The sequence below is a fragment of the Alosa alosa genome, chromosome 3 (assembly GCF_017589495.1).
Source record: "Alosa alosa isolate M-15738 ecotype Scorff River chromosome 3, AALO_Geno_1.1, whole genome shotgun sequence".
Lineage (NCBI taxonomy): Eukaryota > Metazoa > Chordata > Actinopteri > Clupeiformes > Clupeidae > Alosa > Alosa alosa.
The window spans coordinates 33,196,648-33,264,762 of NC_063191.1; the positions used below are offsets into that span (position 1 = coordinate 33,196,648).

Below are 68,115 nucleotides of genomic sequence, written 5' to 3' on the forward strand. Positions count from 1 at the left end.
TGCTCAGCACTCGGACGCAAATGTGTGAGTGTTGTCTGTCATATTAATTATACTGATGGATCGTAATACGCTCCGAAGGTGGTTACAGTGAACATGAAGGATGAAACTGCCTCTTCCAGTTACTTTGCAGCTACTTACAACGGCAGCGTTCTGATGATCTGATGAAGTTGATAACATTATTGAGAAAACGGTGCACATATGGATTTATTCCTATGAATCATTTACCAGAACATAATGTTATGTACCACCTGCTTATTCTGAGTGCTGCGTCTTGAAACAGTCGTCGGTGGATGTGTAATAAAAGGCCTCAGGAACAGTATATCAATATTACATCAGAGAAACTTGTATCTAGACATCTAAGAGGGACATCAAGCAACCATATGCAAAACCAAACTGCGTCTATAAATCAGACCGCTAGCACATTCGAATCCTATTTATCCTCGCTCTGATTCAGTTACAGCCACTTCAAAGGGGCATAAATCTAAAGTGTCACACCTCATCTTTCATGCCACCGTTCATACCTAAAGATAAACATGGCATTGTTTACGAACGAAAAAACAGGAGCACCTTGTCGTTGCCAGGGAAGGCTAATGGTGGTGCTTCTCTTCTCTGCTCAACTAGCAGTCAGACTCTGTGGTCCCTGAATGGGCCTGTCCTGTCCGATCAGCGTAATGCGTGAGAGGCCAAAGCCTGCAGTGTCACCACACACACACACACACACACACACACTATTCCCTCTGACCTTCACATGGGTGTGCTGGTCCTGATTGACCTCTTATTCATGCAGTGCTGACTGCTGGGGTCAAGTCAGAGGCAAGGGTTGCCTTTCTCAAACCAGCGCTTTCTATACATGAACACACAGAGGGGCTACAGGCCTATGAGCGAGATGTTCCCCGCTGTAATGAGGAACGAGGGGCATGTAAGAACCAAAAGTAGATAAGGGAAAGCCTGGCAGGCGTGGTAAACTTAGGTGATTTGGTCGCTGCTCAGCCACAGACTATGGCTAATGTGAGCAGACTGTAAGTGTTCCTTATGATGGGATTAGGCTAATTTGTTTGGCTCACCCGCCCTGTGCTGGAGAACCATGCTGATCGTGCATTAATGGCATCTGGGAGAGCATGTTGCAAGGGGATTTGGGAAAGACCTTGGGTCCTGTGGCAGTTGAGGTGCCCTAGTAAGTTCATAGGGGTTGCTTACAGATGTAGCATATAGGACTACATGACAGAAATAGAGACAATGCATTTCAATTTCAGTCAGATTAATTCAAACACCCATGCTGATGGGGTGCAAGAGTAGGCTACCTACTAGACATGTTAAACGTCATTTAAAAAAAAACCTGCAGATAAGAGCATGGCCTTTTCCCTGGCGGGAGTGAAATCACTGATAGAAACTTTGTCCGGATGACGGTGCAAATGACATTAAATCACGTTTAATGAAAAGGTACCTCCGCCAGGCAGTCAAGTCCGATTACACAATTACTGGAAACTAGGGCAGCAGCAGCAGCAGTAGCTTACGACTCAAGCACCAGAAGACAATCACCTGGGGGGATAAAAGGCCCAGAAAACAAACAATGATTTATCATCATATCCCTCTTTCTGCGCTGCCTCCACATCTGCGTCCTCTGTAGCACCCCATCCGTGTGATTCCTCTCACCGTGCCCTTGCACATGACGTCGATTTGGCCTACTTTAATGAGACGTGAGGCTTTTTTGTGCCCCTCCAAGGCCCTGATATTTGAGTTGATTTGTTTAACCTAAATTGACCTTATTGTTGTGGAATTGACGTTGCCACCGTATCGCGTTCGTGAAAGAGGCTGGGGGCAGGCGGCCGGGGGAGCCTTTTGTTTGAATGGAGATCCTTTTAATCGGTTACACTTTCCAATCCTGACAGATTCCCGAGATCAGAGCGAGCAGGTGCTCCCAGATAAACCTTTTCCCCAGGCTCAGCTCCTATTATCTGGTGAGCTGGCGGTGATATAGACCTGTCTATCAGCGCAGGATCTAATCTAGCTCAGGTGATGGGGATAACGGGAGCGACAGCTCAGGCTCTTTTAGATCAGTTTCCCTTCTCCACCACACCGCCGAGCAGAAAAGTAGGCGACTAATTCTGAAAGGCGAAATTAGGAGTTTTCAGTGCGACTCCAGGTCCCTGCTGTGGAGAACTGATGTGATCTGAGAATGTTTCTTGAGTCGCTGAATGGAGGGTTGTCTGAAATGCAATTGAATTTAGCTTTTTTCACGCTATTAAGTTTTAATGAATAAAGTTTATTTATTAAAGATTGAATTTTGTGTATCATTTAACTACGCTCCTATTTACATCTGCTCACAGTGAAGCAGCATTTTGCCCAGCAGTAGGCTTGTTATTAAGACAGAACTGATGAAAAAAGTGTTTCACAGTGAGGAGGTAAACTTTTAATTGAACATTAGAATACACCAGGCCTCATCCATCCTCTCTAGTAAATTCAACCAGTTTGCATTATTCAAGCATGCAGCACAGGTAGAAAACGGTCCTATCTTTCAAGTCTTAAGCGTGTTAATAGGCCTATGCCAGCAGATCTTTTTATCCCTCTTTCAGCAAAAAAAAAAAATATTTTAGAAGCCTTACAGGTTATATGCAGATCTCGTTTTGGTGTTTGCCTTTGTAGTCATAGATTTGTTTATTTTATTTGTTTGTTTGGGTGTCTTGGCAAATGCTGCCAGGTTTCTGTTCAAAGCCTTAACTGTTTTTCTTTTTTACTTACTCTCCTACTGGAGCAGAGGAATCGTTAAGCATTAATGCTGCAAAGCCACAAGAGGCCTGAGTCTGTGATAAAAACAAACCTAAACAAACAAAAACAGCAATCATTCTGTATATCAGACTTTTTCCCCCTCTGCAGGTCTTGTGCCTGGGCTGGAATGCTATTGATTTGGAATGTCCCTCATATGATTCAGTGACAGTCCATTAAGAAGTGGGACAGGTGAGGCGTTGTGGCTTCATCCTGTAATCACCCCTGCCACTAAGGAGCTCTTTATATTCTGGGATGTAAGCACTGTGTCTCTCATAGCAGATCTTATCATATGAGCTTTTCTGTTTCCATGTTAAAATGAATGCAATGATAACCTTCCATGCTCTCTGAAGGGGAGTCTTCTGTCTATATTAAAGGGCTTGAACGCCTGGCTCTGACCAATGTCAGCTAAAACCTATTAGTCATACTTAATGGAAAATAGAAGCAGATAAAGCTGCCAAGATATTTATTCATATCCTCTTCCAGTTGAGATGGAAACAGCTGACCCCTTTTATTTGATGTTGCTTTGAGATATTGCATTAGAGGAGCTGACCTAGTCCGTCTCTGGCTCTCTTGCTATGCTCACTGTCTAGCAAAACAAGACCAAACGAATCTGGCCAAACCTCTGGTGTGCAATAGAAAATGCTCTGGCTAAATTTAGCCTAGCAAATGATGGCATGATAGACTTTTGTCTCAAGAGCTGAAGTGAGAGCTCTTTTTTGATCTACTCTTCAGTATGCCTACACAGAGTGTGGCAGCTCTTCATTCTTTCAAGTAACTTCTGTCATTTCTATGCCTCAGAAATGTCAACACCTCAGTCAATTTTCAAACCCTCCGTGACCTTTGAACTCTCCACACCCTTTGACAATTCAACACACAACGAAACTTTATGTAACTGTGACACCTTGAAGGTAATTTTTTCTGAAAGTCATCCGAAAGTGGCGGTACAGGAGTACTGTTGAATGCCAGCATAATTTACAACGCCAGCCACACTCGCTCTCTGTGAGCCCATTTTCATCACATTCACGTAGGCAGCTTTCCAAACTAATATGTCACCGCACCAGAGAGAAAGAGAGAGCTTGAGAAAGAAAGGGGAGAGAGAGAGAGAGAGGAGGAGGAAAAAGCACTCCGCTAGATGAACCGAGCCACTGGCATGAGGCCCCAGCCCAGGAACTTTTCACTCCACAGATGGTCACTTCACACCAGCCTGTGAACCCCCCGAGCCCCGTGTATGAATAAACTGATGCACAGGTGGGTTTGGCTGCCTGAAGGGTTTTAACCACAAGGCATCATCCTGGGAAGATGAGCAGTGATTTTCTATTTTTTATTGATTTATTTTGGCAAGGGGCCAAACCAGACATATTTATGAAGTTTGATAAGCCAGCTAATTCATCGATCAATCAGTCCATGATGGTCTGACTCAAAGGCATGTGTGTGTGTGTGTGTGTGTGTGTGTGTGTGTGTGTGTGTGTGTGTGTGTCTGTGTGTGTGTGTGTGTGTGTGTACACAGTGGTTTCAAATAAAGTTTCCAGAGGGGGAAAATTGGCCCTGGTCTTCCTTCCTTGTTGTCTGGCCTGTGAACACATCCCTTCAGTTTTCTATCGACTGCCTATTGACTTGGGCCTCTGGTAGCGCATACCAACTACATCTCTCCTGCCACGCACATGGAGGCTTTCAGATGGCCTAGCCGGTGCCCCCCTTCGACACTCAACTTAATCAATCATCTGGAACGGCGTGATTCATTACCAGCCTGACCTTTGCTGGCTCTTCCTCCGCAGGCGAGAAAGAACACATCAGACACTGCGAGGCACCAGCACGTCTATGGTAGCTTGAAACTGTAATATTGTGGCTTTATTTGGTTACGCTTTAGCGAATATGGTCCAGTGTCAATGAGTAACCTTTCCTTGCTATATGAAGTGAATGTCTCCTGACAGCCAACAACATATTAATTGGGAAATTACATTCTATTAGGAAATGCATGTTATTTGTAAGTGCTTGGGAAAGTTTAAGTGCATCTGGAAGTTTTTAGATGATAACCCAAGAAAATCATTGTGAAACCATACCGTTAAGCAAACACTGATGTTACAAGATTTTTCAGCATTTAGATACATGTTTATTATTATGACTTGTCAAGCAAATTAATTTAATATGATTAACTTTAGAATCCGTGTAGGCCCTACACTGTAGGGCAATACAGGATCACTGATGTGATTTGTATTTATAGATGTGATTTAGGTCTTGTTCTTACCTCTTCACTTTTTAAAATATGTGACTTACAGACCACTTACAGAAGGACTGTAGCCTACAGCTTCATTGCGATCTCTAATGACAGATCATTATTAGTATCTCACCATGCATTTTACACAGTCTGTTTTAACAATTATGGCCTCCTTACACCAAACAACTTTGACAAGATTTGGGAAAGATTCTTGAAAGATTGTAGTCTTTTTAGTAAAGCTTGAACGGGTGACATTCATCAAAAGACTCCAATCTTTCAAGAATCTTTCCTAAATCTTGTCAACGTTGTTTGGTGTAAGGGTGCCATTAATTGAAATATTAAAAAGCAGCCATTTCTCTCGACCAGTAGATGGCAGTGTTGTCCTTTTGTAAGTTTTCATCATTTAAGCCGTCAATAGGCTGATGTCTCTTGACACACGTGAGTGAGAAATATGAGGTCTGTTCCACATTACTAGGATACAATAAATGTATCTGGCTGGCATCCAGTACATGATTTGATACAACAACAATTAAAATTGTTGTCATATTATGAGCTCTTTCAACAAATAATCTGATTTCAGATTGGATGCTGTAGGCTACTGAATTTGCCTTGTGATGGTCACATGCATTTCTCAAAATATGATTTAATGTGATTTTTTTTCAGTGTCTAAATGTATATTTTTGCAATTTGACTCTGTCGGTCATTCCATGTGTCTTTTGAAGCTGTCCCGCCATCAGGTTTCAGTTGACCTTAAGCCTGCCATATGTATTTGCACATCATCTCACAGACCTGAATTCCCCCTGTTGCCTAAGTGGGTCATTCTGTCTCATATTAGACATTATCCACGAAAATGGTCTGCATAATGTTTAGGTCCCAAAACTATATTATGATGTTGTCATACATTTCACTCTTGACTTTTCATCATTGTCAAAAATGCTTTCACAACCACATCCTAATTAATTGATAAATCCTTATCTTGGAGGGCATGTTTGTACATTAATATCTTTGAAAAGTAGTATAGACTGCCCAAATGTTGTAAGATGGAAGACGAGCATGTTCTCAGCATGACTGGTTTGACTATAAGTTTACTGCATGGCCACTGATTTTATATAAGGTCCTCCATTTGAAACAAGTGCAAAATGAGTGACACTGAGAGTCTTGGAAACTCATTTTTTTGTACCCACATGGTATCAATTAATTTTTGTCTTCAAGTACAATGCTTTATTAATGTTGTGCCAAATATTTGAGGTCTCCACAACAAATTAACATTAGGACATTGAATAAAATGAGGAGTGTAATTGCATTGTTGTGGGCTGACAAATGGGCCTCATCTGGGCTACCAGGCTGGGGCTCAGCTAATTTTGTCCTCGGGTTCCATGGTCGCCCTACTTGGGTTAGCCCAGATGGGCTGATGATGGGTCCTTCATGTAGGGCCCGCGCAGCATCATCAAAGACTGTTCTCACCCCAACCAGACTGTTCACCCCACTTCCCTCAGGGAGGCGTTACAGGTCTCTCAGCACCCAAACCAGCAGGTTCAGAGGAAGCTTCTTTCCTGCTGCTGTCACCCTACTAAACTCTAGCTCTGCTAAACTTGACGATAGGCTATGTGTCTTTACACTTATTTGTTACCGTTTCGTCGTGGCTTTTGCTGAGAAACATAGCTCGCAACACACGCTGAACTTGAATGAAACATTCTTTAGAACACAGCTGATCAATCGTCTGCTTTCACTTTTGAATGAAGTTCCAATGCAAGAAGTGACCGGAATACTTGCGGAGTGATATGATCAGCAGCACAAAACCCGTTGCCATTGACAGCGGTAATTATAAGTTTGCAGCGGTAACTACATGAATTTATTTTACCGTAGAACGTTGGGAAATCCCATTCAAGTCAATAGAGCGTTCTACTAGCATTGTGAAGAGCCTTATAATAAATTCAAATATTCATTTGGGTTGCCTATGTGGGATCCATGTAGTACCCATAAAGTACCCATGTTCTAGCCCATATATATTCATTTGGGCTGCCCATGTGGGTCCCAGCATCAACCCACTGAAAAGCCCACTCAAGTTCAAGGTCAAGTTTAGTTTATTGTCATATGTATTTAGTAGGCATACAATACAATAAAAAATGCATTTTGCTCCGTCACTCATGCAGTATAACAGACAAGGAGACATACAACAGACAAAAACAGACATAGGCCTAAAGTGCACAGTGCAAGACACAGTGTTGTAGAAGTCACTATGCCTCGAGTCCGAGTCCAGGTTCGAGTCTCCAGTGTTCAAGTCCGAGTCAAGTCCAAGTCATTAAAAAAATTCCAAGTCAAGTCCGAGTCGAGTCCACTACTCATCCGAGTCAAGTCAGAGTCGAGTCACTATTAAATGCAAAACTGACAACCTTCGGGGCATTCATGTCTCCAGGCATTTGGCGCCATTAAAGTTAAACGTTCGTTATTGTAGGAACATGGCGTGATGTGTGATGTAGGCTAGGCTATGACGCGAAGCAGTAACACTCCATTGCACTAATATTAATACTAAAAATAATTTAGATATTAAAATCCTATAGGCTACCAAATAATATTCTCAGGACATATTACAATTATAGCCTAATGACATTACAAAAAAAAGTCAAGTCAAGTCAGTTTTATTTAGTATAGCGCATTTAACATGCACAAAGTGCAGCCCAAAGTGCTCCACATACAAGACATTGACAAAAAACAAAAGACAAAAAGAAAAAATGCCAGACAAATAATATTCTCAGGACATATTATAGCCTAATGACATTACAAAAAAAAGTCAAGTCAAGTCAGTTTTATTTAGTATAGCGCATTTAACATGCACAAAGTGCAGCCCAAAGTGCTCCACATACAAGACATTGACAAAAAACAAAAGACAAAAAGAAAAAATGCCAGACAGAGCGGCACAGTCGCCAGCATTGACACCACACGACAAAAACATTTAAAAAATAACAAAGTCGCCAGCATTGACACCACATGACAAAAACATTTAAAAAATAACAAACACAAAAGATGCTGGACGGAGCGGCGTAGTCGCCAGCGTTCCCGTGACACCAAGACATACAAGACAGACAACACAGCAAATTGAAAATAAATAAATAAAATAATAATAATCATGTTAAAATTAGTCCAATTTCCAACCGCCTGAAAAAGTCCAATGATGACCCGCGTGAAACTGCCATTGCAAGACCAACAAGTTCTTTCACTGACCAACTCAGAGAATTTACCGTTGAAATGGACTTTGGGGATGTAGTCCACACCTTTGATTTTGGCTTTTTGAATTGATAGACATTTTAAATTGTGCTTTTAATATAGTGCTCACTGCTATGCCTAGCCTACATGTATGTAGTTGGATAAGTTTGCATAATGAAAATGCTTTTTTTTCTTTCTTTTTTCATGTTTTTCTGCTGGGCTGATGTACTGATGTGTAGGCCTAATGATTTTGACATTTTGTATTGAGTGCTGTGCTTTTTGAATTCAACATTTTGAAATGAGATATTAAATATAAATAAATAAATTGAATATTGCTCACTAGTCATATGCCTACATGTACTGTAGTTGTGTGAGTTAGTGAATAGAAGATTACATTAGAGAAATCCCCTTGATTATGTGGGATGTTTTTGACCGGAGGACAGCACGGGAAACAGGGGTGGTGGAGGGGCTTTGAGGTATCGTGCCCTGGGGCACCACATTGTCTTAATACGGGCCTGGCTGGAGTGAGCGCATAATGTGGGCTGTTGCGCAAAGAAATTAATTAGGGAGATGATCTGCATCTCCATTTACCAAACGCTATAGTTTTGCTAACATCTGCGTCGCGGTCAGGGGGATGGGGGGCCTTTTTTGATATTGTGCACAGGGGCCCATATTTGTTTAATCCGTCCCTGCAAGTCAAGTCTCTAGTAGTCTCTGGACTCGACTACTACTGGCAAGACAGAAAGTGCATCAGCTATTCAACAGTCTGACCGCCTGTGGAAAAAAAAACTATTACTGAGACGGGTTGTGCTGGATTTAATGCTAGGCTACGGTAAATTCTCCTGGATGGTAGGGGAGAGAACAGAGCATGAGCGGGATGATTGGGGTCTCTAATAATACAATCAGCTTTTCTCTTGCAGCGGGAAGTGTAAATATTGTGGAGATCAGGTAGGTCAGCGTCAGTAATCCTGAGGGGTATTTCACAAAACCTAGATAAGGGATTAAGCTGGAATTTTTAGGTTATCCTGGATGAATTTAGCCTTGACTTAGTTTCACAAAAGAGATGGCACATAAGTTACCATGGGGATTTATTCTCTGCACCTAGCCTGGTCCTGACCAGGCTAGCAGCCAAGCTAAGTTAATTCTAATGGTAATTATGTTGTCTTATTGGTTCAGCTAGCTGTCATTCACATCAGGCCTCCGTGCTAATGTTTAAGGAGCTTTATTACATTTATAAACTATTTGATAAATGTATTTGTTCGCAAAACAAAACAGATTGTCTGCCTACTACCATGGTTATTATTTTAATTGTGATTATAAACTTTCAGGCCCCTGGGCTCAGATGTATTAAGGGCCCCCCTCTAATTGTCGTATATGTGGGAGGGGGGGTTTGGGGGTCCTCCCCCAGAATTTTTAAAATTTGTTTGATGATTTCCTGTATTCTGGTGCATTTTGGGGATGGCCAATACTAAATTCAATCAGATTCATAGCCTACATCCTGATTTGTTGATATTGAGGCAATGATTCCATGCAAAGGCTTGGGCTTCAGGGCCCCCTGACCCCTTGGGCCCCTGGGCCTGGGCCCGGTAGGCCCGTGCAGTAATCCATCCCTGGTGATAGCCTTATAATTATTAACATAGGCCTAGGTAGCCTAGTCATTGTTTGCTTATTTTATTGATAGACGTTTGATGAATGAATGAGCCTACTGTAGTTGATTGGAAGTAGAGGGGCAAGTTTTCGAAGGTATTTTCAACTATAATATTAAGGTAAATCATACTATGTGCATTCTTTGCAGTGGCAAGCGCTTTCTTAATGATGTTGCGCGCCAAGACAAGGAAGCACTCACACGTGGGTGCATACGTAAATTTGCATTCAGTTGGTCTGTTTTACAGAAATAGCCATGATTCCCCATTCCAAAAAGGATAACTTTACTTCATTGTTAGTCTATATCAAAAGCGGTTGTTCACTTTGTGTGAATGAGGCTATTTTCCGCATCTTTTTTATTCCAACCGTGGGCACTTTGGAGCAGAAACGAGAACACGCGCACATCCTGAATTACATACACCTGGCTTGACATAGTCGCTCCTACTCATCCTGGATTGGCATTAGTGAAACGAGTTCAGCTAGGATGACCAGACCTTGCTTTATCACTTATCTTGGATGTCTTAATTCTGCCTTTGTGAAATACCCCTCTGGCTGCTGACTTGACAACTCTTTGCAATTGTTTACGGTCATGGGAGGTTGTACTCCCATACCACACTGTGATGCAAAAAGAAAGAACGCTCTCAATGGTGCATTGGTAGAAATTCACAAGTGCTCTGGTCCTTAGGCCAAACTTTTTTTTAAGATGGCTCAGAAAATAAAAGCGTGTTTGTGCCTTCTTGAGGGTGCACTTGGAGTTCAATGACCATGTTAGAGTGTCTGAGATGTTTATGCCTAGAAATCTGAAGCTGTCAACAATCAGATGCTCCGTTGATGGTAATAGGCCTTCCTAAAGTCAACAATGATTTCCATGATTTCCCTTCACTCTGAGCCCATGCCTAGTTATAATAATAATAATAATAATAATAATAATAATAATAATAATAATAATAAATATAGCTGCAAGCAGCAATGTGGGGGCCAAGCAGTTGAGCAGGAGTTGTCATGGCAACCCAATGTTGCTACATTATACACACACCCAATTAACCCCCCCGTCCCACACACACACATATACACAGATAAACTTCCTCCACCACACACCCCAATGGCTCCCCATAGACACGCACACCTCAAACATCACCAAATGTATTGTGCGTCCTCAGATTGTAGTCACGAGTCCACATATCAAGTTTGGTGTCAATACAAGAAAGTGTTGATAATTATAGCGCCCCTAGTGATCAAAGGTCACTAAATATATTGTGCATCTTCAGGATGTGTTCCCGAGTCTATGTACCAAGTTTGGTGTCGATACGAGAAAGTTTTGCTAATTATAGCGCCCCTAGTGGTCAAAGGTCACTAAATGTATTGTCCTTATTCAGGATGTGGTCCCGAGTCCAGGTACCAAGTTTGTAATAAGTGTTGCAAATTATAGCACCCCTAGTGGCCAAAGGTCGCTAAAATTATTGTATGTCCTCAGGATGTGCTCCCGAGTCAATGAGCCAAGTTTGGTTTCGATACGTGAAAGCATTGAAGAAATATGAGCCCACTTCCTGTGATTATAGCGCCACATAGTGGTCAAAATTTACCACATTTCTTGAGCGTCCTCCTGATTGGGTCCTGAGCGCATATACCTAGTTTAGTTTTGATATGTGAATGCATTGCTGAGATATCACTTCACTTCCTGTTGGAAGTGAAGTGATATCTTGATTGGTTGTCTTACTTGATTGGTTGTCACGGGCGACAGGTTTCGACAGGTTTCATATATGGCTCCGAAGAGCAATACATTTATGAGTCATGGTCTGACGATCATCTACGTCAAGTTTCATGAAAATCGGATAAACTTTGTGACCTGTGAAAACTTTTAGGTGTTTTTGATTAAATCCAATATGGCAGTCAGATCAATTACGTTGACGCCACAAATTCACATCTGTCGGACTTAGGACCTTCCACAGTATTAACAGAAACCATTTGGTAAGTTTTAATTCCAAACACATCACCCGTTACAGGCTAAAACCTAATTTTGCTAATTATAGCGCCACCTATAGGTCAAAAGTCATCAAATTTATTGAGCCTCCTCCTTGTTGGGTCCTGAGACAATGTACTGAGTTTGGTGTTGATACACAAAATTGTTGCTGAGATCACTTCACTTCCTGTTTGGCGGCTCTGCCGCCAAACTTGATTGGTCAAGACGGGCGACAGGTTTTCAATATGGCTCCAAAAAGCAATGCATTCATGAGTCATGGTCTGAAGATCATCTGCGTCAAGTTTCGTGAAAATCGGATAAACTTTGTGACACAATAAACACATTACCCGTTACAGGCTAAAACCTAATTTTGCTAATTATAGCGCCACCTATAGGTCAAAAGTCATCAAATTTATTGAGCCTCCTCCTTGTTGGGTCCTGAGACAATGTACTGAGTTTGGTGTTGATACGCAAAATTGTTGCTGAGATCACTTCACTTCCTGTTTGGCGGCTCTGCCAAAATGATTTTGACTACATTTATGGTATAACATTGGCACTTAAATGCCCACACATTGAGCTCAGCATAGATGTTCAAGTGCCTACATTGGACACTGGATTTGAACAGTGATAGTTTACAGGCCTTGGTTTTGAGACCCATTCATATTCAAGGTTTGAACAAAATCTGAGACAGCGCAGTAACGTTGTGGGGGCAGCCGTGGACTACTGGTTAGCGCTTCGGACTTGTAACCGGAGGGTTGCCGGTTCGAACCCCGACCAGTAGGCACAGCTGAAGTGCCCTTGAGCAAGGCACCTAACCCCTCACTGCTCCCCGAGCGCCGCTGTTGTTGCAGGCAGCTCACTGCGCTGGGATTAGTGTGTGCTTCACCTCACTGTGTGCTGAGTGTGTTTCACTAATTCACGGATTGATAAATGGAGAGACCAAATTTCCCCTCACGGGATCAAAAGAGTATATATACTTTTATACAACAACCTTGTCTGAATAAGACAATGGAGGAGAGCATCAGCAATGAAAATAAAGGGCAGGTCACCACACTATGAAGGGCCTGCCTTGTGGAGCGATATGCCACCAAGCATGCTGTAAGCTTTGCTTCAGCTTAAAAAAGAAAATAGCAGACAAACACACAAGTGAACACAAACAAAAGTCTTGCCTGCGGGAGAGAGACACTATTTTCAAACAGCCTTGGTCATCACCTGAGAGGCACACAATTCTGGGTTAACAAAAGTCAAAATTACATTTTGGTCATATGCAAAGACAAGCTCTTATCATGACTAAATGTTGTTTTGATGTTATGCACATCCTTCTCCATGTTGTACTATGGATAATGACCAGATAAAATAACGAGGTCAACCATTTTCTAATCGTTTTCTAACTATTTTAAAACACATGTAGATTATTTAAAATCTCCAAATTTCTCATAGGGTAAGGTGATGAAAGGCAACAGAAGTGGATAACATTTATTCTAACACCCCCCACCACCACCACCCCACCTCGCCCCTTTCCACACCTCGCCTCCCTCCTCTTTTCCATGCTGCTGGTGTGATGGCTATTGGTTCATTTGCATGTGGCTGAGGGCGCGCTTGTTCCACGTGCAGAGTGAGTAAAGACAGAGGCATTGTGGCATGGCCTGGCCTAATTGAGTTAGAGCACAGTGTCTCCTCTGCGTCAGGGTCAACTCAGGACTTACCTCGTCTAGCCCAAGGGACATTGATGATTCTCTCTATCTCTGCTCTTGGCTCCCTCTACTCACTCTCTCTCTCTCTCACTTACTCATTCTCACCCTCTCTGTCTCTCTGTCTCTCTTTCTGTGTGTGTGTGTGTGTGTGTGTACATTAAGCAGATTAAAAAAGCCAGGCTGACTTTTCGCTGATGAGTAGCTATAGTCGTTGTTAAGAACTGAGACTGAAAAAAAGCATGTCTGAAAGTTTCTGTGATCATTTTGAATACTAAATGATGTAGGGCATCCCAAGCTGATTTGGTTCAGTCTCATTGATTATCCTAGTGGCTACTTGTTTGTGAATTTCACTTATTCTCTTACAGGTCTGCGTGTCAAATGGCCAACAATGTCAATGTAAATCAGGTTTGTAGGCCAAGTATCCTTGCTACAAGGAATTTAGTCTCTGCATTATCACATCCATTAATTTATTTCTAAGGAATTATGTCATTATCAATTCTGACAAGTGACTGATGCGTTTAAGTGACCTCCAATGTATAATTTGAAATTACTATTATATATTTTTGAGGAGTGAGGACCCATTGTAAAATTGCAAGGTAGCTTTTGTGCTCCGTCAGAGCCCGTCCTTATTAAACATTCTCTGGCTCCGTTATGTTGGTCCAACGAAAAAGGCGATTCGATTGTTTGGATCACGCAGCTCTCCGTAGTAGTACTTGCGGAAGAGGAGCAGGAAGATGGCGGCTGAATCGAACGAGTCTGAAATCGAAGTAGGCTTATCACACGCGTCTGAAGATGGGGTAAGACGCTGTTCTGTTGGCTCAATAAAATAGTAAATCTGTACTTAAAGGTGAAGATCATTTTGGAGTATGTCGTGGAGTTTATATTAATGTGAATACTTAGCTGAACTAGCACAGGCCTTAAGGACTATACAAAGAGCTATCTTAGTATCTAGCTTGCTAACATGTCCACTTATGTTAACTTACAAACACATGGGCGCACTGTTGGTAGCATTTTGCTAGACAGCGAAAGTTTGCACGTTTTAGAAATATAGTCCTTGTGGTTATTTGTGTAGTTATGTGTTAAGTAGTGGGTTTCGTGATTAAAGGCAAGTTAATTATCGTGAGAAGACTCTAATGTTAGAGAGAAGTTGGGACAAATAGATCAACTAGTTATTTTAATGCCAGCTAACTTTAGCATAGCCTGTAACGTAATGCTGGATTGAAGTTTATGTGGTGGTTGTGTATAGCCAGTGTACATTAGTTAACGTTAGCGAGTTAAGACATATTACTCTTTGTTGATTTGCCTTTGTGTTGTCTGGTTTTGATACACGGAATTGCCTTTTTATCCCAACTGAATGTATACTAGTATGTGTACGAACGCTAGCTTGCTAAGTCAAATAACTATCGATATGTAAGTTATTTGCTAACTCAATGAAATTATTTGTGAACTTAACGTACATATTTACATTTTTATTGGCATGCTCATGTTAGATCGACAGTTAACATATGGATTGACTAGATTATCAGGCTATTAATCAGATCATGCATAAGTAAACGTCATAGGACCATTAGTGAAGTACGGTGGCCCTTGTCAGTTTATACCTTGTGAAATACACTTACAATGGTATTACAACCCTCGTTTGTTATGTCTAACCCCACGTCTAAACCAATAAGCTGTCAAATGGCTGCTCAGTTGAAGCAATGGTAAATTATCATGACGGTGGCATCTTCAGGTGCATGCTGCTTGTTTAAGATATTTTGTTGATTTTGACTTTTCAGTGCAGATGTAACTTAGGCGTTGTATTTTCTTGTCAAAACAGAACATGTAAATGCATTTGTGTGTATTGATGCATTTATATTTAATTTGAAATACATAAAGTCTCAACCTTTTCCATTCCAATCCATTGGATTTTGGATTTCACCTCTTTGGGTTAGGCATAGGCCTATGTCTGTCCTGGAGAGAAAACTCTGTTGTAATAGCAGTATGCTCTTGAATCTTTTCTTTTATTATGAAGTGCTTGGTAATACTTGCTTACCCAGGCACAAGTAGTCTATTATCTGCAGAATGGCAATACCCATTCACAGTCAAGTATGTGTCTGTACAGACTTGCAAGCTTAGCACAGCAGTAGGCATAGACAAGTGCAAGAGAGAAAAAAACAGTCTCCTAAGGAATTTCATTTCTGCAGAGTACAGCAGGCCAGAGGTGATCTCAGAAATGCCTCCATCTCTTTCCCCCTCCCTTTGCTGTATCCATCTACACCTGGGATGAGTGTGTGTTGCTTTGAGGCTTGCATTACCAACACGAGAGAAAGAGAGGGTCACTCCGTCTCCTGCCAGCTCTGCTGATATGGCAAATTGAATTCGGATTGAAACTGAACATCAAGCAGCTGTGGACTTGGTATACGATGGCAAAGGTGTTTTAAAAAAGCACACGCTTCTCTTCGATTCGGCCTTGTTTTCTTTTGGGTTAAGCAGAGGCGGATGCAAATTTCAGTGTGATATTTTTGCGAATTTAAATAATGCTATTGTTTACTGTTTTGCTGCCCTGAGTTTTGTTTAAATTAAATCTTCCTGACCCGCAGTTTGGATTTCCATAATCACTCTCTGACTCCCCTACAACCTTGCCTCAGCTGGCTCTGGCCCTCCTGCACCCTGTAGTAATAGTATGCAGATGCTTCTCGGTTGTCTACCTGAGGAGCTCCATGGCTGGCAGGGACTTCCTTTATTTATGCCCATTGCTCCCAGCGATGCATGCTCACCAATCTGAACTGTGTTATCTTTAAAACAGAACACTCTCTTGACCTTATGTTTTTCATCCCCCTCTTTCTTTCATCTCTGTCTCTCTCTCTCTCTGACTTTACCTCCATCTTTTTCCCTTTTTCTGCCTCTCTTTGCCTTCTTTATTTCTCCTCCTCCCATTTCTCTCCCTGGACTCACACCTCCTTCACCCTTTGCTTCCATCTCTCTCTCCATCTCTCTCTCTCTCTCTTTCTCTCTCTCTCTCTCTCTCTCTCTCTCTCCCTCCCCCCATGGTGCAGCACTCCGGCCCAGCAGTAATGGACAGCCCCCGGAGGAGCCGCAGCAGGAGCCTGTCAGAGGATGGAGAGAGTGATGATGGAGCCGAGACCAGGGGGAGGGGGCGGCGGAGGGCAGGTGAGTCGCTTGTACTTTACCCGTCGGAGCAGAGATTTCTCCTGCAAGATGAATGATTCCTCTCCCCACCACCACCACCACCACTGACACTGCTGCCATCCCCACAATCTCCCACTGTGTCTTGGTGCAGCCTGCTTATTGTGTTACTAGCACCGTGTACAGATAGGACATCTAATGAAGCCAGGACAGTACAAGACAAAGCCTTCTGCAGACAAGTTCAAATTCATTGTCTTGCCATAGCTTACTGTAAAAAGTTCTTATTAACCCTACATTTAGGTCATAGTGCATATGTGTACCTGAACTTTACCCTAAGATGGCATAAGAGAGTAACATTTGTCTCCGTGTCATATTGTCTTCATTGTAACAAATTACATTATATTAACTGAACATTTAGACTACACTTTATCACTGTAATAACTTGACCTTGTTATGGTTATTACCATGCTGATATTTCTTTGGGTGGGCTGAATTATTTATAGGTTCTTAAAAGAAAGCTGCATTACAAATCATTTTGATGATCAAAAACTAGAGTAGGATTCACAGGATTAAAAAGTTCACCTTGTTGAAACACAATGATGAGTAGTCGAAGCTGTATCTGTGTTTCCATCAGTGCTGGGGCCTTGATCCTCCACCACCTTGCCATTTTAACTCTCCTCCTCCTCCTCCGGTTGATCTGATCAGCTGGTTCCCGGCCTCTCAGCCTCATTTTGGGCAGTTGCGCCCAGTGGCTCCCTGCCTGGGTGTCCGTAAACAGATAATGCTCCCAATCAGCTGTTTTTCTGAGCTGTAGCAAATACGAGACCGGCGAGAGAAGGCAACCCAAACCTTCTGTTGTCCGGAAATAGTGACCAAGGGCAAAACGTATTTATTTATTTATTTTATTTATTTAAAGTTGCACAGTGAAATCTGTCCCCTGTGCTAATGCTTGTATCACTATCTCAGCTTCCCGGTCAATGTCTGGTGTCAAAGCCTGAGTGTAACTGTGTATTGAATGATTCTGCAGAATATTGAGTTTGCAGTGGTTTTGTCTGCCTATAGCCCTCACTTACTTTCCCTATTGAACAGCTTTATAGTCTTTTCCTCGTTGTAAAATACCATAGTTGCACTCGAGGGAGGAAAGATATGAGAGGCAATTACCCAGGCCGTCATTTTTATAGAGCTGAACATTGAGCAAGATTTGGGAAATTGCTTGTTTTGAGATGCCCCGTTGTATAAAAAGGAGGCCATGTAATGAATCTCTCCTGGCTGGTCCATCTTTGTCGATGTTAAGTGATGCATAAAATCTCACCCCCTATGTAGCGGCAGGAGTGCCTGCGTCCTCGATTTAGATGGGAAGGCAATTTAGAAGCAGGTAGGAGGTAACGGCCCTCAGCATTCTGGGTAACTAATGGCCACCTCAAAATGGGCTCAGAATTCAATAGAACTCCTTTCATTTCCTGCTGTACTGATATGTTGCCTTATAGCCCCCCCCCCCCACCACGTCTCTGCAAATTGAAGGCTAGACTGACCACCTCGACAAAGTGTCGGTGAATTCAGCCGCAGCTGATGCCCCTGAAGAGCCTTGCTCTCTGGATTCGGAGTTGATTTGCCGTTGCCTGCGAGGAACCCCTTGCTGTGAGTGCGGAGAGCTGTTAGGAATTTATGACTCCAGCCCCAGAATGTCGTCTCTGGTGTACATTTGAAACAGCGGCCCATTAATATGCTATTATTCCAGGGCAGCTGTGCTGTTGGAATTGTTGAGAACTCTTGCAGCGCTAAGAAGCAGGTCGTCAAAGATGTTGCTGAAAGGAGTACAGCCTGGCATCCTTTCCATTTTCAAAGAGTGATTTAAAAAAAAAAAAAAAAACACTTTTCGAATTATATGTTTGAATATCAGTGGTTTATTATGGTGTACAAATGGCGGGCGTTGCGATAGTGCATAAAATGCTCTAAAAGGCACATGGAATGTAAGCACTGGCTGACTGTTGAAAGCTGTATTTGGCCGTGGAGTGAAGGTTAGGTAAGGTTATATATCACCCATTACAGGTAGAGACTGAATGGAGGTGAATAGTGGTGAGTGTGAGGGAAGTGGTGAAAAGCCCAGCAGGCTGGTGACTATGACTGGCTGTGACTCACTTGCCCGGGCAGGGAGCTGTGCTGAATGTCGTCCGCTTCATAATTATTTAATGGAGTTTTCATGCTCCCCAGCGCCGATTGAGTGGCTCTGTTATTGAACATTAACTTCCCCCTGCTCCGAAATGTCAGACTGTGTTTGTGGAGTCGGCCAGTGCAGTCACCTGCTACCGAGGAGACGCACAGTGACAGAAAGGACAGGTGTCCTTGCTGATGGCATGGTTTCTGCACAAAATGCTTTTCCGTGGAGAAAAAGAAATACAAATAAAATGGGCCCCATCTAGTGGGTAACCAATGAACCATTCACAGAGCTGACATTCTTGCCCATATCTTGGACAGATTGATGGTGATCCCCATTTTTCTTTATAAAGTTTGTCTTTGCTATTGTCACCTGTAAATGATCAAGGTGGTCTAGAAAGCTTATCATCTGTGTTAAGTCAGGATATGAGCTCCTTACAAGATTAACATCAGGCTGTTAAGCAACCTTGGAGCTTAAACTACAATACCAGTCATTTAATGAATAACTTTTGAGAGACAAATCACTAATCCACCCAAAAAACAAAATGTTGTCTGTTGTGGATCTTTCAGAGCGGTACCCCAGCCCGGTGAGGAGGCCAGAAGCAGACCAGGAGAGACCTGATAGCAGCCCTGGAGAAGCCTCTCCCAAGGGCGGTGGCCCAGATGACCAGAGAGGCTCGGCCCACGACAATGACGCCTCTGGCGCCAGCAAGAGTGGGTCCGACAGCGACTCGGATAGTGACGAGAGCAGCGACGATGACAGCGACGGGGCTGCAGTGCCAAAGATCAGGAGCAGCATCGCACACGTCCGGGTGAGCGCCATCGGGGGCTCGGGGGCGAAGCTGACGTGCTTAACGCTGCAGCAGAGGCTGAATTGGCCTGTAGTATTGCAATGGCGAGTGATCTGTGGCTCAACTGGTAGAGAAAGGTCAGGGGCATTGGTTCAATGTCAAGTTCATGGGTTTGATAACCAGGGAGAAGTAACATGCATGCTTTGATATGAATGTTTGTCTGTACTGTAAGTAATTTTGGAGAACAGCTTTTGCTAAATAATAAGTGCAAATGTATGTAGATTTGAATGCCTGCAAAATGATCTTGTTTTGGAATGCAACAGTGGTTCAAAGGCACAGTGTGGAGACAAAGTAGACTCCTTATTGGTGCATTTTTCATGAACTTCATAGTTGGTGTTCAAACTAAAGAGGTGTGTGTGTGTGTGCACCCTTGCATGTCTGCTTCAGAGGGGTTCCTATGATGAGAGGAAGAAGCGACAGAGTTCATCTCCAGAGAACAAGTGAGTCACTCTTTCTCGGTCTTGCTTGCTTTCTGTCTCTTTCTCATGCCTTGTTAATGGAACATCTGTGCAAGCGGTTTATTCACCAACTAGTTCACATCAGGAGAAATGTCCTCACATCACGTCTGTCTTCCAGGGATGCCGAATCAAGGCGGTCCCGCTCTATGTCCCGTTCCAGATCTCGATCGAGGTCTCCTCGAGGCCGCTATGAGCGAGCACGCAGGTGAGTCCACTCAGCCAAGGGGTCAAAGTCATGAGATGACCCCAGCTAATTTCAACAAGAGAACTAAATCACCCTGAAATCACCCTCTAACAGATTATATTTGTTATACTGATTATTTTTGGACTAATTATATGTTGCGCTGATGGCGCTGCTCACCACTTGTGTTTTTTCCACCACAGGTCCAGAGATCGAGACCGCTACTGCGATCGAGAGCGTTACGAGCGGAGGTCCAGCAGGGATCGGGAGCGTGAGCGGCGCTCCAGCCGCGACCGAGACCTGGAGTACAGGAGGAGAGGCCGCTCACCGTCCCCGTCTCAGAATGACAAGCCCAACGAGGAGGAGCCCCCGGTGAAGAAGAAGAAGAAGGAGGAGCTGGACCCCATCCTGACCCGCACAGGCGGAGCCTACATCCCCCCGGCCAAGCTGCGCATGATGCAGGCCCAGATCACTGACAAGAGCAGGTGAGCCCCGTAGGCCAGTTTTACAGATTTTTATGGTTGTTTTTTCTAGATGATTTTCATTTCGACACCTATGTTAACATTCACTTTTAACTGCATGAGACTGGCGACTCATTGTGGAGCCTATTTTCATGCACGAGGGAAGCAGTTTCACAGAAGCGTCATTTTTATATAAAGTGGAGAGTGGAGGCCCCATAACCTTGGTCTTCTACCCTACCCTAAACGAGACTCTTCTACCCCACCCTACCCTAAACGAGACTCTCCTACCCTAAACGAAACTCTCCTACCCCACCCTACCCTAAATTAGACTTTTCTACCCCACCCTACACTAAACTAGACTCGGTTACTCTTTACTTGACAGTGTCGACATGACATGACACGGTCATGAACGTGTCATAAACGTTTATGACATAACGCTTCTGTTATTAAGTGACATTCGGTTTTTGTCATAACAAGTTAAGGTTAGAGTTAGGTTTCATGCGTCATGACAGTGTCATGTGTTCACAAGTGTCATGTCACTCTTATGTCGATACTGTCAAGTAAAGTGTTACCTTAGACTCTTCTACCCCACCCTACCCTAAACTAGGGTCTTCATGTGCATCTTACCATTTTAGATGCTGAAATGCTTGTTTTGGCAGTTACTGTACTTCAGGAAAATTCAGGAGATGAAGTAACAGTAAGGGGAACTACTACTAAAGCTTTTCTTGCTAGGAAGCTTCTGTTGCAGCCCTGCATCTGAGACGCATTGCTGTCAACATGACTGGCGTGAATCATTAAATTGAACACTCCACACATTTAATTTGCTCTACGGTCTCACCTCGGTCTAGACCGTTAATTTGATTGATTCCCTTGGAATTTCCCTCAAAACAGTTTTTATATGTGATCAATAGCCGACAGTGAACTGGGCAGTAAAATTGGCAGACGGGGCATGCGTCATCTATTGGAGTTTTTATTGAGTCGTAAGTGGAATAATGAGTCTTGTGAAAATGGACCCAGACGCACGTGAAACGCCAGGAAATGACCGCCGGCGGATGTTGGGCCTCTCCCTGCAGAGCCCATTGGGACGTGAAGGGCACTCTTAAGCTACGGGGTTTCTCGTACTCAGAGAGAGATTAACGAAGGTTAGGGGCTCATCATTTAGGAAGAGCCACCTGATTGTCCCTGAGGGCCGAGGAGGGTGGGGGGGGATATCTATAGCTCAAGGTGTGCTCAGTCACCCCCTCCTCCAAGGACCTCTAGCATCTGCTGCCCTGGGGGTGGCAGTTGGGAGATTGGAAGTAGATGGTGATAATTAGACAGAGATTTCCTCGCTTAGATATCATGCGCAGCGAAGGGCAATGAAGAGGATAACAGACATGGCAATCCCCAGAGGAGACCAGAGAGAGGAGAGAGGAGGAGAGAGACAGACAGATGGAGAGGGGGAAAGAGACAAAGTGAAAGAAGAGAAAAGTATCCTGCTAAGAAGAGCATATCTGTCAGCAGTTTTGGAGGGGGGGTGGCTATTGACTGACTGAGACCGAAGGACAGAGAGTTGACAGTCTTGCCGTCCTCTAGGAGCTAGTGGTGTAAATCCTGCCTTTAAATGTCCTCCCCTGCCCACCATATATAATAAACCAGTAAAAGGCATCATAGAAAATTTAAGATCGCCGCTGTGTTAACAGCCTGCGCTGTTGGCACCATAAATATGATCAGTCTCGACGGTGAAATAAACCAGAAGTTATGGACAGTATCGCTTCAGAAATTTAAGGGAAATAGGAGAGGGGCGAAGATCATTTTTTACATTAACAGTGTTTTATATATGTGCTCTTTCTTGCCAAGGTGTTCATTTTTCTCTTCTGCAAGAAGTATCTCGGAGTTCATAAAAAACACGATACTTGAAAGAGTGGACAGGCAGAGAATAGGGTCTGGTCTGATCTCACAGTGTCCCTTTCCTTTCAGCCTTGCGTACCAGAGGATGAGCTGGGAGGCCCTGAAGAAGTCCATCAACGGTCTCGTCAACAAAATCAACGTGTCCAACATCGGCAACATCATTCAGGAGCTCTTACAGGAAAACATTGTGAGGGGCAGGTAAGTCATTACCTCTGGATGTTCGTTCCGTCAACAGGTCTAACCCTGGCTTTCTCATTTTCGTGCCTCATGAAGTAATTTTTCTAATGTGATTATCCGTTAGAGCCTGTTTGTATTGTCTGCATTGCATAGAGTTCTGCAGGCTATACTGATCAGCGTAGGACTAGGACTTAGGATGATAATGACGTAAGCAGTAGACATACAGTGCTGGGGACAGAGGTCCTGAGGGGACTCACAATGGTGAAGCCCAAGAGATAACACCATTATACAAATGTTGGTGAGACAGAGGCAAAGAACTCCATTCTCTCTGAATCCCCAAGAGCAAGCCCTAAGGCAACAAATCAGGAAAGAGTATTTCTTGGTACCGGAGTATAAACGCTATTGCTCTCTGATCTTCCCCAGGGGTCTCATGGCTAGATCCATTCTCCAGGCTCAGGGCGCCTCCCCCATCTTCACCCACGTCTACGCTGCTCTTGTATCCATCATTAACTCCAAGTTCCCCCAGATTGGAGAACTCATTCTGAAGAGGCTCATCCTGAACTTCAGGAAAGGGTACCGCAGGAATGATAAGGTGAACTCCTTAAACTACTTCAAGAACTCCTCTTCTAGTTTCCTTCTGATTGTTAATCATTTTAAAAAAAAGTTCTGTAGGTTTACCTTTGTTTTTTGCTCATTTCAGATGCAGTGTATGACATCCTCAAAGTTTGTGGCACATCTGATCAATCAGAATGTGGTAAGTCATCTGCATTATTCATGCATCAGAATTCTCTCAACATTTTTAAACCGTTTGTGAACGTTAGCCGAGAAGTACATCCTCAGACTAGGTAGTTACCATTTTAAATCTTAACTTAAAAACAGCCTGGAATGTTCAGTACAAGAACAAGAAAGTTCAAAGAAAGCATGTTTGCCTTGAATGTTCGCCCTTTGTTTGCTGATATAGAAAAGCACTGCGGAACTCAGGTTCAGGTGTCCAACTACAACTTCATGGGAGTTATGGGACTTCAGCCCTCGTATTTGTGCGTAGTTTCACACTGCTGCTGCGGTGTGTTGTGTGTCCTCAGGCCCATGAGGTGCTGTGTCTGGAGATGCTGACCCTGCTGCTGGAGCGGCCCACTGACGACAGTGTGGAGGTGGCCATCGGCTTCCTCAAGGAGTGCGGCCTCAAACTCACTGAGGTCTCGCCCCGAGGCATTAACGGTACCAGTCTGTTTGTTATTGAAAGTAATTGTGGTGAATAATTACTTAATATTAATCTTAGACTGGCAAACTCAGGAATCAAGTTTATTCTGTTACAAGCAGAGAGGGTACAAAAAATGGTCTATGGTCTATGTAGGCCTAGCCCAGGCCTGGGAGGCCTAGGTTGGCCTGTAGCCAACTTCTCCTCTCTTCCGTTCTACATCTTAGTCTAAGTCCAAGTCTAAAATCTTATCTGACAAACATTGCAGTTTAGTTACTTTTAAATGCTTTAAACAAAGAAAATGGCGCCAAAACAAGCCCACATGATTGGTTCTCCAGTTGGCATCAGACACACCTACTCACACCCACTTCACACCTATCTGAATAGTATGAGGAGAGATATCTTATATATCAGAAATATCACTTATAGAATGTTCCAAACATTCTCACAATCAAATCATTACAATCCTTGTACTGAGACTATCACAATGATACCGAACATGAATACATTTACATTTCATGACACATGGATACATTATATCAAGGTAACATCCTTTGTCCTGTGTACCTGAACCACTACATTAGCATTTAATTGGGGGAGGGGAGGCTGTCTTTGTTTTAAACCAAGAAGGGCCATATGGCAATTAAATTATTAATAATTTTAACCGTAAAATTATTGCTATCATTATGCTGTAAGAATATCGTGAAGAGATTAACTTGTTTATTAACTCATGATATTATAATGTCATCTTTACAGCCAGTGTCTCTCCTTGTTTCTGACTTTCAGTTATGAGTGTAGAATGCCCATGTGGAGGTTTGACTGCTTTAATTGACTTTGTTGCATTTTCATTTCAGCTATATTTGAGCGCTTGAGAAACATCCTTCACGAGTCGGAGATTGACAAACGCGTACAGTATATGATTGAGGTAATGTTCGCCATCCGCAAGGACGGCTTCAAGGACCACCCCATCATCCCAGACGGTCTGGACCTAGTGGAGGAGGAGGACCAGTTCACACACATGCTGCCCTTGGAAGACGATTACAACACCGAGGACATCCTGAGTAAGAGTGCACGACAACACACTTGTTTTCACTTCACAGTCCATTGCCGTGTACGGCGTAAACATTTAGGCCGCTCGCGGAACCTCCTTGACCCCTGGAGCGCGACGAGAGGGCCAGATGTTATCGGTGCCAGCCTCCTTGCTCGTCTAACCTGGCCGTAATTGCTGGGAGGTAAATTCCCTCTCCTCCGCATGCTAGCTCCCATCATTGCAGACGTTTAGAAGCTAATTATACACAGATCGTCCCAATGGGTCTCTTTACATCCTCCTCTCCTTCTCTCTTTCTCCCCCCCCCCTCCTTCCCTCCCTCCTATTCCCTCTTTCGGGATCTCGTGCTCTGGCAGCCCGTGGTTCATGCGGGAGCAAGTCCCTGCTCGCGGCAAGTAATTGAGGGGTTGGATTTTTCGCTCCTGACATTTAGCCCCTGTCGGTACTTATTTATGTTTGTTCAATTTGCGGATAAGCATCTTTTTGTGGCTTCGCAGACAAACGGCCCTAATTGAAAATCTATACAAGGCTTCCTTCAGGGTGCAGGAGAAGCCATTACCACATTTAAGTCCTTTTATGAATAATGCCTGATGCACAATGAATTCTTCTTTATGGGTAATTGCCTCTGATTACATCTTGATTGCAGCGACTTAATTGCTGTAGAAATGTGTAATTGCAAACGAATGGCTTCCATTAAAACAACAGCATTCTCATTCTCTCTTCTATTCTCTCTCTCTCTCTCTCTCTCTCTCTCTCTCTCTCTCTCTCTCTCTCTCTCTCTCTCTCTCTCTCTCTCTCTCTCTCTCTCTCTCTCTCTCTCTCTTTCCTTCCTTGTGTTTCATTTCAGATGTCTTCAAGATGGACCCGGACTTCTTGGAGAATGAAGAGAAGTACAAAGCGATTAAGCGAGGTGAGTTGACCGGTCATCCGCCGGGTGTCAAGTTGGCCGTTTACATTACCGCCCATTATAAGAAGCGCCCCAGTGCTACACACCCTAGTTTTCCTAGCGTTTCAAACGGGGGCATTTTACATTTAATTGTATTCTAATTGCTCAGTCAGCTCCAGCCCAGCATATGGCGCTCGGGTGTTCAAAAGCAACTTTATTATCATTCAGTAGGCCTTGAATAGCTTGTTCTCTAAGGCAAGAATAATTGCCACAGTCCTCTGGAAAATGAAGGTAACCCTGGAGTTAAGGGACGTAGCTGAGTGGAAAATGAACGCGATCTGGGGCAGCGGCTCTCTCTGACCCTGTGTGACCCCTCTGCAGAGATTCTGGATGAAGGCAGCAGCGGCTCTGAGGATGATGGAGATGGAAGCGATGATGACGACGACGAAGATGAGGATAAGGAGGCAGAAGCTGGGGAGGGTAAGACATTTTTTTTTGCCTCTAGGCCTATATGAAAGTGCTCCTTATAGTTTGAGCTCTAAAGGGGATGTTTTTTTACTCTCTCTCTCAAGAATTTTTATTTATGATTAACTTTGTTGTAGACAGCCAATGTTTTATTGCATTTTGTTACTTTGCTGATGCCAACAGTTACAGTTGGGGGAGATAGAGAGGTCCCTGTGAATAAAGAAAGCAGTATATAATTTGAAGAGAAATTAATAGAAAACGAGGCTCACGATGCTTCCCCTGATCCCCCCCCCTCAGACAACCCCGAGGCTTGTCTTTACCTCCAGTCGGGGCAGTTGTCCCTTGAAGCAAGCCGGTTCATTAGTTACTCGTATATGTCTTGAAGTGCTTTTGGAGTGACTTGACTTAAGTTTGTCAGGAAAGGCAGGGGCAGGCAGTCCTTTGTGGGCCACTGTGATTATGTGACTGCTATCTGGGCCCCTTGGGGCGTGGAGCGGCAGGAAATGTGTGGCATACCAGGCCCATTAGGAAATCACAGCAATCCTGGGTTACTTACACACACACACACACACACACTCTCATACACACACTCTCATACACACACACACACACTGAGCCTGACAAAGTCTGGTGATGCCTGGGCCGGCCGTTACATCAAGCTCAATTTCAGTCACTCGCACACAAGCCATCACAGCATCTTCCTGAGGACACAAGCCTGTCTGGGCCCTTAGTCAGGTGACGCTGGCTGCACCCAGTCCTGCTCCTGAAGCGGAGCGGAGCTTCACTGTGGGACCATCCTGTCTCCACCCACTCTCCGCTAGTGTTTTGCTTTTCTTTCTGAATAGGTGAAAGCAGCCTTTCTGCTTAGTTTCTTGTGGGAAGGCATTATATGAATAGATATTGAGTCTGCATAGTGAATTTTATGAAATGTGGTTGTACCTTTTTTTTTTTTATGTGTCATGGTTGCGTATACTGTGTTCTTACTGTGTTATTTTGGCTTCTGTTGTTTTTTGAGAGTCCTGAATTCACATAGATAAGTGGTTGGAACCTGAAGGTAGTCTTTTCTAAGTTAGTCTTGAATTTGACATTTATTTTAAAAACTGTTTTCATATAGAGGTATGTATGTATAATGCTGAACAGCTTGTGATTACAAACCCCTATCTGCCCCTACCCAGTTCTTGTTTTGGGTCCTTTGAGAGCCAATTTGTGTAAGTGCATATAGAACATGCATGTTAAATGCTCATCAGATAAGCAGAAACAACAGTGTTCCAACCCATCTATAGCAGCCATCATGGTACTATTACAGTAATGTAAATAAATAGGAAGCATGATTATCCAAAAATAAAGCAGCCATTTTAGGAAAGGCTCCCTCATAGTAGAAGGAAAAATAGCTTCAACACAGGAAAAATGTGTTGACCTCCTGAGGGAGACATATCATATATAAAAAAAAAAAAAGATTGTGTAAGAGCACCGTCCACATTCTGTTTATTTATCGACTTTTTGGTTTCCTTTTATAGAGGGGGAGAAAGTGACTATTTTCGACCAGACAGAAGTGAACCTGGTTGCATTTCGCCGCACCATCTATCTCGCCATCCAGTCAAGGTGAGTGCAACTCGTCCGCGTGCCAAGGCTGCCCAGCCAGAGATCTCTCCTGGCTGGCGTGGAAATGTCAGCAGAAAATAGCAAGGCAGGAGCTGCTAAATATGTGACTCTGTGACCAAAAATAGTCTTTTGGATGGCAGAACTCGGAGAGCTTTGAGACTGATTTATATTTATATAATTTTTTTTTTTCAAAGAGCACAGATGGAAATGCCATGTCCAGGAGCTCAGAGGCAGGTCCTGTAGGAATCACTGTTTTGATTAGATCCCATTTCAAGTGGCATTTGAGAGACTTTTTTTCAACCCAGAAGCTCAAAATTTGCAGCTCCCTTGCACGTGTAAAATTAATAACCTTCCATAAGTGTGATTTCATTGAAATTTGGCATGTTGGAGCTGTAAACACACCGTGTGTGTGTGTGATCTGAAAGGTTTGGGGTAGATTGGGCTAAGACAGGGATTCCCAAACTGTGGGACCACCGGTGGTACGCGAGCTGCCACTAGGGGGTACGCGAGATGAAAAGGGAAATGTCGGAAATGTGCTAAAAATTATTAATTAATTACGGTAATAATCAAATTAGTTCATCAATAATAAATCATTTCTAATCGGGTTATAATGATATGGAAACGTGAAATTAAAGGAAATCGTTTGTAAACTATAGCAGGCTATGTTTTTGTTAAAAAAATAAGCTACCCACAATGCATGTTAGTGCATGGCGTGTTAGTTTCGTGGAAGTAGGCTATGTATAAGGCTACGCAAACCTGGAAAACTGGCTAAAAACAGGGACACTGTCCAAAAGGACTAATTAAAGCGACCGAAGAAGAGAAGTGAGAGAAACAGAGCAGGAGACGGGTAACGATGGGATGGGATGGGGTGGGATGGGATGGGGTGGGATGGGATGGGGTGGGATGGGATGGGGTTCAGAATGATGGAGGTGGAGCGCAGGGGGGTAAAAAAGGACGAGACAGAAAAGACCGCGGGAAGAAAACGAAAGTAGCCAATGATGAGGCATATGGGCCTCGGCTTCACTATGATGAGGCATATGGGCCTCGGCTTCACTATGATGAGGCATAGAGGCCTCGGCTTCACTATGATGAGGCATATGGGCCTCGGCTTCACTATGATGAGGCATATGGGCCTCGGCTTCATTATGATGAGGCATATGGGCCTCGGCTTCACTATGATGAGGCATATAGCCCTCGGCTTCACTATGATGAGGCATATAGGCCTGGGCTTCACTATGATGAGGCATATAGCCCTCGGCTTCACTATGATGAGGCATATGGGCCTGGGCTTCACTATGATGAGGCATATGGGCCTCAGCTTCACTATGATGAGGCATATAGGCCTCGGCTTCAAGTGGATTGGGAGACAGACTGCCCAAAGCCACAGTGCGTGGTTTGCAGTGAGGTGCTATCTAACCAGTCTTATGATGTTCTCCACACTCTTTTTTTTTTTTTTTGCGTGAGAGCTCATAGACAAGTTGCACATTTTGATTTTGCTATTTGTTATCATATAGCGTGGCTAATTAAACATGATGCCTGGAATGCGTCAATAGAATGTGTTACTTTTCGGATGGTGGTGGTACGCGAGCCGAGTCAGGATGTAGCTGGTGGTCCGCGGGGAAAAAAAAGTTTGGGAACCGGTGGGCTAAGGGATTGCTCGAGAGAGAGAGAGAGAGAGAGAATTCTATTTTTAAGTAGGATTCAATATCAAGCGAGTTTGCCCAGCACGAACACAACCGTGCTGCTGTTTTGTGACTCCAGGAGAAGGTCGTAAGAATAAGAGAGGAGGAGGAGGAAAAGAAGGCTGAAATTCCCCAAAGCAGATAAATGCACATACATCTCCCCTCCAACATACCGGTACTTGCTCCCCTACTCAGGCACTACTCAGGAACCACAGAATGTTATCTTATAGGCAGGGGGCCTTGAAGGCATGGCAAGCTGGGTTATTTATTTATGTATTGTAGGTATTTATTTAGGTATTTATTTATTTATAGTTTATCTCTAAGTTTGTGATTATCTAACTCCTCCTCGCCCTTTCGGTGTTGCCGTGCTGCCGAAATGGGTCCACTTTACTGTGTGGGTCTGGTCTTCCCTTTTCGTTGCTGAGCTCAGTGAATAGAAATGTGTCGGCATTCACTCTGACGCTAAACACACATACACAGTGGCCTCCGTTAACCCACTCCCCCCTGTGTAAACGCAAGGCCTGAGGCCCTGCTAAACAGTCACATGTCAATGATGCAAAAAGCATCTTTCTCTCACCAGAGCAGCGCTGGAGATAAAAGCCTGTGTCCTCCCGCCCGCTCTGGGCTCCTCAGCCTTGTTTCCACCCGCCAGCTCATCCTATAGACGCTCATCCTCTAATCCCGCACCGCCACATCCACAGCCGGATCACATATCTCATGTATGTATTTTTCATCAGGACGGTGTGAATACCAGCAATGTTTTTAATCCTACGAATATATACACCCGCCTTCAAGGGCGGTTTGGCAGGATAACCCTCCAGCGTGGTGCTGTAAAATAGGCCAGAGGCACTCCAGCTATGTGGCAGTGACACAGAATATGCATCCCTGTCTCTCGTCTCCTAATTAAATGCCCTCGGAGGACGGCAGAGTGGGCCTGCATGTCGCATGCTTATAGATTCTCACACGCACTTGCTCTCTTGTCTCTCTCTCTCTCTCTCTCTCTCCCTCACACAAACGTACTCATGCAGAGTGTCCTTTCTCTTTTCCCCTCCCATACCTTTGCACATACATATGGTCGGCTGTCTAACATGCCAACATGTGTGTACACACACACACACACACACACAACCTGAAAGGCAGTGGACCAGTTTTCAGTGGACCCATTTTTTCCCTCTGACTTTGCCGTGCGGAACAACAGCTGGTGCAGATGCATAGGCTGCAGCAAGGGCGCATCAGCAAGGGGTGGGGGGTGGGGGGGCGGGTTGCTGGAAAAACTCCCTTTTAATAAGTGACCCACCAGGAATTGAGATTAACCCAGTGCTGCTTTCCTTCAGCATGAATCTATCGATTAACGGAGAAACACACCCCATGATTCTCATCAGGACTCTCTGGCGCTTTGGGGACGTCAACAACAGGAAGAAGGAAGGGTTGAGGAGGGGGATGGGGGGAAAAGAAAAGATCAGAATATTTTCGGCATCTATGTAATCCCTCAGCCTGTTATTCTAGTGTGCTGATGGGTGACTGCAGTATGTCAGATGCAAAGAGGAAACGCAACAGTGATGGGGAGGCAATGGGGAAAGCAGACATCGACCTTGCAGGTCCGTACGGCTCTACTCTGCTCAGTTGGTAGCTGGTGCTGGTGTTCTCAGCTCCAAGGTCACTAGTTCATTTCCACAGAAGTAGAGTGGTGTTGGTCCCTATGGATAAACCCCCTCTCTTTTGCTCTCTCTCTCTCCTTCTCACTCTCTCCTTCCCCCCTTCCCTGCCTGCATGCAAATGTTGACAGTCTCAAGGGTGCACTTGAAAGCCCTGACAATCTTTGGCTGGTTTCCATGTTGGAATTACTAAAGGTATATCTCGTAAAGGTTACAATAACTGATTACATGCATCTTTATTATGTTTTGGCTCATTGGGATACATTTTCAGCCTTTGGATAATAAAGGTTCTGTGCAGCATGTGAAGCAGAGCCTTTTATATTTGGAAAGAAGTTGTGGACAAATCTCTTGTTGTCATGGAGTGTATGCAGCTGAGCAGGATGTATGTTCACTGGTATATTTTGGATTGTCTTGGTCTTTTGGGGGTGGAATTTCTCTTCCTTCTCCTTCTCTGTCCCTGTTTTCCCTCTCTCTGCTTCTGTATCTCTCCACCTCTCTCACATTTTCTCTTTCTCTCAATCTCGCTACTCGCTCTCTTTCTCTTTCTCTCTATCCCTCTCTTTCTTTATACCTGACCGTGGGGATTTCAAAGAGATGCGAGTGGCATTGTAACCCTGCTCTGCCAGAGGGTAGGGCTCACAGTTTTTCAGTGCCAAGCCTCACTCCTCTCCATTGGCAAGGTTGGCATTTCCTGAAAATTGGAAAAGTCTTTGGCCCCATTATTGCCTGTGGGAACGCTGCTCTTTGACAGATTACAGTATGGCGGAAAATGCATTTCAAAAGCAGTGTTACTGCTAAAGCGTGCCTCTCCTCAGACCACAGGTTTTATCGACCCCCCCCCCCACCCTCTTTCGCTCTTATTCAGCATGCTAAAATGTTCAGTTATGATTACGAAACAATTGCTTGATAAAATTACCGCCGCATGAAATAACGTCCCCCATCAATAACGAGTAAACATTTGGCCAGGCGCATTGGGCAGTTCCTGAATGACTTCACTTTAATAAAAAAGTGCTTTCATTACACAGAGAAAAATGCCCATAGAAGAGGACATGGGGTGGCTGCAGTGACGGCGTGTGAGTTTGTCAGCACTTTTCCTGTCGGCGGCTGTCGGAGGGTTGCGGAAAATGCCCGAATGAGAAATGCCTGAATGAGGCGTAAGGTTTATGACTGCTCGCCTAGTTTTGCAGCACGCTGGCAAAATGTGACCGCGTCTTCAGCCATCTGTGTCACATGGAAGGTCAGTGATGTCTCGCCAACCGACCGACCGACCGGCCAGCCAGCTTGTGGACACCAGGCAGAGATGCACTGCCTCAGGGCAGCACATTTCTCACCTACCACTCACCTTTTTTCTCCCAACCATTTTCTCTCTTTCCCTCTCTATTTGTCTCTCCCCCACCCCTTCCATCTCTCTCTTCTTTCCTTTTTCTCTGTCTCCCTCTCTATCTACGTCTGATTTTCTCTCTCTCTCTTCATTCCCTCTCTTGCTCCCTCTCTTACTCCATTTCTGTCTCTCAGAGAGAGCCTCTCATGGGAATGCAAGCGGGACCAATAAGAAAATGAAATATATAAGTAAAAAATGTCTCCAGCTGCTAGAAGCTGGAAGTGACTCCTCACCTCTCCTCTGCTAGAAATAACAAGTGAAAGAGAAGAGAGTGAAACCGACAGAGATGACCCACATGCGCTGCCTTTGGGTTGCCACTTTTTAAAAGCGAGTGTCATTATCCATCAGCTTAGCCTCAAAGATCAACTCTGACTTGATGGTTGAAGACATTTTAGGTGGCGGATGGAGTGGGAATGAGATGCCAGTATGACTCCCCCCTTGATGTGTGGCCTGATGTTATTTATGAGCTGGTGTTATTTATGAGCTATTTATTAGTTAGTAGTAGAAAAGGCAATGGGATGGACTGCATGTATTTTTAAACATTCACTCATTTCTGACTCATTAAAAGTGTATGTTAAATCAACACGATGAAACAATTTTCTACATTTTGAGGGATGCAACGTGGGATAAAATATGGTCATATAAATGACAGATGAACACATCTGTCGTTCCCATGAGGCCCCCAGGCTGGGTTCTGTGTTATTGTGTGGTTTGGGTTGGAACACCCATCAAAAAAAGGAGAAGACAGAAATATCTGAGGCATAAGTTACAGTGATGGCCAAAAGTATTGGCACCCATGCTAAAGTTGACTGAAAAGAGGAATATAAAATCATCTTTTGGAAATTGATCTTAATGCCTTAAGTGAAAAATGAGGAAATATCTAACCTTTTAAGGACACCAATTTTCTTAGTGAATGAATAATGTATCATAAATAAATAAATGTTCTTCCTTAAAATACAGGGGTCATAAAAAGTTAGCTGGTTTGATGATCATTGAGCACAATGCAAATCAAACCAGCTAATAGGCTAACTGAAATAACACCCATGCCAATCTCTAGGTATGGTGAAGGGGCTACATTGGGGCTATTTTAATTCCAAAGGCCAAGGTAACTTTATCAGGATGCACAGTATTCTGGATCCATGAAATAACTGGCCTTTAAAAATAAAAATCTGCCTGTCTCTAAAAATCTGCCTGTCTCTTTATTTATGATACATTATTCATTCACTAAGAAAATTGGTGTCCTTAAAGGTTAGATATTTCCTCATTTTTCACTTAAGGCATTAAGATCAATTTCCAAAAGATGATTTTATATTCCTCTTTTCAGTCAACTTTAGCATGGGTGCCAATACTTTTGGCCATCACTGTACATAAGTATTCAAACCCTTTTCACCCTGCAGTCATCCATCAACTCAGTTCTTGGTTAAAGCACCTTTGCCAGTGCTAGTTTTAAACCAAAACTCCATAAACTCCATAATACTACTTTTATATTTGTATTTTACATGTAACATAAATGTTCTGTTTGGGAACGATCTTTGAGTCTGTACTTTTGAAAGAATAGCAGGTTGGAATAATTCACATTGATGTTTTTTCTCCGCAGCATTCTGTGATTAAATTACATTTTTATTTGTCTCTTTCCCCACAGCTTGGACTTTGAAGAGTGTGCCCACAAGTTGATAAAGATGGACTTCCCTGACAGCCAAACGGTATGTGTGTTACTGTAGAACATTTTGTTATTTCCTTTTTATTCTGCTGCAAACTGCCAAGCCCCTCGGTAAACCCAGTAAATATCATAATGCCGTGTGGTTTGGTTCAGAGCGGTTTCTGTGCTGGTGTTGGTGGTGCGTTGTTTTTTCTCAGTGTTTGCGTCTTTCTTTCCCTATCATCTAAATATTTACTTCCATGGTCGCTGGTCCTTCGAGTCTTTGTAGTCACTCAGGAAACATTTGTCATCCCGATATCCTTGTTCTGTAGCTTCACAGTAGGAAAGAACATTCATTAAGCAACTGGGTGTTCCCCCCTCAACATTTTTTAACTGATCAAATGCCTTTCTGCCTAAGTGGCCAGCTTTGATTGTGGTCACACAGCCATGCTTTGAGAACCCCGACCGACAAAAAAAAAGGAATATCCAGGGCACCAGTAAGGAGCAGGCTGTGACAGTAGCTAGCAAGCAGAATTTAAATAAAGTGACTGGCTAGTTGCGTTTGGGTCAGTCCACACCAATTTTGCCTTGCTCTCATCTGGAGTTGCAACAGGCGTTGGAAGAATATCTCTATATAAATGACGTCGACTGGTTTTGACCCTGAATTAATGAGCGCGTTTGACCTTTAGCGGCTTGCATGACAGGGATTTGTTACTGTGTCGGTTCCCCCGGGCCTGAGAAGCAGACTTCAAAGCGTTCCTTGAAAGGTGTTTGAAGCTAATTTGTATGTGCCACTTGCATCATTTGATGGGAGAAGAGGGTGAAAAGGGTTGAAAGAAGATTAAACGGGTCCCCAAATGTTAATCCAAATGTGTTTTTAGTTTATTTATTTATTTTCGTTTTGGGCATGGGATTATAATTGTCCTGTACTTTGGGGGTGAAAAAACGAATATGTGGAAATTCTTTTTCTCTGCCGTTGGTGTAAAAGTGGACAATAAATGAAATAATGTCTTGAGTGCAAGTGGCTTCTTCAGAGCGATGAGAATAGCATTGAGGACGTGCGCCTTTACATTGCTCCATTTTCCTGCTGGAGAAAGGAATTGCTGAGGTGTTCATGATGGATTCATTGTGCTGGCTGCCTGAAGGACCCAGTTGTATAACTCAACTGGCCTCTTTGAAACGGCTGCCTTTGTGTGAAGGTCTGCGCCTCTATGTAAGGTCGCTGACGGGCGCTTTCCTTAACCTCTTGTTTAAGATTTGTTTGGGTTTCTGGACTGACCCCCGACACACACACACACACACACTCTCCACTTGCCACTTAAATACAAGTAAGGGCACATGTGTACTACACACCACTTCATTCTAGCCACTCCCTTGATCTGCATTATCATCACAACGGAAGTAGTGAAAAACGGCATTGGGCCCTCAGCGTTGCGTGGTGCAGGATATTAGTGGTTATGGGAATTTCCCGTGCTTCTGTCAGTAGGGGAGTGTGACTCTGGCAGTGACTGGGTCTGGATTTGAGAGACAGAAGGAGAGATGTGGGGGGTGGGGGAGGTAGAGAGGAGTGATCTCTGTTCTCTCTGTTGGAGCTTAGAGGTGCTGGACGAGGACCCACTCCAGACCCTCCACAGGCTCTCTGCGTCATCAGCTCATGCGAACACACACACACACACACACCTGCGCTGAGGAAAGGAGAGCTGCTTCCTTTCCCCCCACACCCACCCCTCTTCAAACACACACGCATACCACACTCGCAAGCCTTGCTCTGCTGACGTAAATGCAAGCAGAGATGGGAGTGAAGGAAAAGAGAGAGTGAAAGAGAAAGCTTGGAAGGAGCGGACTTAGTCCTGAGCTGAGGCCAATTTAAATATCGCCTTAAGTGCTCGCACAGATCACAGTTAGGGAGTTCTCGGCTATTTAATTTTTTGTTACCAATGTTCTCTCTCAGCAGTCACTGAACAGAATCAACAGTAGACACGATGGCTATGGCTGTGAGGCGGGCTAGCACCGATTACTCAGGACAGGAGTCTGGCTGAGCTCCGTTGTGTTGGCCCACGTGGGGTTCTTTTCCTCCTACATGGAATATTTGTGCCACATTGGACCAGTATCGTGCTTTACATCACCTGGTGGCGTGACTAATGACACGGTTGACGGGGCTTGAAAGAGCCCATTGATTCCTCGCTGGAGTTACTGTAACCACACTGTCTCCATGTGTCCCCACCCATCAGCAGATGCGGCCGAGCCAAATCTTGTTCCCCTTTTTCCACGGCCTCTGCCAAATTTCCACTCGGTGGTGAGTGGCGAGAGCCGGCCCTGCTACCAGCGGGAGCCGAAGAGGTGTGAGCGAAAATTAGCGGAGGCTTCGGCTGTCCGAGGGTGTCTGCCACCGTCTGGCAGCGGCGTTGGCGGTGTGATTATTAGACGTGTAGGCAATAAACGCGTCACCGAGAGGAGTGAATCACACGGTCATACAGCTGCAGCTCTCATTACACCCCCTCCCCCACACACACACACACACACACTTTGTGATGTCATGACCTGAGCATCTGCCAGCTCCACTTTGGCAAAAAGGGGGTAATCCAGAGTGGAGACTGTACACACATCTGTGTGTGTTTCCAAAGTATTGGCCCAGGGATTGGTATCTACGCACATACACATGTGTGGCACGGCATGGTTCCATGTGATTTGTGTGTTTCCGGCTCCCCCACCTTAGTGAGAAATGGTGGTCTGCCCCAGTGGGCGAGGTGAACCTCGAATGCAGGACCAGCTGTCCTTTGGTGGCCTGTGGCACAGTGGGCATCCCTTACGGAGGCTCCACATTTGGTGGGTCGTTATTACGTTGGCGATGGTCCAGCCACACCGGGGCTCTCTGTGGAGTGCAGCCGATCACATTTTTCTCATCCATGTGAGCAAACACAGTGCTCTGTGCTGCAGCAGATGTAAAACATATTTTATCACCTCTGACTTCAGGGAGTGTGTGTTTGAGTGAGTAGTGGGGGTTCTCATGTTGCTCTGGACTCCTGGAGAAATAACATGACATGCAATATTTATCCCCAAACCCTGGATGTCTGCGTTGGTTTCTCACTGGTCAGGGGTAAATGGAGGGAGAATCTTCTTTTTCCACATCGAAATGTTGAGTTGACAAATGATTTTCATACCAAGAGAGGGAGGGAGTTTGTATATTACTTACATGGTGGTGGCGTGATGGAATGGAACTCACCAGTAATAACCTTCCCATGCCTGCCACCCCACTCGAATCCCCCCACCCCCACTAGTCTTGTAGCACTGAGGTGCATTAAAGTAGAGAGTACATGATCACCCACCCAGAAGACGAGGGGTCAGCCTCATGCTGAAGGCAGAGAGGGAGGGGGAGGAGGGAGTGTACGGGTGAGAGGGAGGCAGAGCATTCTGTTCCGTGTCTGTCAGAGTTCCGTTTAAAGTCACATGTGCTCGGGTGACTCAGTGTTCCGTCTGAGCGAGCTTACTCGTAAAGCCAGTGCACTCGGAGGCTGGTCCCGGCGCTTTACCCTGGAACCAATCCTGTGTTTACCACAGAACTTCACTTCCCTTAATGACTGAGAGGGCTAGAGGCAAGGTCAGAAGAGCACAAGGCTAAACCTTCACCTGCCCGACCAAGTGGTCCATGTGCATATTTACTTTAATCATGTGTAGCGATAGCCGACTTTCGATTGGTCACTTTAGTTCTCCTGGATGGAAAGAGTCATGGGTGTTTAAATCTCAGGCCAGCATGTACGAAAAAAAAGATCCATCTCACCATTACGTTAGTCTTCGAAAATTAAAGGATCTTGTCAAGATGATGCATAATTTCTTATGGATTATGAATCGGGTATCCAATATTTTCTTGAAAGGGCTACGGTAAGTGGTTATTGATTTGTGATGAAAATATAATTTTAAAATGAATTTCGCCTCCAGCCCATCTGCCTTGCCTTAGGCTGATTTGGCACTAAATGAAATGGGCTGCCTGGCCTAAGAGGAGGCAATGAGAGGCTTGTAAGGTTTGTAAATGGATGAACGTCTCTCCTCTTCCATCTCTCACTGCTTTAATAGAGGGTAATGGGATTGCATTACTATTTTTTTCAATCTTTTTTTTTTGCTGAGCAGATGGTGTTGCATCTCTGGAAACAGTCAGCCCCTGCTCTTGACATTACAGATTTCGCATCAAGGATGCTCTTTTTCTCCATCTCTCTCTCTCTCCTTCCCTCCCTCCGTCTGTCCCTTCCTTCCTCTTTCTTTCTGTCTGACTCTATCTCTCACTCTCTAACTTGCTTTTCCCCTCCCTCTGACGGATATCACCAAGTACTTCTCCTGGGGTAGAGCTTCTGTCAGGTCAGCGTCAATCACTGTGTCCTTTTGCCGCTCTGTGCTTCCCGTAGGCCGTCACAGCTCCGAGCCCCAGAGAGCCGGGCCTCGGCTCGAGACATGGGAGACGGGTGGCAGGGCAGCGGGCACTGACAGGTTGGCTCATTGCGCGTCATGGTGTCACTCTAAGCTGTAATGTAGTTAATGATAAGAAATCCAGTCACAAAAACAGCAACTAAAGAACAAAATACAGTCACGCTTGAGAAAGGAACTGAATTTTTGCTTGTGATTGAATTGCGTCTGTGGTGCAAGTGTGGTTTTTGCCTACCACACTGCAGCAGTACACGCTAATATTTCGTTGTGCAGGATCTGTGGAGAATGTTTTGCATCTGTGGACCCCTCATTTTAATTGGAGAGCTTTTAAAGTAACACCAAAGAGTTTTTAAACCTTAAAATAATGTTTCCAAAATCGTTTCAGTGGTTCATCAACTCGTAACAGGGTGAACGGCACTTCTGCATTCGCTTTGCGGCCCTCTATCGGCTATAACCGCACTATGTCAGTTTGCCAGATCGGGTAGCTGTTCTGTAGTTTGATGGAATGAGACATAAGAAACTACAAATTTGACTTGCATGATGTCGCAATACATCATACTTTCATAAAATCATGCAACATATTCTACCTTGTCTGTGGACATCGTTATTTGCAAAGCCGGAGCTGGATAAACAAATAGCGTGCGTGCGACAAAGGAAAAGTTCTTTGGTGTTGCTTTAAACCTTTAGCCAGTCGGCACTGGGCCTGCATGGTGAGAATTTTTTTTTTTTTTTTTTTTTTTTTAAAAAACAGCCAAGGCACAGTGTGGTGCACAGCAGTGTTGTAGTCAAGTCACTATGCCTCGAGTCCGAGTCCAGGTTCGAGTCCCCAGTGTTCAAGTCCGAGTCAAGTCCAAGTCATTAAAAAAAAAATCCAAGTCCGAGTCGAGTCCACTACTCATCCGAGGCAAGTCAGAGTCGAGTCACTATTGATCCACGTCGAGTCCGAGTCGAGTTCCTATTGGTCGAGTCCAAGTCCAGCACTAAAGTAAGCATAGCCTACATGTCGTTCCATTTTTTCCCATTGCAGATGAAATCCTTAAAAGCAAAACGGACAATCTTCTGTCTCCATGCAGGGGTGCCATCACTTGTGTGAAAGTAGTATTGCCAAATTTCTTGCCAAACCCAATGTGTTGTATTTATTATATCAGAGAGAATACCATACCATAGCCATACCATAGCCTATAGGCCTACTCATAATAAATGAGCAATCCACATCCCAATCACACAGGCCGTTAAGTCACATTCTGTTACTGACTGCTGACAATTGTACTCTGTAGGCAGTGTTGTAGAAGTTCATACTTCACAAGAGCTAGATGGACAGTGGAGTAGGCCTATTTTGTAAGGGGTAGTATGGATCATAAAAGGGCCTCCCCCAGGCATTTTTTTTAAATTCTGGCTGTTAAATAGCCTACACAATTTTAGCACAGTTTGGGAGGGACAGAAACAGAGCAGGGCCCGTCTTGGTGGCTTCTTTCTGACTCCCGTGACGTGAATACTGGCTACCTGCAACTGCATAATGTTATCACTTCACTGACGGTATGGAGACATATTTCACGTCAACAATGGAGATGAAGACTAGCTTTCGGTTAACGGAGATGCAGATCATCTGCCTAATTAATTTCTTTGCGCAACAGGCCACATTCTACGTTCATTTCAGTGGAATGAGTGAAATAAATGTTTTTGAAGCTGCCATTGCCATAGGCTACTATTTGCTACGATATTCATCTGTTAGAAACAAGTTGCTATTTCCTTTTTTTTCGTGCAGTGGATTAGGCTATCAAATCGCTCGTTTGAACAGTAACAGTAATCCACTTCATTCATGTTTTTAAATATAGTTGTTTCTGGCCTACCCATGAGAGGTTCAGTTTGTCAGTTTCACTTGCGCAGACACGTAGGCCTACATTGACACTCTACATGGACACTCTACTAGGCAATTTAATGTTATGCTTCTATATTTTATGACACCAAAATGAAGAAGTATGCTATATCTTGATCGGGAAAACTTTTTCTTTCGATCCAATAATAGCCTGCTGCAAATTAACAGACAGAAGCACGGCAGGGCACGCCCCAAATGAAAATGAATGCATGGAACCTCGCTTCTCACGTCAGTCAGGAAAAACACTGTTCACCAAGTTACGATGATCAGCTATCCAGCAGCAGTGTGTGATGTTTAGCCTAGGCTGAGTGTAATCTTAGGTAATGTCAGTAATACTACAATGACATGGTGGTGGCCATGTCTCCAGGCATTTTGGTGTTAAAGTTAACATTAGTTTGCTTTGCATGTGAACATGACGTGACTTGTGATGTATGACACGAAGCAGTAGCCTAACATTCCCTTGCACTAAAATTACCATTACAAATAATTTAGATATTAAAATAATATAGCAAATTATAGCCTTATGATATATTACAAAAAACTTGTCCACGACGAGTCATCGCGAGTGCGAATGCACGAGTTTGAGTCATTCAATGCTCAAGTCCAAGTCAAGTCACGAGTCTAAATTTAGCTAATGACTCGGACTCGTACTACAACACTAGTGCACAGTCCTCCTCCTGCGAGAGATGAGACATAGGTGCTGAGACAGGCGAACTAAACGTAGCTGATGAGCGTGTAATCCCCCAACCCCCCAACCCCCCAACCCAGTTGCAGTCTGCCTGCCTGGATCAACACTACTTGGGGGTGGGGAATGGGATGGGATGGGGCAACTGCCTTGGACATGTGGGGGATGGGGGATTGCGGACCCTTCCGCCTTAACAGATTTGTTTGCCTTGATCCCTCTTGGACAGGCTCTCTCAGGTTTGCGTGTGCTCCCACAGTCCTTGGCCCCGGTGATGGATTGAGGCATTAGCCGAGATAATGACTGAATCAGAGACCATTTCACGAGCACCAGCCCCCCATCTCCCTTTTCTATTTTATTTCCACTACAGCCAATATGGGAGCCTAATACTGGCAATGGATTCAGAGCTGTTTAATTAAGAAGGACTTCCCTGCCCACACATGAAAATGAAGAATTAGCTGAGTCAAAGGGTCGGGTGGAACTTGTTCACCTTAGCTTAACCTCTCTCATAGTTACTATGATGGAGCCACACTGTGCCCCGACAAAAATGTTGCTGATGTTTTGAAATTGGACCCGTCTAAATGCTGTCTGTCCTGCTCCAAATGACAGAGCCACAGGCCAAGGCCAGGTTCCTCTCGAGCCTGGTGCCCCTGCTCAGCTTTTAACAACTAATTTTGACGCAAGCTTCCACCTGAGATTGGAGAACACCGAAAGGGAGAGCAAGACATGCACACAGCGCCTCTGATCATTTGCGTGCATTGATCCGTCGCCAACCTTCCATGGGTCGACTGTCACGGGGGCCCTGCGTCGCGCCCCGGAGTCTTCCGTTATCCTGCACTTCCATCTCGCTTGCACGGCCTGCGATCATTACCCTTACCTGTCACGCCTGATGTATCCTCCTCTCGCTCCTTTCGGCGCGCCATCCTGCAGCGTGTTGTCAAAGGGAGACATGTTGGATGGCGCTGCCATAACTATTACTGTCTCCTGACTCGAAGGGCTGCAGAGTGGCCTGTCTCCGCTGGCTGGCATCTCCCTACAAAATGTATGGCCTCCAGGCAGCACAAATAGGAGCAACTGTGACTGGCCACGTACTCGGATGTACCCATTGAATTTGTGAGCAAATTTATTGTTTGGTTTTGCAAAGAAGTGTGGTTCCGAACTTGAATTGAATGGGGACCTTATTGTTATTACACCAGAGAGGTCACTGTTGTTTGTAGGGCTTTTTATTTTCTTTTCTTTTTTCATTTTTCCATTCCGTGGAGAATGAAGCTTGAGAAAATTTAGTTCAGCACGCTCTCAATTTTTGCCACCGCCAAAGAGAAATTGGCTGCCTGGCCTGCCCGCCCGCCTGGTTGTTCCAGAGTTGCGTTCCAGAAGTTTAATTTGAAGATTGATCACTGGCTGGTCCGGGTGCCTGAGAGCAGAGCAGAGCAGACCATTCCTCGTGCCTCGCAGGGTGATGGTCTGTTATGGGCAGGCTGATGGGATGGCAGCTGGAGACGGAAAAGCAAAGTGAAGCGGGACTATCACAACCTGAACAGATGGGCCCTGCCCGGTATCTCTGGGGTTCTCCTGTGTACCTCTAACCCCCGACCCCCACCACCACCATCACTACCGGTCCATGCTGGTTTAGTCAGGCAGCACAGCATTTTACTGCATTGCACAGCGCTTTCCCCAGCTTTGGTCTCTGCATAGAGCTCAACCTCTTGGCTTTCTGTTCTCTCCCACAGAAAGAGCTGTGCAACATGATCCTGGACTGCTGTGCGCAGCAGCGCACCTATGAGAAGTTCTTCGGGCTCCTTGCTGGGGTAAGCACCGGATAATAACCTTTAGTGTTATGTCCTGCCTGTGTGTAGAGAATAACACCTGGCACAATCTATTATGTTGTGTAGCTATATTTGCATGTACTGCATCAGTGTGCATAAACAAATATTTGGGTATGTACCGTGTAGTGTTTGTGTATAATAATGCTCCCTTTGTCATTTTCAGCGGTTCTGCTTGCTGAAGAAGGACTACATGGAGAGCTTTGAGGCCATCTTCCAGGAACAGTACGAAAGCATCCATCGCCTGGAGACCAACAAGCTGCGCAACGTGGCCAGGATGTTTGCGCACCTTCTGTACACCGACTCCGTCCCATGGAGCGTACGTGTCTGAAAAACGACTCACTTAAGAGAAACAAGCTGAACCAGCAGTTTGCCAGCTCCGATAAAATAATGCATCCCCTTTTTGCGATAATTATATTACAGATAACATCGAGTCAATATGGCTTGAAATGCTATTGATTTTTCCTGATGGGCTGGGAGGGGTGAAGGTGGGCTGCTGTTTTGAGGTTCTAATTCGGTTGCCGGGATGCTGAGTGCTGTACACATTTTTTTTTTCCCCTCTCAGGTTATGGAGTGCATCAAGATGAGCGAGGAGACCACAACGTCGTCCAGCCGTATCTTTGTCAAGATTTTGTTCCAGGAGCTCTGCGCCTACATGGGCCTGCCTAGGCTCAACGAGAGGCTGAAGGATCTGTACGTCGTCATCATTTGTTCCCTTAAGCATCTCACAACATAAATGACACATGGGAAATGGCGGATAGCAACTAGAGGTTTATCCTGGTGTCTGTCTGTGTTTTCTTACAGGACCTTGCAGCCATTCTTTGAGGGCCTCTTTCCTCGCGACAACCCCAGGAACACTCGTTTTGCCATCAATTTCTTCACCTCTATCGGTCTAGGAGGACTAACGTAAGTGTACTTTGGCCTCAGTGCTTTAGTGTCTTGCAATAGTGTTTGTCTGTGTGTGTGTGTGTGTGTGTGTGTTTTCTCTGTCACTTTCCCTGCCTGCTGCTGAAAGATTGCCTTTCGCATCTCCCCTCCTTCAGGGACGAACTCCGAGAACACCTGAAGAACGCCCCCAAGATGATCATGACTCAGCAGCAGGAAGTGGAGTCGTCAGACACCTCCTCGTCTTCGTCGTCCTCCTCAGACTCCTCGTCAGACAGCAGTGACAGCAGTGACAGTGATTCGAGCGATTCCAGTGACTCGGACTCAAGCAGCAGCAGTAGCAGCTCAGGTCAGACCGAAGAGCAAAGGCTCTCTCTATATCTATCTACCTATATCTTATCTCTCTCTCTCTCTCTCTTTCTCTCTCTCTCTCTCTCTCTCTCTCTCTCTCTCTCTCTCTCTCTCTCTCTCTGGTCAGTAGGAGTACTGTTCTCTGAAAATGGCACCCCTCCCCCCTCCTCCACTTCTCATCTTTTGGGAGTGCGGCTCTCCAGCTTTCACTCGGAGGCCCCATTCCAGCACAAACAAGTGACCCAAGTGGCACTTGTTTAATTTGCAATCTTTCGAGCCGCGGCTCTCACAACGACTCGAGAGCCATAACAGTGTTTGTTTGCTCTTCCTGTCAGAGAGAGCCATAGAGCCTTTCCTGTTTGCCCCTCCTCCGCTTACTTGGCTCTGACTGAGGTCGGCAGAGATGGTGACCTTTCTCTCTGGGTCCCCGCCGAGCGGTCGACCTCGCTGATGTCACACCGCTGAGTCGCGCAGTCTGACCTCAGAATGTCAGGACGTGACCTGGCTAAGATGACTTGTCACTAAAAAAATTTAATTGACAACCTGGCTGTTTGGATCCATTATGACGGGAACTTTGTTTTTTTGTTTTTTTTAGTTGCATACACCCCCCTCCCTCTGAGATCTTAGTTTTCCCTAGACACTGCAGACGTGCAAGGACGGTTTTTCTCTCCAGAGAGTATTTCATCTTGGTAATTTACTGTGTAGATGTGAAATATTACACGTTAGTAAAATATCTCATTTGGGTGTTTAAATTACCATTCTAAACAGAGAAAGTATGCAAATGTTTGGATGCAGCTTATTTTCTCTTCTTTGCAGTATTTAGAGTTTTACATATTTTTACATGCAATATTACATTATTTAAATGTATTCCTACATTTTTATTTCTAAAGCATGAACAAATGGACGAGAAAACCATTAGATTGAATAGTACTTGACTCTTACTCAGCTGGACAATATAATTATTATTTAAACAGAATGCACAAACACCAATCGTTGTTTGCACACATACACATGCATACAAACAAACGCAGCCGAACACTTCTGTGTTGGCCAGCTTGCTCTGTTGACTTTTGGTCAGTGCCGAGGCATTGATGGACCGTTAGTAAACAAGGCGTGTGTGTGTGTGAGGGTTCTCTAAGCCATGACCAACAGGGCAATCTGTCATCAGTACACATCATAGTCCTGCCCAGGCCCCGCAGTGGCCTCTCATCGCATGTATGTCAGCACCGTCATTGAATGACCTCCTTTTTCATCAAAACACTGGGAATAGGTTTCTCAGAGGGGGTTGGCAAAATAATATGTATTGGATGCCCACTTGGCATCGATTTCAAAGCTCTGTCTGTTGTCATATTCTAAGGCAAGCGTATATTTCCCTCTGATGCAGATTCCGACTCGAGAAAGAAGAAGAAGAAGAAGGGCCAGAGTCGAAGAAAGGACAAAGGGAAGGACAAGAAGAAAAAGAAGAAAAAAGGATCTAGCAAGCCCGCCGCCCGCCAGCAGCGTTCTCCAGAGGAGAAGGAGAGACGCGCTAAGCAGAAGGAGAAGCGTGGGAGCAGCAGCGACGGTCGCAGGCTCTCACCGTCACCCGACATGGCCCGCAAGGCCCCCCCGCGTCACAGGGGCCGTCGCAACGAAGATGAGTCTTCACCACCCCCGCTGCCGCCGCCAGCACACCCCAGAGGCCGCCGCATCGAGGAAGAGTCCTCTCCGCCGCCACGACACAGAGGCCGCCGCGTCGAGGAGGAATCCTCTCCGCCGCCAGCACCCGCGCGCCATCGTGAGCGTGAGGAGCAGGAGCGCCCAGGGCACAGGGACCAGCACGGCCACCGGGGCGGGAGGGAGCACGACGAGGACCGGCAGCAGCCGCCGCCACCGCAAGAGCACCGCCGGCACAAGGACGGCATGAAGAACGGCTCGCAGGCGACCGAGCGCGGCAGAGACGGGGACCACGAGCGGGAGCGCGACAGGGAGCGCGAGCGACGGCGGAGCAGGGAGAGGGAGCCCGTGCGCCACGGTGGCAGCAGCCGCGAGAGGTCCAAGTCGCGGGAGCGCGACCGCAGTCGGAAAGAGACAAACGAGCCCAAGGACAGCAACAGGAACGGCCTGGAGAGGTCATACAAAGAGAACAGGTACGCGGACCGCCACCGCGACTCGGGGAGAAGAGAGGAACGGAGCAGGGAGGAATCGCCGAGGAGACGGAGATAGACCCTCGAGGGGACTGAGAAGAGGGCAGCGGAGGGCCGATGAGACGTCTCCTTTTGAGCTCTGTACTTTCTGTTCCTCCCACTCGGTCACTGGGCGCCTCAGAAGTTTTTTCTTATTTTTTTTTTTTTTTTTTTGAACAGCCCTTTATATTGCCATCGTGCAAAGTCCTGTGAAGTAATCCACAAAGAACTGCCCTGTTGAGAGTGTGGTGACAGCCTTGTGCAGGACAGTGGTGTGGTACAGGGTTTGCCAGAAGCCTGAGGCACAAAATCCCCCAGGACCGGAGGATAGTTTTTCAGAGCCATGTCTAACGCATTTGCATTGGGGTTGGTTTTTTTGTTTTCCCCTCATGCATTTGAACTGGGTAAACATGGTTAATTACTCAGCGATGTGTGGGATATCTCTGGCAAGTGATGCTGCCAGTAGGTGGTTTTTAAATGTCATATTGATCTTTGGGAATTCCAGATGAGGTTATTAATATACTGTGACAAACAGTTGGGCCATTAAAATTTCTCCATTATCATTTTGTTCTTTTTCCTTCATTCACCATCGATGTACTGATATTGACATGTTTTGCTGCAGAAATGTGAGATAGCAATTTGTATCGGTGTCAGAGAAGAACCTATTGTGCCACAATGACACAGTAAGAAAAAAAATGTTAATAGTGTATAGTTTTTTTTGCATTTTCTCAGAGTAACATCAATGTGTTTGTAATGTCTTGTCCTTGGATTTAAATAAAAATGGTCTATCATTTTTAGCAATGTTGCATCTTGTTAGTTAGATGAATATACAAGGATCTTAATGATAAACCCTCTGTAGCCTTAAGTGCTTTGAGAAATGGCCGAGAGTTATGTTGTACCCTATGCCTTAAGTCTAGTCTAAAGAACAAGGCAGGAAGTGCTGAATAAAAAAGCCAAGCTCAGTCAGTGTTCAAGCTTGAAACTGTTGAAAGCCCATGCAGCCTCGTAAGCCTCTCTGCTGTCCGGTGATGAGGCATCTGCACACCATGCATCTTGCCAGTGCTGTTCTTGTGATTTGTCTCTCCTACCCTTCGGTGTTTACTGCTGCGGCGGAATGCCTCGTGTACGAAGGGAACCCTCAACATGAAACGCTGCTCCCTTGCAGTACTGTTCTTCATTGATCCTCCCAACATGATATGCTTAGAAGCCATCTCGTTTCTTACTGACCTTTACAGAGTTTCTCGAAGGGCAAACCAGACTGAGCACGTGCATTTGGAAGTCCTCGTCCTTTGTAGTTAAGGCTAATGGGATGTAAAAGCCACCCCAGTGGAATGGGGAACTGGGGGAATGGTTGACTTCAGTGTGGTTGTTAATCTGACGAGAGGGAATGGTGGGGGACACTGTCGCTGGTAATGTCCAACGAGTTGATGTGAAGCAGGGAGAATCCATTAGTGAAGTTTAGCTCAGTTCAATCAATACACTGCCATTAACATTTTTATCATAGTGTCAACATTTGCTTGCCATGCCAAAAATAGTGTGGTATTTTGATCCTAGAGGTCCACGGATGGTGTCCCTGCGGAACAGATTGAATGGTGCAGAGCAGCAGAAGTCAAACTGAACTCGAGTCCTGTTCGAGAGGAAAATCTCACCCATCACGTCGAAAGCACAAAGGGCTAGAGTGTTATTTCTGACTGCAGACATTCGACTTGGCGCTACGGAGTCGGCACGCCGAGACACCTTCTCCAACGTGACTGACTGCGAGATGAAAAGCAACAGTGGCTCTGCGCACTGCCAGTTCACTTGTTCAGGAGACAAGTGCAGGCTTACCATTCACACGCTTTCAGTTATTTGCATGTCTGACTCAGGATTTTGCACTAAGTGAAACGTTTTTTGGAATTATTTTCAGCCCGTTTTTTAAATGCTGTTGTCTTCGTTTAGATTGTTTCGTTAACACCTTTATCTTTCAATTACAATCAAACCCCTGTAGCTCACCCGGTAAGTGTGATAAAAGAAAATAGCTGAAATTAGTAGCCTAAGCGCTCCTGATTTCATTTCGTCCCCGATGCAGTAAAAGTGGCAAAGGAATTGCAGTATGGAGACAGAATACATCAGATACACAAGAGAGCACTGGGCCAGGCAGTATTCAGACTGATCACTCCCGGCCCCATTCCCTCCTCGACTCACGGGGAAACTTCTCCGAAGCGTTTCGCCGCTGCAGACCCAGGTAGCCTGCGCTCGCGCCGGTAATGATGTCATCCATCAAGGAGACCATTAGCGCGATTTTTGGATTACCCCTGGGCTACAAGGAGAACTGATTTACATCAGGCCCCAGCCTGCGTTTGCAGAAAACGGGTGAGATGGAGTCTTTTCTTCAAAAAATCTTGCCCACACTTGAATTTCCTAAGAAGATGGCGATATAGGCTTAGTTCGGGATGGTTTCCATCCTGGACTCCTTTAGGTTGAAGAAGAGTAAGACGGACCTAAAATGCATGGGTGTAATCACAGACCAACATCACCACAGGAAATCTATGAGAGGGTGGAGTTGTGTGTGGGTGGCTTTCAAAAGCCCTGTGTTTAAATTCTAAAATAAGGCTTTACTGTGTGACCATTTCCATAGCATGCAATTTGGGGTCTGATGCTCCTCTAGACCTGTCTCAGTACATAGAACTATTGTAAACAAACGCAAGCGTAAAACTCAATAGGCTAGCAACTCTTATTCACCATGGCACTTACGGGGTTCAGATGCAACATAAAACAAACACGCCCATAATCACTACCTCCACGTCCAACTCTTAGTCACAACAGTTTAGATTGCAGGAAGTGCCGTAGGCAGGGTGTCAGGAGTTTTGATCAGAGCTGATTTCTTTCCTGTTGTTGCACGGGTTGGTATTAATAGGGTGGATGGATGTCCTAATTGCCATGTCTTTGAGAGCGCACCCCCTCTATAAAATCCCTATGCACGCACATAATCATCCAGTGCTCATTAACTAAACATTTGTTGCTTTTTATTTCTTTTCTTCCTCCTACATTGTCAACATTATATTAATGAAAAAGGAAATTAAAGTCTTCTTATTTTTAGACAGGCCTACTGGTAAGATGACATGTTTGAGGTGTGGTGATTTAGCTTTTCCACTACTATGTTGAACGAGCTATAAGTATCTAACCTAATGAATTACAGTGACATTGCTTCAATGAGAGATTCCACCACGGATAAGTAGGACATACTACTACGATGTGCTCAGGTACTGTTGCCCCTTAAGGGATCGGGATGAGCATGCGTGGAGATTTCCGAGTCTAACCAGGACGCGGCACCTCGCTGTCAAACGCAGCGAGTTAGTACAAGCCTTTGTGGACCGTGCAACCTGCTACTAGACAACGAAGTACACTGAAGTTTCCGGACACCAACTGCAGCACAGGTAATACATTGGATAGGGCATGTAGCCTGAGCTACGGTTAATCAGCCAAGCAAAAAGTAACGTTCTCAAGAGGACCTCGGTTCATATAACTGATGTTATTGTCAACATTTCAGAAAGCATGGATTACGTGCTGTAGATAGATTCGCGGAGTGATAGCACTCTTTTCCTGTCCTCGGATTTGACAGTGGGTAAATGAATTATTATCAGTCATTCGTTAAATGTAAATTTAAGTCGGTTTTAATGGTGTAGTAAGAGGGCAGAATCCATTGTTGGTGCGTAAAGTTAGACGATTGTGGGGAATAATTGGTTGACATAGCGTACGTACAACAGCCTGCTGCTGCTTTTGGAGTTTTAATATTTTTTCAGATGTATTAAGATTTACTACATTGTTAATACTAGCCTACATCACTAACGCACACATATCGTGTGGTTTTAGGCTATGCTGTTTGCTCTGTGGGTTATCCTAATGGTTCGAGTTAACAGTTGCCCTGCTATAGTTTGTAGTTCATTGAAGCACGTGCGGTTAGCTTCTGATTTCGCTGTTTTGTCTTTGATTTTACCGTTACATACGAGGGACCGAAGCGTGCTTAGGTATGAACATAGCAGACTAAAGTGCGACGAGATATTCTCGTCACTGTAATGAAGCTCAGCCTATGCAATAATGATGCCTCTTCCACTGGAGTCGGATGGGCACTGTTACAGGTTTCAAATGATGGTGTGTCCAAGTCGATTACGTGTTCTCCCTGCACTATTTCATTGTTAAACATTTGGACTTTGAGAGAGAGCGTAATTCTAGAGGAGGAATGGAGTTATTTTGTCAATAATGATGTAATAACTTCACCATGATAGGACACTGGTCACTAATCTCTGTTTATCTTGACCCGTCAAGTATGTATCAGTTTGACCAGTAGGCTAGCCGTGTGGAGTTTATCATCAAAGGGACCACCGCTAATCTTCTGTTGACCACTGATTTTGCATTTGCAATATATATATTTTGCGTAAATACACATCGCGAGTTTAACTCATATCTGTGGCCTATTGCAGCATTCAAAAAGAGAACAAAAAATATACATTTTCTTTCGGGGTATTTAACAGGTGGCTTCAGAAAGACTGGTGAATTGTAATATAAAGCGTAACGGTCAAGGTCAGCAAGGGGTCCACATTTACATGTTTATTAGAAAAAAAGTACAACATGACCTTGTCTGAAATTTAGCTTGAAATGCCGCCTCTGTGGAGTCCAGGCTGAAAACAGTGAAAACAGAATCTCTGAACCAAATATAAATGTTATTGTTGCCTATAATAGTAATGCTGGCATGCATGTTTATAGCTGCCATGCAGCAGTACAACCAACGTACGTCATTATCAACCATCTGCTTGACTGCAAATAAATAGATCTTTGTGTTTCATCATTTGATATATTTTTTTAGGGAAGCCCAGTTTGTAGTGGTGAGATTAGTTGAATTTAATGGAATGAAATGCACAATATGTAATTGTTTCAGTTGTTATGCAATACTTCAAAGCAGTACCCCAAGCCTATACATATTCACAGTTATTCACACTCTTTATTTCCTTCTCTCTCTGTTGATTTTGTCTCTTGAGGCAAGAGGCAAGAGTGTGCCTCCATCATCTCACGAGCACGAAATGGCATTCTTCTGTTTTGAAAGAGAACTGAATCCCTGTCTCCTTTACAATATAAGCAGAAATAAACATAGCTGTTTGTATCCCCGCCCCTTTTCAAAAAAGACTAGAAAGAATACACAGGATATGTTCTTTCAGAAATTAACCTTGGCAAGCAAGCAAGCTGTTTGGTGTTTGGCTGTCTATTTTAGATTGGGGTTGCCCCAAAATATCTAGTAACACCTCATTTTGGTTTTGAGAATAAATCAACATACATAAGTGAAAGATAAATCCACTCGCCCACCCACTCAACCCTCAAAACCACTACCAGAGCACTGCACAAACAACACCCTGTGGGAATGCACATATGTCGTCTAGGGCAGTAGTCGTGTCAAAAAACATAGTCTCATTTCACAGAGATGAAACGATGCAGAGCAGCAGTGGTGCTCTGTGTGTGTTGTGTTGTGTTTGTGTGCGTGTGTTCTCCAACTGGCTCATCTGGGCCTTGGAGAGGTGGGGTCCAGTGTGTGCAAACACATGGGAGCTCGCTTGGCTGCAGACCAGAGCACTTGGCAGATTGAACTGGGCCACGTTGTTGTCTCATGAAGGCTGATTTATGGGGTTGCATGGCACAGGGGGGCCTGAATTTTATTAGGTGGAGGTGAGGACAGTTAAACGGTGTATATGTCGCGGCTCAGCTAGAGCATCAAAATAAACTTGATGGGCTAGGACACACAGGCTTTTGTTTGTTGTGGGTGGACACATAATGGACATGCTTACTGTTCACCTCATAAAAAAATACAATCAACAGCAAATCACTGTCCCATGTCAGCAGGTGAATGTTTTATCAGGGAGTCCTAACATGCCCTTTAGAGTCCATTTAAGGAGTAACAGTGAAGACATTTAGAACCAAACTCTGGTATTCATGTTTATGGCTGCCAAAAAGCCTCAGAGATGTTTTAAAAATAAACCGAATCTCATAGTGTAACTTTCCACCGAGGCAAATCGCTGGATTAAATATCTTCCAGTGTCACTGATCTAATTAGCTTGTCCTCAGGTGTGACAAGCTCTGTGTAAACAGAGGATCCAAAATAGACTCTGGGTAGTGCTTATACCTAAAAGTGGGATGCTTTTCGCCCCTCTTTTTGTGCATGCAATGGGCTTACATTATCTTTCGCAAGTTCACAGAAATCTGCCTGCCACACAGGGATGGCTTCAAAGGCCTCTCGAGGCTCTCCTTTTGCCAGCCTCACGTCAGACTGCGCGGCCACTGTGGACCAATTGTGTAAAAAAGGCTTGACGGATCAGAGGCGATGTAAGCAGGCCGGTAGACGTGCTGTCATACGCTTCACCTCAGTGTGTGCTGCTGCAACCTTTGCTTGCGGCCAGAAAGACATTCAGGAGAGGAGGGGGGCCCTTGGATGGTGCTTGTCGTGCGGGGTTTGTGCATGGCGTAATTTGGCAGCCTCGTGCGAGGAATCAAAGGTGTGTGAAATCTGCCCGTCAGACATCAACTCGTTTGCTCCTGGTCCTTATGAGAACACGAAGAGTCATGGGATGACATCTCCTTGGCCTGCCGTCCAATCACTGGGTCGTCATCGCTCTGTGATGTTTCAGCCTCATCTGCTCTGTGAGGATTGTGGATTGTCTGCAACTGTTGGTGGTAGATTTACAATGTTATCTTTGCTTTACCCTTCCAAAATGCTCAGGACTTTTGCATTTGAAGACAGGAGTGGTGAAGGGAAGAAACTGTCTTCCCCTGGTGCTGCAGATCCCTCGGCCTTTGTACAGGATTTTCTCCTATAAAACAGTGTGTGTTTTACAGGAGAAAATAAACTGAAGAGAAAATTCTTACACAAGCACCACAGGGGCATATGTGCTTGCTTCTATGGTTAGGTGAAGACATTCTTCTGTGCCTGCCTGTTCCACCAAGATATACCCATAGTCTGTTTTCTTCCTCCTCAATGATCATTAGCAAGTGACTGAATTCATTACAGAACCCCTGTGTGCCTTTTCTCCACTTTAATTTACTCTTTATCTGTTAATGTATAGCCCATATTGATGAGTTGCCGTTCTTTGGGTATATTATAGATGTTTTGTGTGGGGTTCATTGTGCCTGTGTGAAATTCTGTCTGAGGTGATTCATGCACCTCCTCAGTGTTGCATGAAAGTGATCTATGAGTTGACTAGGTAGACATTCTGCGCAAGCCTGCACCTGTAATTTTAACGTGATTGTTGTATTTTACGGGAAGAATTTTTATTATGGCCCACATAAATTGATACAGGCAGCAGCAATCTGCTGAGCTTTCTTCATAGGTTGACAATCTATTATTATGGCAGAGAAAAAGCCACATGCTTTTGTGTATTTTGTGGACTGTTACAAGTTGGAACACGCAGAGTGCATTTCTTTGAGCGAACACAATATGCGTCGACTTAGTTTTTTTTTCCCCTTTTTCCGTCAGCAGTGAATTACCACTGTTGATTTGGGAAGTCATAACTCACAGGAACCCCCCGCTGTCAGCCAAGGTCACAATTACAACGGCATTCGGCATCTACATTACCTGGCTAATATGTTCCTATTATGTAAAGTAAATTAGAACTCGCTGCAGTGCCACCGCTCACCTCCATCACTGTCGGAGCTGCACATGCCAGCTGACCTCACATTTATTTTTACTCCTGGTTAGGCCCAGGGGCTGCCACTCTTAAAAAGGGTAGGAATGGGGCAGAAATAAATTGCCTCCACATACAGTGTGTCTCTGCGGAGTTTAACAAATGATAACCGTGTCTAGGAAACTAGGATATTGGGAAGGTCAGCTAGTTCCAGTAATTAGCAAGGGGGTGGTAGTGGTGGTGGTGTGGGTCTAGGTGGTGAGAGTACAGAGCAGAGGCAAAACCTGGAGGGTGGAAAGAGGCGAAAAGACTCCACTTTCTAAAGGGGTAATGAATCACTCTCGGACTGCTGTTCCTGACAGGGTTGTGGCTATTTCTATTTCTGGTCCCGTGTGTGTGTGTGTGTGTGTGTGTGTGTGTGTGTGTGTGGGGGGGGGGGGGATAAATAAATAAATCACAGGAACACTCCCCTCATGTGGAGACTGCCTCTGTATGTTGTGTCAGAAGACAACATGTGTTGTTGTGAATATTTCATCCCTGGCTGTTTCTATTTTGTGGCGCCCTGGCTTCTGTGATAGTGCTTCTACAACTCCCTGTCGTCCCGCCCCCCTCGATCCCCTCTTCCACTCCAAATACCCCACTCTGCTGGTAGTTTCATTCATTCATTCATATGCTATCCATTATGAACCCCCCTCTCACTTTACTCCATTCACTTGTCATAGTTGTCATTGTTTTGGTTATTTATTGCAATGCAAATGAATCACCTCCTGACCAACAGACACAACGCGTACCCTGCCAAGAGAAATGCTAATGCGGTCTGTGTGTGCTTGTAAAGGGCCATGGTTCATATATTCCCGCCGCGTTCTGTCTGCACTGTGTTTATATTTGAGTGTGTCATCGTGGACTCATGGAACGTGTAAAGTGTCTGGGGGATGAAGAGACGAGACTGAGAGATCCGTTTTAAGTGGTATGCCAGCGAAGAGCTCTTTCCACTCCCTTTTGTTTGTTATATAAATACATTTGGTGGGTCAGGTATTTTCTAACAAAGGGTTTGTGCATGTGAATTTGAATTCCCTTGGGTTACCTCTTGTGAGCTTCATTAAATAAGGGGCGCGGTGTATGACAGCTGGCTCTCTGCCATCTCATTGGTCTCTCAGATGGGGTGCGCAGCCCGTCTTGTGAAATATGGTGATGAATGGTAGACTAGTGAGATTGCAAGTTATGTTTGGGTCACAGTGGAAAGGTCTGCTATCTGACTATTTTTATTAGTTATTTGTCTCTGAAGATGTGTCTGTCCTACTTTAAAAGCTGTCATACTGTAGTTACCAGACAGAAAACAAAACAATTATATATATAAAAACATTTCTTTTCACACTCATGGGAGAGGGTAGGACTTGCCAAGATCAAACCTCTCATGACAAGCATGTGGAAAACAATTAAGATGTCAGCAACCTCAGAATCATCGTCACCGGATGGGCTCTTATGTACCAGACTGCACTGGTGACACAGGACAAGTCAAGTCAAGTTTATTTATATAGTGCATTTCATGCACAGAGGTCATTCAATGTGCTTTACATAAACAAAAGCAAACAGTAATAGCAAATAAAAGCATAGAAGGGAAATAGTCAAAGAATAGTTTAATAGGTAAAGATCATAATAAAGAAAAAAAACAGCAAACAGTAACTGGTGTCATGGAATTAGAGTGACACTCCTTTTGTTTTCCGACTGAACCCCTACGTCATTTCCAAAAGGAAGTGTTCTGTGGCGAAAGAAATAGCTGAGAATCAATGCATGGGGTTGTGTAATTTAATTTTGTGTCAATGCCCAATGTTAGCATGATGAAGTTCTCTTCATGTGATCTGTGCTTATGATTTAGGAATTAAATTACAGAAGCAGGTGCCATGGCTCATCTAAAAATATGAAGAATAGTGCCATGTGAAACATTGGAAGGGTGATGTCTTTTTTTAATCCAGCTTGTAACCGCTCCTTCCTCATTTTATTCTGAAAAGCAAACTCTTGTGGACCCTGCAGCAGGGCTGGTGAGCAGAGCTGGTGACCGTTGTGTCAGTTCCCACTACCATCAGCCAGTCTGGACAGTGCATCGTTGTTTGCTCTGAAAAGCACTGGGATACGTGGTCATTTCTAGAAATTACACATCAGAGGGCTACACATCAGCCCCCAAGTGACTCTCCTTGCAAACAGTGCTCCACTTTTTGTTTGTCATATATTGCATGACTTGGCCTAGTTTTCAACATTTAACATGTACATACAAAATCATTTCAGATTCTTACACAGAAAGAGCCTCATATCACTCATTCTTTTATTTATTCCCTTAAGTGTGTGCATTTTGTGTGCCCCCCCTCCCCCTCCAATGTCTCCAATCTCGGCACGTCAGGTCTCCTAATTGATCCTCTATTAGTTCAGCCGACAGGAGGCGATTGTCCTTATCCGTTTCCCAGCCCTGGTCCAGGCAGCCGGGCTTATCGGCAAGTCGTCCTGCTCTCGAGGAGACTTGCACTTTGCCAGCGAGAGGAGGAGAGGGTGAGTAGCTTTTGCTCGTTGGCTGTAGGGGTGACTGTGCGGCTATGACAGGATGTAGGCGTCATGGCTGCTGGTGCATTTACATTTCAATGAGGGGGGGGGAATATTGAGGTTAGTGGTCAGAATTCAGAGAACTGAAAGTAAATGGCTGTTTGAAGTAGCGTAGCATTGTTCTGTGGTTTGTAAAACTGGTGCTTTTAATGGGTGCTGCTTGTCTAGTCGGAGTTATGTGCAGAGTGCAGATGTTTAAAATATCGGTAGAGAGGAGAGGGGTGTTAAAAGTGTTGAGATGCAAATAGAAAAGGTGTTATGTATTTACATGAATTTTCGCAAAAGGAAGGATCAAAGAGTCAGACATTATTAGAGGTGCTGAGCACAGTAGTGGAATGAAGTTAGAACCTAGTAATTGAAAAATGTGTGTTTGTTAAACAGTCCAGCCCAGGGCCACCTTGCGAGCAGGTCTGTGGTTTCTGGAGCTCTGGTTTGGCTGCATGACAGCTGGGAAACATTAAGGCACCTCTAATCCTTTCAGCAGTGACACCAGAGTGTGAGGGAGGAAACTCACACCACCAGATCTCGATACCGGTGGAGAAACGGAGAGGGGGCCAGCATCATGTGCGCCCGTATGTTAACGTGGCTGATGCCATCAGCGGAGCAGAACGTGCCCAGAGTGTGCAGGGGAGATATTACAGTCAGTGGCTAAAAATAAACAGTGCTTACCAGTCACTGAGAATGCGGGTAGCATTTAATGTGATCAGTGACATTAGTGCAGAAGGCTGACCCTGTATCCCAGCTCCGTTCCCACCACTCGGTAGCCTGGGTGTTACCGTCTGGAGTAACATTATGAGACGTGGGGATGAGAAGTTCCATTAGCAGAAGTGCGTCACTAATTAAACTTTCATGAATCGTCCCAGGGTATAAAAAGGAAATCGTTGTAATCCAAACGGGTCTGCAACCTGCAATCCTTCCCTCGGTTTTCATCCGGGGCAGTGTATAGGAGACTGAGAGATGATTTCATCCCTGGAATCACTTCCATTCTCTGAGGGAGGTGGCTCTGGTGTCCCATGGCGTGGCATATCCTCCCCTGCGTAGCTGCTGGACACGGCCGTGGCCACACTCATCTGTCATCTGCTGCTTGTCTGTGCCCTTCCCAGGGGCATGCTGTGAGCTAACGTGTCCCACAAATATTTATGTTCAAGCTCAGAGACGCTGTCCGAAAGCAATTTGCTGAATACATGAATGAATTGCTGCATTTTCTAGGCCCCCATGTGATACCCCCCAAGTGCCTCACATATACTGTAGGAGTCTCATTATACTGTAGACAACCACTACAGCTATACATATAGAATGAGCTATAAGGTCCAACTGTTTTGGTGTTTAGTACACTTCTGTAGATGCCTACTTGGAACCTGGCGCATCCACTGAGGCTGCAAGTCATTTAGATTAAGAGTAATCTGATTGCATTGAGGTACAAATTATAGCAGAAAGGGCTGTGCAAGTAGGTTAACAGCCAAGGCCAGGCTTTGGAAACCCCATCTCTCAGACAATTGGTCCATGACGGATTACTAGCGAAGAGATAATAATGAGGTTAAGTCTAAATCCTGAATGCATAACAGCTGCAGACAAACATGTCCCTTTTTTAAGGCTATGTTATGATATTGAAAATAACTCACTGTCCCCTTCATCATGTGGTGTGACACATGAACCTCAACCTGTAATCCATTTGCCCATTTTGTACACAAATAGAAGTAGTATTACATCAGGCTCCATATTCCTGATTGGTTAGCCTAGCCAGGACCTCGTCACCCCAGGGGTTAAATGGAAATAAAAAAAAATCTTTTTTTTGGCTTTGTTTGACCTTCTGCATGGGGGAGGGGATATTTCATTGAGGGTGCTCAGTTGTGGATGCAAGAGTCAGGGCCTAAATTTTACTGCGAGATTGCGGGTATTGCACATAATTTGCTCAAGTTCCGCAACTCTATATTCTATCTATTCTATCTCGCCATTATAATGCGAGAAATTCCCGCATACACTTTTACAGCCTGTCTGATGACGTTAATCTAATCATGAAGTGGCGTGAATGCGGTGCGATCAACTACCAAGTTGAATTGAACATAGCCTCATGAAGGCGCAGACACACGCACACACACAGAGAGAGAGAGAGAGAGAACCCACTTTTGCTTTTTAAAATAGGCTACATAACCATGGCAAACTTTTACATCTGGAGAGAGCTCCTTGGTAACTATCCTGCTAGCTCAGATCACGTCTGCCAGTAATGCTCACTAAAATCATTAGTGAACATTGCAAAACACTTGATCCCAGAAAGATTGTCTTCGACTTGTTAGTTTTTTGAACATTTATTTTATCTAATGACATAGAAGACATAATGAATTGCATCAACATATCCTAATGCTCTATGCACAACTTTTATTCACTAGCCTAAAACCGCCAGGATGAAGGCTAATTACTAATAGTTTAAAAATCAATATGAAGCATTCAAATGACTAAATATGTTTAGCTACTAGTAATTACTAGTAAAATACTATACATTATTAACTAAATAAACTCTATATGAATTGAAAAAGATATGAAATAGAAACATATCACATAAGCCATCATTTTCAGTGTGTGTTGAGAGAGTAAAGCAGAATCTAGGATGGCCACTGTTGTGAATGATCCCACTACTATATTCAATATTACTGATGACGGTGGTGGGGGCCCCCAAATCAAATACATTTTTAAGAAAGTATCGAAGAAGTATCGAAATCGCAATTTTTTACTTGGTATCAGAATCGAACCCCCCCCCCCCCCCCCCAATTGTGTGAATCCCCCCTATATGAATAACATAAGGGGGGAATTGTTTATTTTGCTGCATGATTCTGTAGCTCAACTGGAAGACTAAAGTATTCAAGATCATAGTTCAGGGGAGCTCAAGGGAGCACAGTTTACCGATCAAACACATGCCTATCTTGAACTGCACATCACTGTGGATAAAGGCATCTGCAGTGCGAAGTAAGTCCTGCAAGCATGAACAGCATGCATACATGAAACAGATTTGAATGCTTGACTAGATTCCCTGAAAGTTTGAATGATTATTTAACTTTTTTTTTTGTTGACATATTGTTTGTCCTTCACTTCTAGTCTCGTCTAGACTACATTCTCAGTCATATTTGCATGTGTGCTTTGTTGATTTTAAAAAATCCTCCCCTTCGCATCACGTTGTGGAGCGTTATGAATTATTCATCTTTCCTCTCCTTTTACAGCGCCTAGTGTTTGTGGAAGTAGGCCAGGTTAATTAAGATGTCCCACGACAAGGTCATTCCAACCTTAACACACCTAGCCAAATAACAGCGTCCCCCCACCCGCTTCCTTCTCTAACAGGGCCCGTTCTTGGACAGCTCTACATCGCGTCACCACCCTCAGCCCAACCCACCCCCACTCCCCCTTCTAACGCCACCCTCCTACTCTCCTCGCTGGCCCACGCTGTTACCATCTGAGACGTGTTCTGTTGCCTGCGCACGTCGCCTTGGAGCGGCGCCCCAGTTCACTTCCACCCCCCGTCGTGGTGTGGAAATCTGTCCCCGTGTCAGCCGTGCGCTGTGCTATCGGTATGCATCGTGTCATGCCGCACCGAATGGAACACCTCCGCCACGACGATTCCTCCGGTTCGCCCGTCCTCTTCTCCTCTAGCCCGCCTCCGACTTGTTCCCCCCCCCCCCCCCCCTACTCACAGTGTGACAGGCAGCATTGCTCATGTGGCTGCCAGTGCTCCAACTTAGAAACTGAGAAAACCTCTGAGGGGACCACAGTCCTGTTACAGAGTGGATTGGAGGCTTTCCATTGTGCTGAGGGGTGAATGGAGATGTGTTTCTAGTGTGTGTAGGCTATGTGTGTGTGGTTTTAGCATTGTTGTTTCTTTGTAGTGCAGAGCAGACAGGCTGGACGTGTCTCAAGATGAGCTGTCAAGGCCAGTTCTTTCCTGGTTTCCCTGCGAGAGGCGCTTCATGCTGAGTCGAGCTCCCTCCAGTGCGTGTTTATCAGTAACAGTGTCACGTTCAACTCCCGTCTGAGAGAGCTGTGAGCTTTTGCCAGTGAGCGCTGTGACCTAGACCTCCTGGCATTCACTGGGCTTTGGTGACTCCAGAGCCCCTGCTGAGATGGAGGAACTGCATGGAGTGAGATGTTATTTGTTTATCTAGTCTCTTACTTTCTCTCCATGTCTTTCTCTATCTCCATCAACCACCCCCTCCACACACACACACACATTCACACCAGGGTGCTTTGTCCATTTCTGTGTCTTCCATCGTTGCTAAACTCGGACTGTGGGGCACCTCTCTTTCCTCTTCCACGCCCCTCATTTGCCTTGCCGTGTGCTCTGACCTATATGTCTCCAGTCTGAATTTGGCTCCAAAAAAAAAAAAAAGACATCATCAGCCCTCCCACCCGATCCCCAGCCCCCGAACAACTCAAAATAGCGCAGCTGTATTGATGTGTGTACACACTGGAGCGGATGCCTTTGTCCAAGGTGACTGTCAGCCTATGAAATGGAACTCATCGCACACATATATCATTACACGCTTTGTCAAGTCGCAACAGCAGTGCAAGGGCGTCAGTGCCCACGGTGGGTCACAACAATGAAACGCTCAAAAGCCCAGCAGAGGGACGGACACACTTGGCCTGCCAAACACACACACACACAGTGAGCTCTGATGATCTAAAACAGCACAGGACACAGGCCCTCAGTTTCTTTGAAATGTGTGTTCACTGAATATACCGTACATGCCGGTCAGGTTTGCATTTTGTATACACTTCAGACTGAACTGAAGATGCTGGTGGTCAGAAGATGGCCCTTTTTAAGAAGGATGCTATTTATGTTGTTTGACTAATATCAGTCACCATACATCAGAGAGTCACATTCGTTATATAGCAAAGAGTTTTATTTAATGTCTAGAGACAGAATGTATTTTGCTTAATGCCATCTTCATCTTGATCTGCTGTGTAATCTGATGCTATACTACGGCAGTTTGGGTAATGGGATTATATTCCATTTGCAGTATAGTAGATGTCTAGACTGGATATAAGGTCATTAAGATCACCTCTATTGGTATTAGCCTGGACACTCTATAAATAGCTGGGATATGTTAGCTTAGCTAATGTTGTCTCTCGCTAAAGTACAGTCAATCCCTTAAATGATTTTTGAATGTGTGAGTGTGCATTCAGGCATGCCAGGCCTCAAATGACATGACAGAGTGGGACAATACATGAGGTCAATATGATGGATATTATTCTTCAAGGCTGGGATTTTTTCAGCACTGAATCTCGCATCTCACAGCATTGATTTTCAACTGATGGGATATTGGAGGAATGCAGAGGAATTTAGGTCATGATCAACTGTATGTGTGAGAATGGTGTAAATGTTGTGCGAGTATATCATTGTGTTTGGGTTGTTCCTGTGCAGAGGAGTTGAGGTGTTTCCTCCATAACTGCATGCATGGAGGGTTAAAACATTACCATCAGTCTCTTTACTGCCTCTCACTACAGAAAAAAAACAAAGACAAAGGGGGTTGTAATGGGGTTGATGTCAGGAGGCCTGGAAGTGCTGAACGAGAAGCGCAGAGGACTCATAACTCCCTCATGGCCCCAAAGTGTGCTCCCAAATCCCCAGTGGAGCCTCGCTTCATTATCTGACAACCTTTGCTAGGCTAATGAAAAATGGCCCCATTTCATCAAAAAAAAGATCATTTTCTAAACATTTTTTTTTCTTGGCTATCCCTTACTTTCAGGTCAGCAGCTGTGCTTGAAAGCAAATTAAGCTCAGGAGGGCTTTAGTTATCTGAATCCTCTGTGTGATGCATCAGTTATGTTCAGCACTTAACGGTCTCGTGGGGATTTGACTTGCAGCCTGCTTAAAAAAAAGGAAAGGCATTTGCTTGGAGTGCAGTGACTGAAGTGAAACATTATGTTGACACTCTTAAAGCAAGTGTGTCATGGTTTCCTGTTGAGGGAGCTGGGATTAAAGACACACGCACGCACACACACACACACACACACACACACACACACACACACACACACATACACACACACACACACAAATATATTACATTGCTTTTGCTGAATGTGCCAAGCTAAGCACAGGAAGGATCTACTTTACACAGAAATTATTCACAGTTTTTTTCTCAGCACCTTTGTGAGGGGGTCCAGCTTTGGGGCAGACTCTGGAAACATGTTAGGACAGACAAACAAATAGTACTCCTTTTGAAGCTCAGCAGTTCTTGACCTCTCGTAGCCAGCAGCTTAGAAGGGACTTGTCAGCAGGGGGAGTGTATTCTAAGCAACAAATCCTCTCTGCACAACACACTCTCTCAACATACTGTGCCATGTCATCCTGATCTCGAATGATTCCTAAAAAAAACCTTGTTGTTTTGTTTTGTAAGCTGTGTGTGTGTGTGTGCGTGTGTGTCAGGATGTGTGTGTGTGTGTGTGTGTGTGTGTGTGTGTTTTGTGTATGTGTGTGTCTGTGTGTGCTTTAGTGGTAAGCTGATGGCATGGGTCACTAAGAGCGTCCACGTGCCGGTGGTTTTGAGCTCTAACTGAAGCATGCATCTGGCAGCAGCTGTGTGGTCAGCGCAGGCCCTGGACAGACAGACAGTCAGACACACACACACACACACACACACAGCGTAGGAGTTGACCGAGGAGTAGATGCAGCCCTTATTTGGTGCAGTTTCACTGGATGCCTTTCAAAACCATATTGTGAAAACAAACCAAGAAATCATTGTTTTTCCTGAATACTACCCTTTCTTGGTAGTATCTGACCATTTTTTGAAGAATTCATTATCTCTACATATAGACTGCTGTATATTTGCACCTTGTTTGTTTACTAGACACGTCTACTATCGATCAGAATCCTGTTTATGCATTTGTAAGTTCGTTGGAGTGCAAATTAAGCTCTGTGTATTTATACTACTACCCTGAAGTTCTTATACCATTTGGATTCAGAGGCAAACATATCAGTTCATTTCAACAATAGTAATGGTAATGTATTAGTCCATGGTGTAGTGGTTGCTTCTAGGATTAGAGAGAGCCTGCACAGGCTGCTACACACTCACTTTGTCTGTTCTCATGTCTGAACCCAGCGGTAGTTTATCTCCGTCTCCCGTTCTGAGCCTAATGACCTGAGCCACTTTCCCACACATGACCTGCATGCCAGGTGCGGTCCGTTACCACTCTCTAAGCAGATTTTATCTGCCTGTTTGTCACCACACACACACACACACACACACACACACACACACACACACACACACACACACACACACACACAGACAGAGGTAATTTCTAGGACATTTCTCATGGCAACCCAGTGCAGTCGCAAGCAGAGCTTTTTTCAGGTCCCTCGTATTTTCAGCCGGTGTCAGACATTCCTGAGGACACACAGTCAAGGACGAGGACGAGGATCCAATGTCGTCAGAAGGTCAAGGGAAGGACAAGCCTGTGTGTGATTCCCGCAGCTCTGCAAATGGAACGCTGTGGGTTATTAATAGCGCCAGAACATCCCCATCCTCCGGTGTGTTGGCAGTGCCTAGCAAGCCTCGCTGGAGACGTCTGCCATCACATTAAACAAGTGAAACAACCCCCCCTCCTCTCCACTCCACTCCCTCTCTCCCTCCTGGAGGTGGGTGGCAGGAGGTGTTAGAGGAGAAGGAGAAAAGAAGGGGGAAAAGGAGAGGAGAGGAGAGGAGGAGGAGGGGCCGTTTCCCACCCAGACATTAACAAATCTCCCCGTCCCAGATGTTTCACATGTGAGCGAGCAACACAAATGACCCTCACTGGAGACTTGTGTTATAGGAGCAAGTGGAAAGCTGTCTGGCTGCAATGTCCTCAGTCTTTCCTTTAGCACTCTGAGAGAAACAGACAAGACAGATGGCAGAGAGAGGAAAGAGAGGGTGTATGCTGGTATGTGTTTATGTGTGTGTCTGGTTGTGTTATGTTATGGTTGTGTGTGTGTGTGTGTGTGTGTGCGTGCGTGTGTGTGAGAGATTTTATCAGTGTACTGCTTTGTCACTGCTTGCCTTTGAAAGGTGTTGTTGCCCCCTTATGTGAATGAGTCTGTTTCAACACAGGAGACATTTCAACGGCTCCCTCATCTGACACAATCCTCTAGCTCTAACTATGCTTTGATGGCTTGATGGCTGGGTACAGGCAATGTTCAATACACAAATGCAGTGGGTGATGATGGTTGGGTTGCATAGCCATATCTAAGAAGTGTCTGTCACACTAAGAACATCTTTCTACAGCTCTCTCATGTGAAGACCATGATGGGGGAAAGCCATGGCCTGTCTAAATGCATGTTATCAGTGTAGTGACAACACAATGTCTGGTCTTGGTTTGATAGATACATTTACACTATACTTATTCAACATCTGGTTGGATAGGTATAACCTTACACCATATTCATTCCATAGCAAAAAACCCCCAAAAATTTGCTATGTGTTTTTCAAAAAAATCTGTTAGTCTAAAGAAGTGTGCACTGCATTGGAATTGCCACTAAATTCACCTAAATTCAATTGTGCCTTGGTGACCTCATTCTGTCGTTTTTTTGTCTTCAGATGAAGACGCTATGTTGACTCGCTTCAGGTTTTGTTCACCTGTCATTTCTGGGAGCGGTGGACTGTGAGCGGCTGATTAACATCCTGTTGCCTCACCTCTGATTCGATTCCCACCGCTGATTGCACTTTGCCATGCCTGGGTGAGCAGATCCCCTCTCTAAAAGCTGAGGGGAGGTAGAGGCGGAGGGGTCGCGTGTCAGGCGGGGAGAGGTTGATGGGTTGGGGGTCAGGGAGGGGGTGGGCTGGGAATAACATTCTTCCCTTGTTGAGAAAACGCTGAAGGACGCTCAGAGGGTCACATCCAGCCCCTCCGGTCACCGTTTTACATGATCAAAGACTGACACTTATCATATTCCATTTGTGTTAAGCTGTTATCACCTGACCTTTGAGCAGCGCTGTGCAATTTGTGGGCAAATGAGTTCTATGGGAAGCTAGGCGTGAGGCTGGTTTATTAATGCCATGGGGGGGAAACAGGTGCTACACGGCTAGCATGCTGAAGATGAGGCGCGAGGAGGTAATGGCATGCGAATGAGTCGCTGGGTGATTAGCGCCCTGCGAGAGCCTGACAGTTTGGGAACACTGTCAGAGAGAATCAACGCTAAGACCGTCGGCTTAAAGATTCTGTGTGAACCAACTTTCACACACACCGACAAAAATGCAGAAAATCCATACCATTTCCCATGGAGATAATGATGCAGCCGGTCGCCGCGGTTGCGTACCTTAACTGTTATCCGAGTCGGATAAGTATCTTGCTAGACTGTATGAAGGTAATGAAAATTTAGATGCGGTGAGTGGGAAGCCACTTCGTTCTGTCTTTGGCTCAGAGGGTTGAAGTGCTGCCCGAGGGGTTCGCCCATCCATTCGTGCCGGCGGACGCCCACTGCTTCGGGTCCCCTATGTCCATTATGATATGACAGGATGCTGGGCCTCCACTGCGCGGCGGCCCCCGTTGCGTGCGCTGCAGTGCTGAGAGCCTCTCATCATGAAGCTTGTCAGTGTGTTGTGCTGCGGAGAGTGGCGACCCTCAGGGAGGAATAGGAACAGCGGGACGACTCTCTCTCCGCCTGACACAGTCAAGTAGGGTGGGGAACTGGAAGAGGGAACGCGATGTGGTGGTGTGCAGTGACTACTTTCACCGCACTCCAAAAAAAGCTGTTCCAAAAGAGAAGTGGGACTTTTTTGTTTGCTTAGTCATGTTGTTTTCAGAGTATGGTTGCCTCTGGTCTCATGGGGGCTCAGGTGATTCTGACTGGTGCTTCATGGCGTGTAGTCGCATTTGTAATATTTGTCTGGTCCCACTGCGCCACATTTCCTGAGAAAATGTGGTTTGAAAATTTTGCTGGCAAAGAGTTTATAGCCTAGGCTACTCTCCAAGCCTGCCCATCCCCCGAACACACACACACACACACACACACACACACACACACACACACACATAGATACACACACACACACCACACACAGAAATGTGGGGAAAAAATATGCTGCAGTTGCTTTTGTTTTGAATCAATTGATCTGTGGTTCATGGTCAGTCAACACAACCTCCTCAGACATGGAGTGAGGGTGCAGCGGGGTTGCTGGTTAATCGCAAACACACACACACACACCACACACGCAGGAGACATTTCAGCAATAATGTTGGCCACTTTTAAAATGCTATGCTGTGAAGAAAAAAGGACAGCACCCTCCTCCTATTGTGCTGCACCCGTATGGGAGTCCAATTATGTCAGACATGTTCTCTACAAGGTGCTGAAAGCATTCCAGGGTTTTTCCCAATGCTTCACACCAGCTCTGTCAAATTGGCTACAAGTCGATATCAACCTCACTTGGCTCGTTCAGTCTTATCCCACAGATTCTCAGATTTGGAAACTGAACTGAAATCACTGTGTCTGTTTGGAACAGTGTTGCCTATAGACAAGTTGATGTTCGGCTCGGTGCAGCGCAGCGCGGTGGGCTGCCATTTACGAGAAAATCCTTTCACAGAAACATGCGCAGGCCTGTTGATGTAATGTACCTGATTAGCGGACATGCTCATGCATTATGTATTATATAAAAGTTGATCCGTGTTCACTCAGGGCACCAGTGCTGGCAGGAAAAAAAACACATCATGCATTATACATAACATTCGTAGGGTGCCTCTCACTGAGCAGGTCAACTATGAATGAAGAGGGCCCCATCAAGAGCAACCATGAAGAGGTCTTCCTCTTTGGCACTGACTGTGTCTCCTCTAGAGCGGTGCTCGAGCATGACAAGATCATGGCTAAATTGTCTCAGAGCTTAGAAATCCTTTAATCTCTGACTTCCCCTTCATCTAGACTGATTGAAGTGGATTTGCCAAAGTGAAATCAATCGGAGGATCGTCCGGGTTCTTGCTGGCATTCACCTGCTCAGCATATTTCTTGGAAAGGAAGGAGTGGTGTGTCTGTACCGCCTCGGGCCCCTACTGTACTGGAGTTTGTGTGTAGTAGTAGCCGCTAACCCCAATTATGCTATCTCTAAAGAGGTTGAGAGAATATTAAGGCATCCCACGGCATCAAAGCACCAAGGGAAGCCTGGAAACCTTGGCCTATATTTTGCTCTCTCGCAGTCAAAAGGGGAAGTTTAACATATAAAAGGGAGCTGTACTAATAACCCTTTCACTGCATACAAGTTTGATGATGCTTTTTAACACTTAATGTCACTTCAGATGGAGCTAAGTTGTGCTTTATTGTGGAGGGCATCTGTGTGTATATGTGTCTGTGTGGATGGGGAGGATGATCAAGGGCTGAATACCATGGTGGC

General features: G+C 44.9%; 1 protein-coding gene across 1 annotated transcript; it reads left to right on the forward strand.

The window, feature by feature from the left end:
* Positions 1–14,181: 14,181 nt before the first annotated feature.
* Positions 14,182–47,335, forward strand: cwc22 (CWC22 spliceosome associated protein homolog). The gene is made up of 21 exons (XM_048238730.1): positions 14,182–14,280; positions 16,522–16,636; positions 19,337–19,578; positions 20,005–20,057; positions 20,194–20,280; positions 20,460–20,741; positions 22,677–22,805; positions 23,208–23,376; positions 23,485–23,538; positions 23,867–24,002; positions 24,837–25,043; positions 25,878–25,940; positions 26,298–26,396; positions 27,899–27,983; positions 34,344–34,404; positions 43,045–43,122; positions 43,304–43,456; positions 43,703–43,830; positions 43,942–44,043; positions 44,181–44,371; positions 45,758–47,335. Exons 1-21 carry the CDS (start codon positions 14,218–14,220, stop codon positions 46,576–46,578), a joined length of 3,318 nt encoding a protein of 1,105 aa, XP_048094687.1. The 5' UTR covers positions 14,182–14,217; the 3' UTR covers positions 46,579–47,335.
* The last annotated feature ends 20,780 nt before the right edge of the window (positions 47,336–68,115 follow it).

Excerpts from the sequence above, each read along its gene's own strand:
- cwc22 (XM_048238730.1), top strand. The coding sequence starts at position 14,218 with ATGGCGGCTGAATCGAACGAGTCTGAAATCGAAGTAGGCTTATCACAC. Across the intron at positions 16,637-19,336 it reads GAGGGGGCGGCGGAGGGCAG|AGCGGTACCCCAGCCCGGTG; the intron begins GTGAGTCGCTTG and ends TGGATCTTTCAG. Across the intron at positions 24,003-24,836 it reads CTCGCCCCGAGGCATTAACG|CTATATTTGAGCGCTTGAGA; the intron begins GTACCAGTCTGT and ends TTTTCATTTCAG.